Source organism: Nicrophorus vespilloides, unplaced genomic scaffold, assembly GCF_001412225.1.
Source record: "Nicrophorus vespilloides isolate i.1.1-1 unplaced genomic scaffold, Nicve_v1.0, whole genome shotgun sequence".
Classification (NCBI taxonomy): Eukaryota; Metazoa; Arthropoda; class Insecta; order Coleoptera; family Silphidae; genus Nicrophorus; species Nicrophorus vespilloides.
In genome coordinates, this window is record NW_017099861.1 from 17651 (window position 1) to 79974 (window position 62324).

Below are 62324 nucleotides of genomic sequence, written 5' to 3' on the forward strand. Positions count from 1 at the left end.
CTACAATCCATTTTCCATCTAGTGATTATTCTTTAAATAATATTATCGAAAGACCATATAATACTTGGAGAAGCGAGTTTCAATCAGTTCAACCATCCGTAGCTGGTCCTACAACTGTAAATCATTCAACTAAAATTGAAATAGAAACTGATATAAATGAATATAATTCTAGTGATGAAGAGATTATAGTTACTATATCAGAAAATGAAGACTTGTCATCACCCGTTGCTCGTATTTCGCCAATAACACATTCAATTCCAATTGAAGTTGAGAATATATCATATAAAAGAGAAAAAGCTTCACCATTCGAAGCTGGTCCTTCAACTTCTATAAGATCTACCAATGAAATGAAGATAAATACTTTGAGACCTACTATAGCGGGTCCTTCCAGTGCAGTTAGTCCTACAAAACCAACTGAAGAACTTATGGTCATTGGTCGGATGCCACTTCCAAAGTGCTATAAAAGACAGGTGAAAATTTTACCTAAACCTAAGAAAATCGAAATTACCAAACCTAGGTTTTGTGGAAATCATAAAGACGATATAGAAATGTTTATCGCGTCCGCGAAGTTGTACTTCAAAGAAACGAATACGCCTCCAAATAAGCGTGTTTCGGTTCTCCAAACCATGTTTCACGATATGGCCTGCAACTGGTACCAAGATTTATACATCAAGAACGAAACCGAAGAAGAAGTTTACCAACTTATCCGTCAGAGATTCGCGAAACCGCTATTGCGTAATAAATCCTTGAACAAGTTATACAACGAATGCCAAAAACGATCTGATAAAAGTAGGGATTTCATCGTTCGAAAGATACAGCTGTACGAGAATCTGACAAATAAAGTCATGTCAGATAAATATTTAGATTTCTTACGCAATCAACTGCGCCCAAAGAACCAACGCTGGACGATGAGTCCCGATATAATAACTATAAAGGATTTATTGACAGCTGCGTCGGAGCATGATAACCGCCTTACGCTGATTCGCAATCGAAGAGCAATCAGATTGGCAGCACTAGCCATCCCCAAAAATCCTGCAGATGTGTTTACGGAACCTGCAGTAGTAGTTCCAGGATCTCTAAAAGTGCTTCCGAAACATACAAAAGTTATTCCACAATCTACAGTACCAGTTTTGCCAGAATTGTTTCTAAAGTTTGAAGAAGTTTCTCCAAAAACTGCAGAAGTTGTTCCGGAATCTGCAGAAGTTATTTCGGAACCTATAGAAGTTGATCTGGAACGTGCAGATGAAGATTCGGAATCTCCAAGTCCACCACCCAGCTGCAAAGTTTGTAAGAGAGTCCATCCTCAAGGTGAGTGCGAAGATAATAATACGATTATCGAGGACCTTGCTCGTCAAACTTTCGATAATTTAAATTAAGTCGCTTTCATTATGTTTGCAGGTAAATCTTACATTCTAGCAAAAATTTTTCGCTCGAAACTAACGCATGAGCTTTACCAAGCCAACAGAAAGAAAGACCATTGCTAAATGTTATTAATACTACTTCTAATAATCATATAAATAATGAACAAATAATATTTCCTAAGGAAATCTGAGTACTTAATAAAAGTGATATGAAATTATATTCAATATTAAAAATATTATTTATTTTATTTTATATAACAACTATATAGTTGTACTAATTTCGTTCATATAATAGAAATATCATTTCATATCATTGTTACAAACTATTTTGTTCTCATCATATAAATATTATATAAAAAGTAAAGTGTAGAATATAAAAAAAAATAATGTTTAGAAATTGTAATAAGCATAGTACAAAAAATTTATAGAATTAAATTCTAATTAGAAAGTTCATTTGATTGATGAAACAAAAAAATCAATTATTAAAAATTATTGTAGATGTTACATTAAACAGTATTAATTAATATAGAGATTTTACCTGTATATTTTTTTTTATTATGTATATCAAATTAATAAATATATTTTTTTTGCATATTTTGTTATAAACATAAAATTTTCAAAAAAAATTCTAAATTTAATCATTTAGTAATTTTCTTTAGCTACTTAATATTTAAATAAATAATTTTCCCCGTAACGTATTATTTTTTACCACTTGTGCAAGCATCTGAATGACAATTATAGTATTTTACTTAAATATTTGTAAACACTAGTAAATTTTGTCTAAAATAAATATAAAAATATTTGCTTTTTTAAATGAGAACATATGAAAAACTAGCAAATAAATTGTGATGGATGTTAAGGCCTAATCAGAATTTGTTCTCATATCTCTATCCGTTTAAATATTGTTACTTTGTAGTGGATTCGTGCGATAAATATAGTATAGAGTGGGTAAACGCTATTGGCGGTTGAAATACCCACTACAAAGCACCGGGAGGAGATAAAATATTAAAGGAGGGGCAGACAGGAGGAGGCGCCGTTAATACGAGCGCTCAAAATGAAAACACACTTTTTACGAGCGCACAGATACACAACGAATTTTTACGACAAATACTAAAAAAGACGGAATCACGATTTCAAAAAGAATTATTCAATTTTATTTCATCTGCTTACATCTAGCTAATTTATTGGTTTTCGTTTGCTATGGACAACTCAAAATCTGTAATTATGTAACCAACATATTTTCAAAGCTTTATTTTTTATCGCGAATTTTTAATTAATTAAAGCAAATTATTCTATATTAAATTGTAAAATATTTATTACCAATTTCAAATAATAATTGTATTGAATGACTTTAGGCTTCAAATTGTAAAAATACATGTAAGCAATACTTTACTGTTTTTATTATATAACATTTAAATCTAATTTCTATTAATCAAAATATTTGGACAAACAGTGGAACCTCGCTTAAGGAGTTCCAAAATTTCCAGATTTTTACTCGTATAGTGAAACATATTCAAAAATACACATAATATGTGTACATAGGTTTTAAAAATTATGTAGCAGGCGCGCAATCCGGGACTTCTCTTCTCATCTTCCCTCGTTATGCGAAACGTCGCTCGTTAAGCGAAAAATACAATTCAATTTGCTCGTTAAGCGAAGTTCCACTGTATATGTTAATTTTTTTTAAAAATCATCACACATTCGAGTACTATCATTGTCACGAGTTGCTTAACTTTATTAATCTAAACAATTGAATAATAATTGGGACAATTCATAGTTTTATTCATATAAAAATAATGTAGAAGAAAAGTATTCAGTAAATTGAGTAATTTTTCAACTTTATGAGAACGAATGAATGTATCCACTTTAATTTAATGCTAACCTCGATATAGTTTACTAGAGCAGAAATAAGAGATATTTTTAGAATTTTTATATAAATTTGTATATCGACTGTAGGTAACTAAATGTACATCGCTGTGTGAAGGGAAAACTACTCAAAATTTTAAATTGTGGACTGTCAGTCACCATATGAATCGAAATATTCCCTCTACTGGAGATTATTGAAAGGTAGAAGTTCAAGGTTTTTGGCGCTTTAAGAAATCAATATTAAAAAATAATAAAATAAGAATGATTATCTCCAAATCTTCATTTGTTAATTATTAATTATAAAATTCAGATTTTAGATATTTATTAATTAATCTAAAATAAGTAAAAATAATAGTAAATTCGATAGTCACAAATTTATTTTAAAAAAATCATATACATTCTACTCAATTATAATTTGTTTATATACCATATACTTATATATATATATTTGGGTACTTGAAATGTCTACAGTATATATGTTAAAACATGAATTTCTTCCATAAATGAATCCAACGAAAGCTTCGTTTAAATATAAATAATTTCTACAGATGCTTCTGAAAAAAACCCAATGACGAAACGAACCCTACATACTTTATCTCACTCTATATGACTTCAAGTACCATTTTATTAATACTTGGTCGTGGCATACTGATTATTGGCCAAACATTAAATATAATACGATTTGAAGGGCCTCCATCAAACGGACTCGCTGGGGCTTTGAAATTCGGAGAGCGCGTGTATAGGGTTCTGGACCTTCTTCTGAGAACCTTTGCGAACCTTAGCGCGAACTTCTTCCGGCTTTTCCGGTCTCACCAATGGTTTCTTTTCCGGTGCTTTCATCTTCCAAACGACGATCGGCGACTGTGGAATAAATTAAAAGACACATACAATTAAATTATAGATAACTTTAAATAAAACACGTACCGTAACCACAACAGGTCCTTGACGCTGATACTTAGTGGAAGCAACGTAAGAGGCCTTTACTGTTAAGACGACAGCATTCATCAAATTCTTTGCTGCTTGGATGAGAGACGTCGCACTATCCAAACCAGAAACTATCAGTTCGCCACTGATGTTCTGAACATCAGCTTTGACCTTTGATGTGATATTCATCTGGTGGCAGTACAGTGCAATACGTTGAAGGTACGCGATCAAATCTTTTTTGGTTTGACTTTCTGGACACTGTTCCGCTATTTGGCGAGTGAGCTTATCCAACTTTGTTCCGGCTTCGGAAATCTTCTTAGCTGCGTTAATAACATCCATAGTTGTCTTCAACGGACCGCGACCGCTAAAAAAATCAATAATTATTTACATTGCTAATTAATATATTAGTTATGTATTTACCGAGTGAAATCTGTCATCTCCATCATGATCATACACATGTGTTTGGCAAGTACAATTATATCGTTTCCAGTGTCATCCCATTTAGCAACTTCTTTATCAAACTTAAGTTTCTCGTTTCTGAAGAATTCTACTTGCTGTAGAATCTTCTGCTTATCTTCTTCAGGCATTTTACCCATAGCTTCCTACAACGCAAATAATTAAATTCATATAATATTATTATGAATAATATTCAAAACAAACCCTAGCTGTGGTGATGCCACTGATATCAGGATATTCATCAACTCCGTGCTCACCAGTATGTGCGCTAGCTGCAAATTGCAAAAATTAAAATCATTGCATACAACATTATCCTGTACACTTACATTTGCTTCGTGTTTCTAAAGTATAATTTTCATCTACAACAACGTCTTCCGGATCTAAATCTTCATCAGCCCTGTTCATTAAAACAGCCCTGCGTATTTCGCGAACTCCGTCGTAGACCAAACGAGCTGCGTCGATGAAATCATTTTCATCCACCTCTTTTGGCGGATTGCTTGAAAGCGCCGCAACACCTACGGACACACGTTGTCCGAACTTCGGCATTACCTGTTCATTCAGAACTTTAACTGCCTCCAAAACCCTCTTCGTGTAAACGCAAGGTTCGTAGTTGTCCATTTCAGCAGTCACCATGTTACACACCCTTGCGGATCTGCCTCTAATTCCTCCAGCCGTCCTCTCTAAAGTATCTCCATCGCATTCTTGTAGAGCCAATACGCATTTGTTCACGTCTTCTAGGATATGATTCTCGGAGACGGCAAGGAAATCATCGATTGTCGTTATATCATCAACTGCCTCTGTTAATATACGAACTTGGTTTTCCCAAGCTTGTTTAAATGCGTCCATGTTCTCTTGAGCAACCTTACTACGCGGTCGCGCCGCTAAAATTTGAGCTGCGTTTATAACCTGGGGACAAAGATTGTCAATTTGAGCTGCCGCATAGCGGACCATCTTCACTCCGTCCTCGTTGTTGGACATGCTACAAACTAAGTTGGCCACCTCTACCAACTTATTGGAATGCTCCTTGAAAACGGCCGCGTATTCTTCAACCTCTTTCTCGTTACCACTCTGTGCGGCCTTTATAAGTACCAATAATGGTACATTTGTTTCAAGAAAACTGAAAATTTCAATTATTTTCGTATTAGTTATCAGATTTATTTCCCGCTTTGTATAGATTATTACCTGTCAGAGACATGATCAACTACTGCCTTGCGCAATTGCCTTCTTAGATCTCTTGTTTTCTTTCCCATGTGGGTAATGGCATGGTTCAGGCCATCGCTGTGCTCCTTGCTACCCATCTGGAATTTCATTTAAATAAACATCGCGTTTCAAACGAAAAAGATAATAATAATGCGACAGAGATCAAGCATGCTTCGTTCCTTCAAGAAGACTAAGTGTGCGAGAAAACATATATGTTTGGTGCATTTGGACAATATAATTAGACTTTGCAAGTAGTAGTAGTAGTAGGTTGAAGGAGGAACATTTATTTCCATAATTATATTTACCATTGGACCTCCTCGTAAAATTTGCATTTGCTATATGTGGCAAATCATAATGAAATTATCGTTAATACATTTGTAAACGATGATTCATGCAATTATTGTTACAAAATTCATAATATTTATAAGTTAGTCAGACAAAACTTAAATAAACTTACGTTGGACATGTATTCGGAAAGAAGATCTTGAAGCGCTTGGCGAACGGCGTTGCATTCAGCAACAATCCTTTCGCGACGTTCATCCCTAGTGCAACTGGAGTCAGCCATAAGGGCTGCTCCACTGATGATGCTCTCCAACCTCTCTTCAAGCGACGGCCTTGTGTGGACCTCGTTGTAAGCCAACGGTTCCATATCCATATGTTCCTAAACAAAACATAATAAATGATTATTTCAATGCTAGAAACGTAATTGCAAATATCGTAAAACGTTAAATAGCAAAAAAGCAAAATAGAAACAATATTAATTCACACACTTTACAATACCCCTCATATCTAGAGTTGCTTGTTTGCTTTTCAGTTGATAACTAGGAGATAAAAATATCAATATTTGATAATGAAGAATAAATACCATTACACTTACATCGAAATCGTCCAAAGCTGCAGCAAGCTCGCCGGGTCCATCATAAGGATTCTGAGATGGCTGCGGGGTTCTACCCTGAGCAACATCGCTTATAGTGTTTACAGCTTCGCAGACTTGCTTCAAAACGTAATCCCTATTCGCTTTGGCCGCAGCTAACTCGGGATGCCTGACATAGACCTTTGATGCAGTCAGAAGCATAGTAGAATGTTTCTTAAGTACAGCCCTGGCAGCAGCTAAGTCATCCCTCAATTGAGGATCTTTAAGTTCCTGCTGCCGTTTAGCTGCCTGATTCATCAGTTCATTTGCATTATGACCAAAAGCTTTAATGTTATCAAGAAGTTCTCCTTGACTAGAAGCTCCACTAAGCTTCTGCAGATCATCTTCGACAACTTGCAGTGACTTCAGCAATAGATGAACATCAACCATATCAGCAAGAATTAACAAACGGGTGACAGCTGACAGAAGGTTTCTTGCAGCCCTGACCATATTCCCTCTTTTCAATGATGAGCAAGGATCTTCAGAAAATTCCCTAGCAGCAATACTCATTGCAGTACCTGCATTGTTAAAATATGAGTCATACATAGCTTAGTCACAATTGGAAAGTGCTTACCTGTTTTCCTGACTTCATCCACAGCTGAAAGCATCTCTTGTGTTATATCTTTGTTCTCATATGCAATCTGCTCGCCCTTCTGAATGAAATTCTCTGTTGCCTTCTCTACTGTACTTACAAGGGCATTGGCCCTCTTCGACTTTCCCTTCTTCTTCTTACTGGGCCCTTTGGTATTGACAAGTGTAGTTACTTGCAAGACGAGCGGCTCCAGCGTCTTCTCCACAGACATCGTCCTTATCTCCAAGTTCTTTGGGTCCCATTTTAATCCAAAGTGCTCAGACATAATTGTTTGTAAATAGTTGAGCTGTAACTAGAGACGATGTTGAAAAACAGACTCACCAGAATGCGAAACAATAAACATACCTGTGTAATTGGCACGACGTGATACCGTACACCTCCGATTAAGATATTTGTAAATATACACGCAAAGCAAATATGTATAAAACGTTACGACTTTGAGCCTTGCCTATGAATCATATCTCCAATCTGTCAACCTCAACAAAAACCACTCCCGCCACTCTGTCGTAATTCAATTCTACAGAATTCAATACAAATTTTTCTCTCACATTTCTGACATCTGATTCATCTTAGTTTTCCTCCAGTTGGCAATACTTGCTTATTCAAATTTTCTTCTTAACATCTTAATATACCATAACTATGTTACAAATATATACGTTTTATGCTAACATATCATTAAAGTTTTAGATATGATATTTAAAATTAACGTATACTAATTAACTTCATTAATAAACTATGAAATTTGTTACTACAATCATACAAATATACATGTAGTGGTAATTACTATAGTTTACATTGAATGAATCATAAAATGATATTAACATACTTGTATCAAAAATGACTACCATTGTCTATAAGTAAATGAAATGACACATTTTATATAATTAAATGTTTATTAAAATTTGACAAATAAAGTAATCTAACTCTTTACTGTTGAAAACGAATAATCAATAGCATAATATCTGAGTTAAAGAAATATTAACAATAACATGGTTTCCTTTTCTCTTAGTTGCCTTATGGAGCAAAAGAAAATAAAATTTGTTTGTTTCTCTTCTTCCTTTTTTTTATTTGTACAATTGTCTATAAATATAGTTATGAACATATTGTGGATTAATATACAAATTACAGTTATTGAATATAAAAATATTTATAAGAGTAAAAATCGGGAGGACTGGAGTGAACTTTTCATTTCGAATATTTAATTGCGATAAGTAATTACAGTTCGATGGGTTTCATTTGCGAGCCTCAATATCGATCACAAAACTGTAATTATTTACCGAAGAAAAAAACCAACAACAACAATAATAATTGACCTTATAGTAATGTTAATCAGCTGGCGACCTGATTGCTTTGCAGGTGGTTAGGAGCATCTGCGAATTCTACTTTCAATTTGTAAGCCTCTGCTATTAGTAATCTAATTTGTTGGCCTGTCCACTCACGTGTGGGCAAATTCTGCAGTAATATCATAAGTCCTTGGAAATCATTCTCGTTCAAGAGTTGCTTCTTCCAGTTCAGCAGGAAAGCTGCGCAAACATAAAGCTGGAACGAAGCGAAGGTATCACATTCAGCCAAATAGGTGTCCCACAGTCTAATAGTACATCTTAGGGGTAGTTCTCTTGTCAGCAGGTTGTTTAACCATCGGAAAGAAAATTGTAAGTAGTCCACATTATGGCTGATCAGATGTTTGTGCAGCGTCTCATCCACGCGCTGTATGAGTTCCTTTAGTTGGTTTACTTTCTTTTGGATTCCTAATTGCGCAAATACGTAGTTGTCTTGGATACCATCAAGAAACTTCGAGAGGCACCAAAAGCTATCAGCTTCGATGATATCTCGCTGGTCCTGCCTTAAACTATTTACATCGAACAATTCGAATGGAGCATCATCTGGTATCATTTCTTGCAGAAAGACCACGTAAAACGGTGTTACTAAATCGTTTATACCCTGCACGTATCCAGACGCCGGGTGTCTTATGGCCCAAATGAAAAGTATTCTTTCAAACATTTGTTGTACCGTCTTGAATTGGAATAGAGGTATCGTGGGGTTCATTCTGGGCACATCAATATGAATCTGATGATACGTCTCCTGATATTCCTCAGTAACGTTCTCATAGTACTGTTTCACGGAGTTCCAATATTCCTGTCTCTTTCGTTCAAGCACGCCGCCTCTCCTCTCCAAGTTCACTGGAAGATATCCCAATAATAATCTCCACGATACTGGTCGTATTTTTACTGGTATTCCTGACCAGCTGAGTTCACAAAGGTCGTTCATACTCGGCGATCCTGCTAATAGAGTTTGAAACTTGGAGAGCTTCGACTCACAATCTTCATCTTGTTGATTTGTGCAACGCAAAGGCTGCGGTCTTCCTGGTATCCGATTCCTCATTATTTCCCACTCAATATCTGGTTTCATGCTGGTAGACTCTGCACAGCCCTCAGAATTTCTATGACTGTTTATAACATTTAAAGCTGCTGATTCTGAAACCCTCTTTGATATTCTTGTCTCTAAAAAAAATAACGTTTTAACTTAGTGAAAATTTACAAATTACAACAATATTTGAAGAGTTTTAATAGAATGGAATAACTATTGTGGAGCAGGTTATGAATTAATTTAACCATTTCATGACTAATCTTCAAGTGCAATATAGGTAACTGGCTTATAAAAGGTAAGGTAGTATACATTTAGGATAAAAACAATCTATTTAAAGTGCAATTTTTTTTTTGAAGGAAACATTGATGTAGATTCAATAAAATAGAAGAGGATATGTTTTTGCTACATTTAAAAGGTAACATGACTGAGCACTTACCTTTTACAGTGGATTTAAAGCATTGATGAAGAATCAGGATGGTTTTAAAGGTGCATAGAACATCAGTTCATAGTAGTTTAAAAAGGAGTGGAATCTATTGACATTTGTAAAAAACAGGTAATATGACTTTTAGTTCTGATCTAAAGCAGTGGTGAAACTGGAACAATCAGATGGAATTTAAAGTAAATGTTTAGGAGTGGATCGGTTTACAGCTTTGGAATTCAGGTAAATAATTTCAAACTTTCTGAATCATATCAAAACACAAGATGTGGGTACATACTTTCAATTCCCGGTACAATACAAAATTCATCATCGCCTAGTTCCCAGGCATCACTAACTGATGCTTGGAATTCTTGGAAGGATGTTGTTGTTGTTGGTTTTACTTTGCCAATGATCTTGACATCTTTCTTGGGACTAGGCCTACAAATGAACAGGTTTGTTATGTGGCATTAACAATGAATCAGTGATAAGTAGAATTTACCTTCCTGGCACAGTTTTACTGTTCTTCTTCCAGAAGGACGCCTTGTCCCCATCCACGTTCCTACTGCCTTCCATTTTGTGGATCGCGGCGTCACTTCAATGCATATCCATAATTGTTGAATAGAAAATTATCAAAAAATATATGTATATAATAGATGTATTCGAGGTTAGGTGCGGTTTGTTTTTGTCGTGGCCTACGTTGTCAAATTAATAGAGGGCCCACTGTACCATCCGCAGCGCCAGCGACCTGCCTGAACATTATTCAACAGTTACAATTTTTCGAATACTGAGGACGAATTGCTACTGCTACTGATGCTTCTCTTCCATATCCTATCCTACATGCGTCCATGCAAATTACTTAATAAACTGTTGACAAAGGTCGACACTTGATGACCCATTCATTGACGAAACCAGTTGATCTTCCTGATACATAAATAAATAAACTAAATCCATTTATATTTAGCAATCATTGTCCCACGAGACTAGCAAAATATTAGAATAAATACAATTCCTTTAGACTTTATTTCCATACATCACAAATGCACTTTTAACAGAAAACATTAAACCCTTAACTTAATGATAATTCATTTAAATTTTAATAATTCAATCTATTAATCGTTGGCATCATGATTTATCAACAATTAATAATTGTTCGATAGAGTCAATTAAAAAAGTAACTATTAAATATTATACTTATATTTATTTATACTGACCAATTAATAAATTTATAGTGATAATAAATCTGTTTATTTCAATGGCTGAATTCAATAGATTGCGATGATATAATCAAATATTTGAAAAAAAAACACATTAGTCACCACTTATGTAATAAAATACATGATTTAACTATGTATAGTTATTAGAACATTTTTATAATTTGGGTGGAAAGATTATAGTTAAAAGCATTAGCTTCTTAAGTAATTCATTAGTGATGTTTCATAATGATTTATATTTGTTTAATTCTTTTTTTAATTAAATTTGCTATATTCAAATATCCAAAATTGTGAATGTTCTCTCATTTCATTTACTTGTATAGTTAATGATTACTTGCAATTAAATATGTTTATTAAGTATTTTTGGTAAGAATTTTATGGAAAAATATTGAAAGCGTTTAAGTGATAGTACAAGTAGAAAGCTTAATAATATTAATGTTATGATTATATTAAACGCATTGTGTTTGTATTTTATTATGTATAGATTATATTTGATGCGTTTTATTTATTTTTGTTTCAGTAGGACACTGATACAATTTACTATCTAGCTTAATCAATTGATAATATCAGTATCGATAGGTGGACTTGATCAATTTTCATTTAACTTTGAATAGTATTCACTTTAAGTGAAGTCTTAAATAACTGTTATTAACGCCTTGATTTGTTCGCTAATTGTCGTAATGAGGAATGTAAACAAAACAAATCGTTTCCATGGCCTTGCATTTTCAAAAACCTTGAAAGCATTGTCTGTATTCCAGATAATACCATCACCCTTAATGTAAATTCATAATTACGTTATTATCTGAATTCTGCTCTTAGCGATGTAGGTAGCCTAACCTGCAGGAAACCTAAATCCGCGATCTCATCAGAATTCCACAGAGTAATTGCGTAATGTCGCGTGGGCGACGTAGTGAAGGTTAAGCTGCCGATGAAAATCGCGTTTCGGGTGTAGTGATTCGATTGCGTCTGGCTTTCACCAGTTGTTTTTTTCCAGTCATATTAACTTAATGGAGAAGAAAACGACGTCGGCGACGGCGACGACCACGTCGTTGTCGCAAAACTGACAACAGTCGCGGAAATGTGTTTCTTTTGATAGAGGATTCCTATAGATGAGGAAGGAAGTTTTGAACATATTCTGTACAAGTGCCTACAACTATAGTCAGATGATGCGACGCTTCTCCAAAAATTGTTCCTGATACTTAGCACCCTGCATATCATAAATATTTGGTAAGAGCGGAGCTGCGCGAAACTCTTCGTCGAAAAAAAAAATCAATAGGGGTGGTTTAATCCTCGTTACGGCGACACAAGGGTGGATTATTTAGGCTTTGGCAGCGCACCAGATACGATTCTGAAGAAGGCCAAAGTTCTAGTGGAGACGACGCATGCGTTCCGAGTTGTTTATAAGGATTTCTTTTTGAACATCATCACCTTACAAATCAACAAAATCAAGTAAAAAAAAAACCATCACGCATCGAGTTCATCCAATTACCGTGCTTAATTACTGAGGATTTATCGTAATTGATTATATTGCCGCTGATTGGATTTAATTCGTTTCTAGGTTTACATATTGAAAATAAAAGCCAGGTGCGAGCGCGTTCATCTTCTTATTCGTCTATGATTACACCGTCGCCGTGTATTATCTGACTATCCGGACAAGAGGTAGTATAATCGGATAAAGGAAAAGCCCATTATATCGCTACAGCTACTTCCTGCGAGTTCGGCTGTGCCAAAGGAGGTTCGTACTTTCATTTACTTTTACCAAATTCAACGCATCGCTGCTCTATGATGCATTTCACATTCGGACAGCAAGTAACGAGCACTGCGCGCTCGACACAACATCGACATTCATCAATTGTTTCTGTTTGTTGTAGTGACTTTAACGGACAACATGAGTAACCTGGGGGAAAATGCGGTCGACTTCGACGAAGATGATTATGACGAGGTAAGCTCTTTTATTCAGAATCTTTACATTTTTTTTTACTTTACCAGAAAAGCAAACTAGTTTCTCAGCCGCACTTTCCCCTGCAAATTGAAGAGTAACAATAATGTCAAAAATATTATCTCTCGCAGAGAGATCTTCTCGCGACTTTCTAAAACTCATATAAATCTTAATTTTTCTATATGCATTTTGAATGCAAATAAATGATTGAGAACTTTGTATCCACTTTGTATATTGTTGTCCATTTCCACTTGTTGCGACAATGAATAAATGAATATAAATTATATCCATTAGAAGAACATATAAATTTATTTATATCTCAAAATTACAAACATTTAAAACATTTCATTATTTTATCTACTGTTTACTTAAAAAAATGATGTGATTGATTCGAGACAGTTAATATTATTGAAAATTTAAAATAATCTAATTTTATTTAAGTTTGATTCAAGTTACAAAATCATCATTAACTTCAATATTTTATGTTTTGAAGAAAGATTCAATGTACTTTCTTATTTATTTTGAACAAAGAAATATTAATGGTACTTTCTTATTCACGGTATAATCCGCGGTTTTATTCTTAGCAGAAATAAAAAGATTTTCGTAATGGGCAAACCATCTAGCTTTCTTATTCATAATAAACCATCAATTTTCTGAGACGTTTATTGGGCTTTTCCTGCGTTTTCTCCAACTCGTACGAATCCAATTTAATTAAATTCAATTGCTTTTCGTTGAATACGTCGATCTCACATTATTATTGTTTACTTTTTATGTTCCACGGCACATATATTTTTCAATTGCTCATTCTCTTATTGTATTCATTTTTAAATAAATACAATTTATCTGAGATATTGATATAAGTTGATAATTGATACCAGTGTATTTATAAATTATTATATTTAAACCACAGTTCTGAAATTATTGAAAAAACTAATGTTTGTACTCAAAAACTAGATATTAGATCTTGAAATGAACCTTTTACTAGTGGAAATATTTACTTAATTAATTGTAATTTTCGATTTTGTTGCAGTTCGAAGATGCTATTGAAATGTAAGCACACGGATCAATTTTACTAGAAAAAAAAATTAAATTATGTTTTGTATAAATTTGTATTAAATATAATATTTTTTGTTATTATTTAGGCCTTCGGATATGAGCCTTAACAAGGCTGTTGAGGAGGCCCAGCAAGCTATCAATTTCTTCTTCAACAACAATTTCGCGGAAGCTAAAAATCTCATGAAGCCATGGTAACAATAATTATTTACGCGCTTCATCCATTATAACATCTCCCCTTGTAGGTCTAACGTAAGCATGTACCATGCCCTCGGAAATGCGGTTTTTACATTTCTCGAAGCAATGCTGACATTCGAGCACAAACAATTGGTTGGTGCAGGTGAAGCACTGAAACATTCTCTGGCGGTTTGCAACAGGTACAGGAAAAAGAATACCATCGGCGAGTCTCTCGGAAAGATGGTGAAGAAACCAAACTTTGAGCAGTACACTGAAGTAGAAGCTCATGCGGAACTCTGCCACGCGGAATGCCTACTCTTGAAATCCATGCTTACCTTCCTCGAAGACGAAACATTGAGCAGTTTCATCAAGGCCGGCATTAAGATTAGATCTTGCTACAACTCTTACAAGTAACAGAGCAGGAATAAAACAATCGTGGCTAGATTCTATTTTCATTTAATTGCAGAGATTGTCAGCAAATATTAAAAAAGCATGACTGGTCCAAGGACACGTCCAAAGTGCACTTCGAGAGTGGCGTCAAAATGGGTATCGGTACTTTTAATTTGATGATATCCATGCTTCCGTCACGCGTAATCAAACTATTGGAGTTTATAGGATTTTCTGGAAATAAAGTGCGCAGTTCATCTTTTTTTTTGTATTAATTGTTTAAAGTTTTTTTTTTATAGACCGTCGGTATAAATGATCTGTTGGCTGGGTATAACATGCAAGGATTGAGGCAAATATTATGCGTCATGACCTTATTGGGTTATCACTTGATCGTTTTATACGTTCTAAGTCACCAGGAAGGTGATCTTAAGTTGTGCGAAGAGATACTTGTCGGACAATTCAAAAAGTACCCTCAAGGAGTCTGGTTTCTTTTCTTTAAAGGGCGACTAGAGTTTATGAAGGGTAATTTAAACTCCAGCTTGGAGTGGTATAAGAAATCCTGGAAATCTCAGGAGATGTGGCCGCAATTCCATCACTTTTGCTTCTGGGAATTGCTCTGGGTCAACTGGTAAAACTTTCAATTTACTCTTAACAGGTGTCCTGATCGATTTATTTATAGTTTGAAAACGGATTGGGCAGAGGCGACGTTGTATGCGAATTATTTACTTGAAGGCAGCAGGTGGTCCAGAACGGTTTACAGCTATCAAAAAGCAGCAATTATGTTGATGCAAAACGAAGACCAGACCTTAAACAAATCCCAATTAGGCATCTTGCAAAACCTGATGAAGTATGTTACTGAACTCCATTTTTTGTTTCTTCTCTTATATAAGATGTATTTTCAGAGATGTCCCAAAATATAAACAGCGCATTGCAGGAAAGTCTTTGCCTATGGAGAAGTTCGTTATCAAAAAGTCCGAGAGGTTCTTTAACCAAAAAGATACTTTGATATTACCAATCATCGAACTGATGTACGTCTGGAACATGTTCAAGGTCCTTAAGAAAAACTTTAAAGTCGCCGAAAACATACTGAGACTCATTGAGAATGCCTTGAGGAACTTAACCTATTCAGTACCACTGAACAAGTACGATAATGACAATCGCGCTATGCTGTTGCTTTTGAAGGGAGCTTGCCTAAAGCAGATGGCAAGTCCTCTTCAAGCAATGGAGTGCTTCGAGGCAGCTATCTCACTACAAAAAGAGATCATCGATGACACCTATATCGTCCCTTACGCTATAGTAGAATTGGCTCTTTTGGAATGGGACGCAGACAACAAGGAGAAAGCGATTTTAGCCTTAGAGGATGCTAAGTATGTTATTGATATACGCAATCCACGATTAAATTACAATGAATTATTTTATAGGAGGAACTATTCCGGATACTCGTTGGAATCTCGTCTTCACTTCCGCATTCACACCGCCCTTACGGAATTGAAGAAAGACCAAAATTGAAGTACCTGAGATGGTACAAACAGATTGAATTATTTTTAATATAAGTATCTATATATTATATTACTATTATTACAAAATTGTTTTGATTCCTCAGGAACGAAATCCCATTGAAAATAGTATTAGTCTTGATTTACAACATAGTAAATGTTGTAGATATATTTTTTTTTATTATTGTTTTCATCTATAATGTTTATTTGTTTTAAATGGTATTATTTTTGTTATTAATATTCTATTATATAGGCTGTGTATTTGAATTGTTGTCTTTGTATAAAAGAAATATATATAAAAAGAAAAAAAATGCATTTCCACCTTAATGTTATTAAAATTTATTTGTTTTATTTCACTTTTCTTACCTGTCCATTACATTTTTATTAATATCCATATAATTAAAATTGGATTTGTCCTCGAAATTTGTTGTTATTTTTTTATAGACAAAACAAATTATTTATAATTATTAAGAGATTTGAATGAAAGTTATTAAATTGAATTTTTTTTTGTATAATTATTTCTATTTGAATGAAGTCATTAATTAGATGCAATTTATGATAAAGTCTTTAAGGTAATACTGCATATCAGTTTAATAAATATTTACATGGCTTTGGCCCAGTTTCGCGAAACTGTTTGATAAAGATTTTCCAAGGATAATGCGCATGAATATCATTGCGGTTTTTCTATAAATAAACGTAAACAAAACATCATTAAAATCACACTCCAGAAAATATAATTGCTTGTTTTTTTTCTATTGTTTTACGCAAGCAATTTTTTATATCTTTACTCAATTTTGACAAATTGAACACTTCCATCTGAACGTGTTGCAAAATATGTCCAGTATTGTCATTTTTTTCACGTTGCATAGGGCAACAGTTGATAAAATAGTCATGCATTTTGGTTATTAAAAAAAAAATCAATTATTGATTTGACGTGTTATTTTGAACTTGCAGACGTGTTTCGGTTGATTTGAATTTAGCAACATGGCCTTCGGAATGCGGACGATATAAGCTGCAATTCGTTAACAACATTTTTTTTTGTTGAAACGCGTTCGAAATATTATCGACATCGGATTCCAATAGAATTAACACATCTGATTCAGTGGTTAACTTCTGCTATTCAAATGAGTGCATTATTCTATAGAACTGTTTACACAGTCGATGCGACCTTGTCGAAGGTTGCCCAGGAATGGGAAAAGAGAAGGAAAAAATAATAATGACCAAACAGAAGCCAAGCCAATATGCAATCGAAAGTAGTAGAAGGAAACACGAAAACAAATAAACACATATATACAAAAAAAAAATAATAGAAAACGTATAGAAGAAAACATGATGACACCGTAGCCTCACGAGGTGCACGGCAAGGTCTCGTTAATCAAATTACCCGTTTTGTAGTCAACAATTGTTGTGCACGGACGAAAAGTCTAAATTTCTCTTACGAACTTCGCTTATCGTAATTGCCTTCAATTGGCAATTAACACCTGGGAATCATCGGACGGGAACGAAACACGGAAGGTCGAATCGATTGAAGACCCATCAATACCGATCTCGATTTTGCTCCGACGACCTGTATACCTCATGTAATACTCTCTAATGATATGCAAACTGGAGATGAGAACGTTATTTGTCCAACTAATTCTTCCACGGGAAAAACTTAGACCTTGCTGCGACCTTCACTAATTCGCATGCATTTGTATATAAATACATATAGATATGCATATTTATATAAATATATACAGATATGTGTATATAAATATATATATATATATATGATTTCATATTGCCGCAATAGCGTGTACTCATTAACTCTAGGAATCACGGAATCCCAAGAGTTCCATTCTTGACGTAATCCTGGTGTCTTTTGTTTTCTCTTACTCACACTCCATCTCCCTCCTCATTTACCCACGATTATGCACGTATAATTTTAGATGCTTATTGTACGAGTGATTTCGTCTGGATTCATCGTGAAATTTGATTTTAATTAGTTACGATTCCATCCACCGCTAAACCTTCGATTATGCCATTTCCATCTGTAGATTATGCACACATGTTGACTTCCTCTTAATCACTCACAAACGATGCGCCAGTGACAAAAACTGGAGCGAATTCATGCAAATGTAATTTAGACTACTTCTTTTTTCTATCATTTAATACATGTATATTATATAAACAGAATACATCATTGATTTGTTCCATATGTAGCGTGACATAATCGCGCTGTAATTTGCAAATTTTTCATTGAAAATGTAAAAGGCGCATATGAAACATAAATTGTTATTGTTTGCGATGCATCTAACTATAAATGTGGGAACATTGAATATGCGACCGGAAATATACCAATTGCAAACAACAAAACAAATGAACAACAGAGAAACGCATTTACATAATCCATCGCGAAGACCGGTGATTATCTCGCATTATGCGTGCACGAAATTACCGCCGTGAAGAACGAGCTTTAACTTTCTGGCAATGGAATTCTTTCATTCTCACCTTTTATTCAGTGCTAATTACGGTCGAGTCGAGTTGAAGAGGTTCCATTGGTGCTATAACCTGCGGAGGAATGCATCGCTGCAGAATATTAACTCGGCGAAGAACGCGGTTTCCATGGAAACTGAACGTTGCTATGAAAACAATACCGTTGCTATGATAATCTTCATCGCTGTTATTTTAATCATAAAAGAGATTTGTTGAATTATTTTAGATATTAATATTCGTTTTAGAGTAAATAAAAAGTAGTAATAATAACAAAATTTATATTTTGCTTATTACTCGTCCAATATAGTTAGAAAAGATATTGAACACTCAAATTGAAGGAAAGAAAAATAAAATTAATGAATTTTCTTTAATATTATTTAAATTTGATGTAGAAGTCTATGACATAATTTTGGAGATAAGAGTTACAAGATGTTAATACCGGAAATGAATGAAATTGATATTATTTTGAATGAACGTTCTGTGCAGTTTTCTGTGTTGAAAGTGGTGCATCGCTTATCTGCGCTATTATCATAGATAGGTTTATCTGAGGATGATTTTTCGAATTTTTTCCCTGTAAGGAGTAGTAAATAATGTGAGAGTGAAATGAAGTTGTTGCTATTGTAAAATGCGTAGTGTTCGAATGCAGGTAGAGAGTTGAGTCATTTTTACCACTTCCAACGAGCGCTGCTGAGCTAAGCTCGCGGCTCGAGTACCAAACCAGTACCAGTAGTACCACATTCTAGTGAAGAGAACTGATCGCGACCGGTTCAATCGCCAGCTAACGCTGCATAACCAGCACACACGACAGTCCCGCCGCGAAATGTTTCCAACTTTCCTATTGTGAAAAGTAACGAGTCGAAGAAGAAGAAAAAGAAGTATTCACATCTGTTGGATATTTGGATAAGAACAAGGATCAACATCAGCTCATCGTCGAGGCGGAAGAGATGGATTCGAAGAAAACGAATGCCCGCCTGTGCCATATCATGAAGTGGGACAACTTCGATGGCTACGGCTTCGACCTGCACGCGGAAAAGAGCAAGCCCGGCCAGTTCATCGGTAAGGTGGATGCCAAGTCGCCAGCGGAGTCTGCAGGTCTGCGGCAAGGTGACCGCATCATCGAAGTGAACGGCGAGAACATCTCCAACAAGACCCACAAGCAGGTCGTCGAGCTCATCAAAGCCGTTCAAGGAGAGACTAAACTCCTCGTGATCGATCCCGACGAGGATAGTCCGGTTAACAACATCATCCCGGACATTGCTAAGAACGCGACGGACAAATCCTCAAAGGAGTCCAACGAGAACGGCACTCTAAATCTGAACATGACGGCAGCCGAGCTGCGGGCCAAGTTGGCCGCCAGAAAGAAGTTCGACCCAAAGAAGGAAACCATGGATTTCAAAAAGAAATTCGACATCATACAGAAACTCTAAAAATACGGCGTCTCAGTGTCCTTCGTAGAGGGAATTACAACAAAAATAAGTATCACGCCTAACAACAGAAAACAAATAATTAAAATATCAGTAATAACGAAGAGGTGTTACGTTATCGAGTGATTAGAAAATTGTTTATTTTTCTAGCTATAGTTTTCCAATTAGAAATACATCTTTAAGTGCTATATACACATACCTATATACACACACATTAATATATAAGCGTTGACTATGTTATACTACAAATAAAAGGATATATTTATATTATTAGAAAATAAATAAATTATTATAAAACACACGATTTACTTGAATTTTGCTTTGCACGACGCTGAAATCAGGTGAAGGAGAAAACTGAAATTAAATAAGAAATAAGTGCGAACGACCTTCGTAACTCTTCGCACGCGCTTTTTTTTTCGGAATCCTACAGTTAGTTCACAAAGTAAAATCGAAAATGTTCAACGCCTGATTTCATCATACCGCGACCGTTCAGGAAATCCCGAATCGCTCGATGAATTCATTAAAAACCAATTACGATTTCCATTTAAACGCTCGCACAATATACGAGAAACAATATACTAACCAAAGTTGTTTTTATGTTTGTTTGTTATAAACAATCTGGAAATTTTCCGCTGCTTATTGCATTAATTCCATAACATTATTTTCATGAGATTATTGCAATTCAATATCATTGGAAAAAAATCCAAGAAATATATTTATTAAATCGCATTTGTATTGCCAAAAACGTTAAATATAACAAGAAATCAATTATTCACAGTCATTTTGAAATTTTAGATTGTACGAGGTTAAATTGAATTAGGATTTGTTATGCATAAATACCGGTTTTTTAAATCAATATTAAAATATATATATAATCATGTTATTGATAATTATATAAAAATAGTTTAGTTGGAAATATACGGACTGTGTATACTGTATTGCGATCAAAACCTTTAGCTGGTGAAAACATTATTTAAATTAAATTGTTTTTACGTTTTCAATAAGAATTAATGTTAATGCGAGTTTGTATATAACAAAGTATTTTTCTGTTTTTATCCAAAATAATGGATTTTCCTACAATCTGGTAATAAAACATCTAATGAATGATTTTTTTATTTATTCATCAAACTAATAATTATTAGAATTTGTGATAAGCTAACAAAGCATATTGTGGTATTAGATCATTCACAATAAAAAAAATCATTATTTAGTGAAATGCGTTGCAAACTGAAAACAAAACTAATTGTTATATTTTTGTTTAGAACAATCCTGCAATAAAGCAGTCTTGTAGTCACTAACGACACGAATTCCGATAAAGCACTTGCTATCAACAAATATTATTCTGACCCGTTGTGCGCTTTAAACGTTTTTAACCGCTGGTTGATGGAAATACATACACTCGACGATTTACTTAATTTGACAAATATATCGTTATATAATATGAAAAACTATTATTAAGCACGTATATAAAAAAAAATATTTGTATTAGTTAACAATTAAATTAAATGCTGATGACGATTAAAATTAGATTATTTAAAATCTAGTTGGGTTACGAATGAAATATCCTTGATAAGAATGAAACGTCTTTCAAATTTGAAATCGATCGAAATACTTGTATCCTTGATGTATGGACATGTTTTCTTGTGTTATTTATATTTTATTTACACCATTCCTGTATATTTATTTCATTGCGAAGCACGCGCTAAAACTGTTAAAATTGCAACGCACAAGATACATAGCATTCGCAAAGTTATAATAGGCAATCAAACAAGGAATTTTCTACGTAATGATTTCTTCTATTTCTTCTTCATTGGATGTTGTCTCTATCCTTCTTTATTTATTTCTTTTTTTTTTTTTCAAATATTGTATGTGAAGGTTGGACGAGTCGGTAGAAACCTTGGTTGTAGTATTGAAAATCGAGATGAAAGTTTCGAAAGGTTGCGCTTATGGTTTCGTCGCGGCGACTACTCAGAAGCGCGTAAAATGTTGTCGGACGCAGATACCGAGGATCACTTCAGTCCGTCCGTTAGGCTGCTAGAGATAGAGAAACCGGAAACCGGAAGTTGCGGGTTTCATCTGACAAGAGGCAAATGGGATCCGTATCCTTGGATAAGCGGGGTGGATGTGGGATCGGCCGCGTACAGTGCCGGGATGAGGGCTGGTGATTGTGTACTTGAAGTGAACGGAGAGGATATTGTGGGTCAAAGGGTCTCGGATGTAGGTCAACTGGTAAGGTCGCATCCAGGTCAGGTGTCTCTGTTGCTTTGGAATGCGGGGGTCGGAGCCAATTGTTCGGCGGATGTGAGTGTGATAAAAGACAATAACAAAAAAAAACGAAACTGGTGTGAAAATTAAGGCTTTGGTAATTGACTTTTATTTCAGACGCTCTGTTGCGGTCCTATGCCAAACAATCTCCAAAAACTGTCGGCATGCCTATCCTCGGTCCTAACGTTTTTGGAATGCCCAGTATGTCTGGACACTGCGATTCCACCTACTTATCAGTGCGACAATGGGCACCTGATTTGTATGCGCTGCAGGGCGAAAAGTGAAAGATGTCCGGTTTGTAGAGTTCGGTTCACCAGTGGAAGATCTTTACTTGCCGATCAGGTATTTGCGCTCGTCCGCTACGCTCAAAACTTTCTACGAATATACTTAAAAACTCGTTAGGTATCATAATTAAACTATTCGTAGGTGTACAACGCCTTCACGGATGCATTCGATCTACGTGAGGATACGCACGAAGCACGCTCAGCAAAGATGCAGCAGATTTTCAAGATCAAATCCAAGAAAGCACCGCCGAGCATTAAAATCACGCAAGCCCATACCAATAAATTCTTGGCCAGACTGATCGGCAAGGCGTCCTCGGTGGACAACCTGTCCAGCAAACATCCGCAAGCCCAACAATTACTCTCCGATGGTCAATTCGCTTCCAACATGAAAGCGAAATCACTTTCATCCAGCGAGATATTCAACCCAGACAGTTCATCCATCGCTAGGACGGGGTCAATAAACAGCATCCACCGTACGCACAAACCTCGTCCTGGTTCATACCATGGCTCATTTGAAACCCTCCACGTCCCCGACATCTCAATGATCTCAGCAAACCCTCAAGAAGGCATTCTGTACCACTGCCCTTACGAAAAATACTGTACCTGCTTAATCAAAGGTATTCTGCAATTTACAAATGAAATATATTAATTAATGAATATTATCTTCAGGAGCGGACATTATAAATCATTTTAAAAATAACCACTCAGGACCTCTGACTCAATATTTCAATAACAAAATGCGATTACTCCTATCGCAAATTCCAACAGGAGGCACTTATTTGATATCCATCAACGATCAATTGTTCTTCCTGAAGATTAATCATGAAAAGTAAATTACTCTTCTATTTTTAATTTTATAAATTAGCATCAACCATTTTTTAGTATGATCAAGGGTCGTTTCGGTAATATGCGAATTTGGGCATGGCTCACTGGCGATAAGAAGCATTCTACAGAAAGCCATCTACTTCTTAACTTCTTTAACGAAGATACGCCAAATGATTCATTAATGAGCATTCGAAGTGCAGTTTACTCCTTGAGCTCGGTATCCTGGTCTGATATCAACGAAACAAAGAAGGGCGTTTTCATTAGCTCGCAGTCTTTACAAGCGATCTGCTCAGAGTCTACAATACTAGAAGCCGAAATACTTTAACATTATATAATTTTGTAAACATTATTTAAATATTTATTGGATTTTATTACAAAATAAACATACATCATATAAGTAAATTTTATTGCTACTACTATAATTTTAAAAGCTCTTGCTTTTTCATAATAAAATTATTAATTAAATAGTAGTAATCATCATTAATATAATCAAATATATTTAAAATTGAATCATAACAAGTCTTACCAACACTACAAAAGAAATATAGTTCCCAAATCCTAGTAACCTTACACCCAGTTACAGCTGTCTATTGTTGTGTATTGATATTGAAATGTATAGAAAAGAAGTTTTTAATAAAATCATATCTCTTCCAGAAGAGGACCAAAGGAAATTGATAAAATGTAATTAACAGTTTTAATGCTTATTAATTATTTTAGTTATACTGCTTTTAGGGCGGAACTTTGAAGAGGTTCCCAATTTCTTGAAGTTTACAAGGAAAGAGAATGAAGAAATTGTTACCACTATAATTGAATTGAATTTGTTGCAAAAGAAACTAAGCAAAGAAGAATTCTTTCAGACCATACATCACATCGAACCACCAGAAAGCTTCCTCAATCTCTTTAAGGAGAACATTGCATGTTTGGATGAATATTGTATACCTTGCACATATAATTGGCGTGTTGACCTCAGTGTACCCAAAGTGAATGCAGTGTTGATTAATGTAAACCAATTTAATACAAAAGCTATAACATTTAGATTAGATATACCAACATTCCATAAACTCAGATTTAATGTAGCATTAGTTCTAAATGAAATCAAGGAAATTAAGAAAAAATCAAAAATTAAGTTAAAGTAATATATTGATAATTTGTATGTGTGCCATAAATAAAATCATATTTAAATAAATATATTTAATCTACATTATTTTGTTTTCTATTGTCTTCACTCTCTGTTGTCTCCTCATCATGGCTCTCTTCATCGTTACTATCCAGCAGGTCATCATAATCATCATCCTCACTCTCTGATTCTGAATTATCCTCACAGTTATCATCAGGCAGAAAGAAGTACTTCAATGGATCTGCCCAAAGGTCATCCTTTATAATATCACATACAATGTCATGTTTGTTGCTGTTACAACTTTGTAGCCAGTCAAAGAAATTCTCTACTGGTGGACTTCTTTTTTTCCCATTCCTTTTTCTGTCTGTACTTAAATTCATATTTTCTTTCCATTCAATGTTTGTATTCCTTGATGATACAACACCATTATCATAGGAATTATGTTTTATTAATTCAGTGTTATAAAAGTAGGGATTAGAATGAAATGCAAACACCACTTGATATCCAGTCCTTAAATTCTCATTATCTAAAACTTGAACATATGATAAGTAGTTGAAGCAATCCTCAACTGAGGTATCCACAAGTAACTTCAACTTTGGGTGGTTCATAAACTATAAATATAATAGGAATATAATATACATATATTAGTTGATTAATTAATATATAATTTATAAAGGATACTGCTATTGCCCAAAAATGAGGTACTGAACTAAGAGCACTATGCCTTTTGTTATACAATGGCCTTTTAAGACCATCAAATTCTTGTACTACTGTTAATATTTTGTTCATCATACACTTTGCAACATTTTCCAAATCCTTTTGCACCATGCTTGCTTCTTCCAAATAAGATTGTGTATGTTCATCAGCATCTTTCTCTTCTTCCTCAATTTTCTTCATTTTCCTTGAGGAAGGCACATCTGCCATGGTTCAAAACACACTGGACGTCTTCACCACACGCATACAGACTTTATTAAAGGCAGTACTATGAAAATTCAAAAATCAATAATTCGGAACAGCAGCGCCCTCACCGTGAGTAAAAGGAAAAAGGGTCAGTTTGAATGCAACAAAAAATAGGGGGAAATTGGTTAACATAATATGGAGATTAGAGTAAAGGGAATAGATATATAATTAATATAGAATTTTATTGTTATCATTTCATTCATGAATACTCATAAACTTACAGAAATATGATTAACAGATGGATAGAAATAAACTTAAATGAGCAATAGTGAAACCTCAATATGAACCAATAGGGTCTGATTCTAATAGTTAATAAAATAATATATTAATAAAACAGAGTCCAACATAATAATAATATGTAAAATAAAACTTAAAAATTGTCTTTATGGCAAATGTACACAATTCCAGAATAGCGTCACGTATTCAGGCATAATTATATATATATATATTGCCCACGTAGGGCCGGCAGCTTTGTACATGAACAGTGGATGCCAACCCTTAACTGCACTTGGATTCGATGCGATACGATGTGTTCATCTTTTTTTTCATTTCATTTTATCATCAACAGACAAGATAATATACAAAGTAATATAGTTCACATCATATTATTGCCAGGTTACTTCATTAGTAATATCAAAAATAAAACAAAATTCTCTGCAACTAACACGCACTCCACTCAACATCATTATCATCATCATAGTCATCAATCAGCATTGTCAACATATTAACTTAAGTTATAGTTATTAAGTCAGCACCACAACGTTAATGTTAGGTTCGGTTATTTTGGATTATAATAGGGTGGCTGTTGAGTGTGCGGAGGTCCTGGACCTGGACCCATAGCCTGTCCTCCCATTTGACTGCGAGTTGTCGTCGCATAAAGTTGCTGCTGGAAATTGTGGAACTGTTGTGCGTAATTTGGGTCAGCCGTTGTGGGTCCTACGAATGGGGAATTTTTAAAGCTATTACTCTGACCCATTGAGGGCGGCAAGGGTTGGCTTGCATCGGGAGCACCCATGCCCATGGGGCTCCCTTTAGATCCGCTTACAAACATTTGAGAATTGGGATTTGGCATGTTAGGTGGACCAGGATTAAACATACCATCTCCTCCGGGACCTCCGTTATTTGGGGGACCATTAAATCCCATTTGCGGCATTCGAATCATACCAGGTGGAGGTCGCATGGGTCTCATCATGGGCATCATGCCTCCGGGCATTCCCATGGAAGGTCCCATCATCGGCCCTGGACCGTTACCCATTGGAGCACCCATCATTGGACCGACACCCATAGGACCGTCCTGCATGGGAGGTCCATCCATGTGTCCCATATGACCCGACATTGGACCGCCTGGTCCTGCCATTGGTCCACTATTCGGGCCGCAATTCGGAAAGTATTGTAGATTTTGTGATGGCATCTTGTTATCGATGTTGGATAGAGGGCTTGTAAATCGCAAAAATTCGAGACTAGGTGGACCTCTGGGACCTGGAGCGTTCCCAACTTGTGATTTCGCAGGCATATACTGGATTGTGTTTGGAGCATTCGGTTTCACTTGAACATTAGCGCCGTTGTATGGGTTTGGACCAGGCGGACGACCCATCATTCGAGGCATTGGCATATGATTAGGAAAGGCACCTTGCAATTTTGGAGATAGAGAGCGTAACGGGCCCATCGGGGAATTGGCATGAAAACCGTGAGGAGGACCCTGCATTGGTATTCCCATCATACCAGAGGCCTGGTCCATGTCACCCATTCCATGACAGCCACCCATATCCATCATATGCATTGACGGGGATCCAAAATTCATCATACCAGATCCTGGATTTCCTTGCCCATTCAAGGAACTAGCCACGCTATTTGTTAACTGTTGACTCATTTGAGCAAGCGAAGAAATCGGATCGAAATGTGAGACTTTTGGATTTCCCGACATTGTACTTGTGCAATTTGGATTTAGTGGCACGTTGTCACCGCGCCCACAGCCATAGTTCGGCATGTCCAGAGGGCTCTTTCCTGACGGCGACACGTTCACAAAATTGCCCATTTTCGTACCGGGAGATGCACTCGGCCCAGGGAACCTAGTCACGTCCATCATGTGTGGTGTGGGTGATGGGTACATTTCGCTTTTTACTGGATCATTCAATGGTGGTCCCGACGTCTGCGGACTTAGTCCTGGACCAGATCCACTCAGCCTCGAAGGTTTATCTCCTGAAAATCGAAAAAACTCTTATAAAATAATGAAAATAACTAGGTCAAAAGTTACATACCTTGAGCTGTAGGAGTATGAGGGCTCGGTACTTGAAATCTGCAGCCATCGGAAGGTGTTCCTGGAAATCTCGGACCTACATCAATAGACGTTGGTGTATTTGGACCGGACACTCTGTTATGAGCCATATCTGAATTCCCCGGGAAACCACTGTCCATAGTTGTCGGTAAAACACTGGAAATGAGGTATACATATAAAACGATAATACTATTTCGAAATTACTTACGGTGGTGAAATCATGTTCCCTTCTTTATTTAAACTTGTATTTGGTTGCTTCTGTATTATTAATTCTTGGCCTTCAAAAGTATTTAAATATTGTATCTGCTGTGGAGATGGAACTGGCATGAGATTAGGTTCTTTAGAAGCAGTATTAGCGACGCTGGTGGGAGCAGATGGGTTTGTAGTCATCATTTCCTTTGCTATGGATTGGAGGGTTCTAGTAAATAAGTTGTCACCTGAAATTGAATACGGGGTTAGCGAAATCTTAAAGTAATAAATATTAAAGATCAAACTAAATTACCTGGCCTTGCATGAGTAGTTGTTTCTGAAGTACTTGTGGTTACGCTAGGGGATAAATGTGATGAAACTGGGGTGCCAGGATTACTGTGATTGTGACGTGATGGAGAGTCTTGTGAAGTGGGACTTTGCCCTGTGCTCATATGTCTATTAAGTCCGAATGGCCTGTTAGAGTCAGCGGGTGAATTCAATGCGGATGAAGCCCTTGGTGACGGCAATGATAAGTTTGAAGTGGGGTTGTTCGGTGATGCGGGACTTGGGCTTTGTAACGCTATTGGAACACTAGCGGATCTAGGAGTTTGATGATATGGTGGAGGCGGGCCTTGAAGGCGAGGTCCTGTTGCTGTTGCAGCCCTAGGAATCGGCTTTCCTTTGTCAAAGTAGTTCTGTTGCATCTTAGGCCAGTCCATATTTGAATGCATCATATTACCAGGGTTTTGAGGCCCTGGTCCTGGCATGTTGGACTGAGCTTGGCTCCCAGAAATCATTGTTGAGGGCATGTCTATTGGCTCACTCACTGGTGGAGGACCAGTTGTTGGTGCTCCACTTGTTGGTGTACCTGTTGGGTTACTGTTTGTTGCTTCAGGAAACAACATCTCTTGCATTTTTCTCAGGGTTGACAGCTGTACTTCACGGTGCTGTCTTTGTTGAGGAGTAAGATCTTTATCAGGCACTTTAACACCCTGCAATGAGGGTTGCACATTTGCAAGTGATGGACTGCAGGAGTCCATGTCTGGGACATCTGGTAATCCATTACTGACACTGTCTAAACTTTCCAGTTGATGATTGTTCTTCTGATCCCATGGCATATCACCATCTCCAAGACCAACCATGTCCTCCAAACCTTCTGGGCCCAAAAAGTTATCCAGTGAAGGCTGACTTTTCGGTCCAATGCCAGGACTACGCTTGCAGTTATTCTTCATTACACTATTAAGCCACTGTGCAGGATTCTGTCTATTGAATTGTGTAATTTTAAGGGGGTTTTTCTCAAGATATTTCTTTGTTCCAGGTTGGGCACAATGGTATGCAATTATTGAAGGGAACCGGCCATGTATAACTTCTTCAGCACCAGAATTTGCCAGCACTGTTGAGAAGACAAATATTTGACTCTGCTGCTGCATATATTGCACTTCCATGCTACTAGGTTGTTTGTTTATAACATTGCTGGCCAATGGCTGAACCCCATCCGGTGGCTGCACTGGAGCACTAGAAGGCAGATTCAATGAGAAGGCACCTCGGGGTATATCGGGATCTATTTCCTCTTTGAGTGCAGCATTCGAGGTGTCAGTTGTTGATGGGGTATCCTCAGTTTCTGTTTTTAATTCAGTGCAGCCATGCAATGAGCCCAAATTAGTTGAGCCAATAACACCACCATTCTTGGTCACCGGCCTACCTGATTCCTTTTTCACATTAACATTACTACTAGTTGGGTCATCCTCCTTCTTCACACGGACATCTGAGCTGGGGGAATCCTTATCAGAGCTGCCCGGCTCTTCTTTGACACCATCTGATCCTTTCTCGTGCTTTTCCTTGATCATCTTTTAAATTAACACCAGCCACCACTAGTCATGAAAACAGTTAGCATGATAACATTCGCGCCGCCAGCCGTTTGTGTTCACTGAAAATCATTACTCCGAGCTCTCGTATCGTTTAAATATCGAAATATAATGTTTCTCATCACATATGTTCTAATGTTTTTATTTGCATTCCTGCAGTTTTTATTTTCATCTTATGGGTTATAACCAAGAGACGCACACAGTCAATCACAGCGTCGTCGTAGTCTGCACGTACACTAACTTCGGAAGACCTCCGTATCCATCATCTGGAGAACCCATTGGCATTCATTATTTATTAAATATTAAGGTTTAGATAATAATAAAAAGTTTTAATAAAAATCTCACATCACAAAATGCCAAACTGTTCACACGCGTTGCTACCAACCTTTGCATTCTAGCAACCAAAATCCCTGCAAACAAACTTCGATGCAATGTTGCCAAAGCGAATGTTAGGTATACAACTCTAAATAACATTACCGTTGCAAAGGATCGTATGGAACACCAATAACTTTCAACTGCACCCTTACAACCGTAATGGAATTTCCCAATTCCCTCGTTGGATACATGCTTCCTAGAACTACAATTTCTGTTTTGAACAAAGAGTAGTTGTAAAATGTTTGGGTGCTGTTTACGTGCAGAAACAGGGCGACCCGGAGGAGCGTAACGAAAATATCTTCACCTACAATTTGAACTAGATGTAAGTTTTGTTTATGTGACTTGGCAACATGTCGCGAGTGGCCATATTGTTCACGTGATGCAAATTGTAATGGCTGCAGTTTTTCAGATGTGTTTTTGTCGAAGCGTACTTGCAACAGAAAAAGAATTTTTCGTCGTATTACGAAAGCCAGAGCGCTCTAAAGACGGCGACGCGGTCCGAATCGCGACACCATCATGGATACTACCATGGGGTGCAGATAATACATCGAAATACCGATGAAGTGTACGAGGAAATATCGCGCTCATTTCACACCTACTATAACCTCACTTTCCATCCGTTCGAATGTTATTGTTTATAGTTTTGTATTTTGATTATACTGGATGAATTTTATTTGGCCCAAATCACTAGATAGTTATGTATGTTTATTTGTAACATGGGTGACGTTGTTGCTGTGAATAATGAAAACGGAAAAGATGCGCCTTCGCCCTCCAAAGACAAGCTCTTCGATCCCTCTGTGGATATGCTAGTGAATGATTTCGACGATGAAAGAACACTCGAAGAGGAGGAAGCTCTTGCTGCTGGGGAATCTGAAGACCCAAATGCAGAGCTTTCCAGTCTGCAGAAAGTAAGATCTCAAATGCTATGGTTTGTCCCTTATACTTCTACAGAAGCCATGCTTGAACATGGTTCATTTACTTTTATTCATATAAACTTTTGTAGAGCTTTCAACTGCCAGCAAGCAACATGTTTGTAGAGTTACCCCCAAGCATAGTGCATGAAGAACATATGAACATATGATTCGAAACTGCAAATACTATAGGATAAGCTTTATGTCAACAATGCCTATTGTATATATATTTATTAAAATTTGCTATGTGAAATCTTATAAATATACAACCTTTCATGTGTGTATTCCTATTGGAATATAGCATTTATTTAATTGGAATGTTATCTTTTTTTTATTTACTACATAATTCAAAATAAATAAGACCATTATTTTGAAAAGAATGTAATACAATACATTAAGTAATTATATACAATTTAAATAATGTCTGTTACTTACAAAGCCACACTCAACAGTTGCATTTGCTTGAAAGTTGTTTAAATTATATTTTGTTTTTTTTTTAGAAGGTAAGTTGAATATTAAGATTTCATTATATATATATGCTACCCAAGTTTATTAAAAGTTTATTATACTGGATCATTAATTAAATACTCCAACATGTATCAAATTAAATTTGTTTTTATTCAGTATCATCAAATATTTTTGTAGGAGAGTAACATGCCTTTGGAGGAACTCTTAAAACTATACGGGTATCATAATGAAAATCAGGAAAACGAAAGTCCTATTGAGGAGGAGGATGAGGTGGATCCGGAACCGATGGAAGAGCAGGAGAGCGAGCCGGATCCACCTGAGCAACCTTCCGGCCTTCATGTATTATATGAACCTATTACCGATCACGAAGATGCATCACGACTGTTGCGATGTAAGTAAAGCTAATCTCAAATTGAATGTTCGATAATTAAGTGTTAATTCTGTTGATTTATAGCTGTCTCGCGAGTTAGCGAAGAAGAAGAGGAGGATTATGACTATAGTCCCGACGAAGAAGAATGGAGAAAGGTTAATAAGGTTATTCTCATTTTTCAATTCATCTATCGTTCAACTCACCCTCATTTCGTTTATTTCTTACATAGAATCTTTGGTAATGGCATTTTTTGCAGACAATTATGGTGGGAAGCGATTATCAAGCGCAAATACCGGAAGGACTATGTCATTATGACGACGCGCTGCCTTATGAGAATGAGGATAAATTGTTATGGAACCCAAACATTTTGAACGGATTAGTGATCGAAAACTTCTTAAAGAAAGCAGCAGTTGTGAATAAGTCCGTCATACCTATGGGATCACAGCTTAGGGATGACGAGCAAGCCTTGTTCTTGCTTCAGCAATGTGGTCATAATGTAGATGAAGCAATACGGCGTATTAGCATTAACACTTTGCCGAACGCGGACGCGATGAGTCTGTGGTCAGAGGAAGAATGCCGGAACTTTGAGTCCGGTGTCCGGTCGTTTGGTAAGAACTTCCATCAGATCCAACAGAACAAGGTAGCTCACATGACCATCAATAAATAAACCTATTCTGACAAGATATATGTGATTTTTAGGTGCGCACAAGGTCCGTCGGTGAGTTGGTGCAGTTTTATTACCTTTGGAAAAAGTCTGAGCGACACGACATATTCGCAAACAAGTCGCGACTCGAGAAAAAGAAGTACGCGTTACATCCAGGCCTTACAGACTTTATGGACAGGTTTTTGGAGGACCAGGATGGCCGTGATAGGAGTTCGTCGCCAAATGTTCAATTCAGTTCAGGTGAAAATAACAAAACTCCGCAAGCCCCTCAAACTCCGAAATCTTTTTCAGAAGCGTAGTTGTTATTATTTATTGTTAACCAAAATTTCAAATATATATTATATATACATATATTTTTATATGCGCTATATAGAGGTCAAACACACAGTATTTATATTTAATTAATAAAACAAACAAACAAACAAAAAAAAACAAGAAAAAGACGTTCATAATTCATGAGACTTCTATACAATACATTAACTAAAAGACATTCACTCAGAGCAGAACAAGATTTGGAAAGACTACGTTCCTCAAATTTACTATAAAGATTCGATTCCGACTTACATGCATATATGATATTTGGGAAAGTCTCAAGGGAAATAGTCATAATTAATTTACTACAATTTTAATTAATTCTTATGGCGTCATAAGTTAGCACTAATTAACTTATTGCGTTGTTTTTAGTTGCCGGTCTACAAGATCCAATGATTTTCAAGCATTTTCCCAAATACCATCTATCAAAACAATAGATATATTTTTTTATATAATTTAGTGTTTAAGTAGACTTACGCAATAGCGATGAAAGGAAAATATTGTTTTCAAAGTTTCGCGTTTTTTAAACAATTTTAGGATCGAGCATCCACTTCAGGGTAGAACTTCTTTCAAAACAATATTTTTTTTTTGTTCGGAACAGACATAACTACATAAGGTGTTCAACGTTGATTGCACTCAGTAAACTGGAGGATATTATAAGCAATATTTACACATTTTTTAAAATATTGAAACTATGTACAAATTTTGTAACACCAAGTTAATACTATATATACATATATATCTTTACACATTTATATTTATATGTTCAATGATGCGATAACAAATTGTTGATTCATATATATATTTGCAGATAATGCCATTGGGTTTAGTCGCTTACAACGGCGTCCCATCACAAATACATTGAATGTAAAACAAAAATACTATTCTTTCATACGACAAACCAACATCACTCGTTTGCCAAGTTTGCAAATCTGATGAAATTTCGCAGCGAATTCAATTCTATTTTTGTAAAATGCCGATTATATAATCCGACGAGTTGTGTAAATAACTTTCGACATTTTCCTTTGTATATGTAATGTAAAGTAAATCTTATTATTTATAGGTGAAGTAAAAAAATAATAATTCTTGGCCGAATTCAATTTAGGTGGATTTATTTATTTATTTTAAATAATTGTATGATACGTGTATAAATAATATATTTATTAATAGATCGGTTAACGGTTGAAAAAAAAAACAATAAAACAATCAAGAACAATAGAGCTGACAATTTGTTACTGTTAATATATATAGGAGAGTCGTTGTTGATGAAGTGCCCTAGAATTGTATTTTTGTTAAGAGGTAAAAAAAAAAACATTGAACACCCTGTGAATAAATGTATTTATATTTTATTTAAATAGTCCATAGAATCATTTCAATTCATTATCTAAATAAAACAATAATTATTTTGTAAATAATTGTAAATTCATAAAGAATAATTTATATTTTATATATGTTAAAAAAAAAGAGACGAGAAGAAACAAATTTAATGTTTTATAGAATTTTGATTTGCTTTAACGATTTACATTTCAATTAATTTTTATGGTTTCTTTTCACATCTTTTGGTTAAAATCACATAGTTTTCTTTTTATTTTTCTATTGTTAATTTTTCGATTAATCCTTTGTTTTCTGAAATGAATTATAAAAAAAGGCCTGTACTATAAATAAGAGATTTTTTTTCGAACTAAAACAAGATATTTTATTTTATTTATTTCAACCTCTATTGTAAAGACGCTAATACTGATTAAAGTACAAAAATTTAAGATAATTTAACATTGGTATTATTCATTTTTTTTTTATTTCTTGTAGAATGTAAAACTAGCAGAGTATTCAAACAACAGTTATATAAATAACACATAATATTGTTTCTTCAAAAAAGAACACAAGAAGACATTCAATATAAAAAATGTTAACGAAACGAGTATTGCACTATAAAAAAGTTACTCTGTCAGTAGTTAAAAAGAGATAGAGTAAATCAGCTCAGTCAAACCGATGTCTTTGGTGGGTGTGGCGTAATTGACTCATCTCCTTGTGATATGTGATAAAAAGGGGCTGGAGCACGGATCTTCAAAAAAATCTCGCATGTTTCCGAAGGGACTGGAAGTATGTGTACTTTACTTTCGTTTATTATTAGTTTCTTTCTTTTTATTGAATAAGGAACGAAGAGAATGTTATTGAAGAGCTATAACACATGTTTCGTATTATTAGTATTATAATTATTATTATGTTTTGTGGTTTTATCTTTTTTCTTCTTTTTTTTTTGGTTTAAATGAATGGAACTACAGCTATAACGATGAACCACACACACTTAGAGCTTGGACATACACACGCACACGCACACAAACAGTTTGAGATCTGAATGTCGATTAATGCACGAAACCCTTGGCCTACCTAACATTCAAAGTTTAGAGAAAATACTTATGACAAAAAAATATCACCATTTACCCTGTGCAAGTCTCTGTTGTCGAAATGCAAGTGACCAACTGTACTCAAGCGGACAGACTTGCTAGGTACTAGCTGAACATATGGTACAGGTACACAACATGAATACACAGTGACGGAAACCAATCAGAAGCCGCCCAGATATGGCGGATAGCCTGGCGGATGCGCCGGTTGCGGATAGCTGTAGTAGGGATAATTGGGACTGGGTACATGAAGACCTGGGCCATAGCCCTGCCCGTAAGGTATTTGCGGATACGGCAGTGGTACCGGCTCGTAAGGACTACTCCAGGTGGGCGTCGGATATATGGGGTAGCCGGAACCACCAGAATAATTGTACGGCACGGGGCTGGATCTATTATAGTTGCTGTATTGGTTTGAGTACTGGTCGGAATTCTCGCACATCGGAGTCTCGCCTTCGGTTATACTAGGAATCTGGTCAACTAGCGATTCCAAACCGGACAGACTTTTGGAGGCCATGTCCTGCGGCTGTCTAGGCGACGGGTAATGTTGTGCGATCTGATGGTGATCCGATGGCCCCTCCATAGAGTACGTGTGATAGGGATAATGAGGTTGTTCACTGTTGGAGGATGGCGTGGGACTGCCTAGCCGGCACTCTGCTTCTTCGGCCATACTCGTGGGCGGATCAAAGTCTGGCGGACCTAAGCTGGGCGACGCCGGAGAGCCAAGCTGTTCAGAGCTGATGGCCGCGCTGATCTCCGAGCTAAGATCCGAGTGTGTGAAAGGTTGCGAATGTGGCCGAGGCGATTGGCTGTATTGAGGTCGAGGTGATTGACTATATTGGGGTCGAGGCGACTGGCAATACGCCGCCGGATGCTGAGGTGGATACAGATTGCTCGAACTGTTGGGAGGCGTCAGTGCCGGACCCATCTGATAGTAACTGTTCGGAGATTGGATTGGTGATGGACTAGAGAAACACTTTGATAAATTGGTCGATGTATCTAGCAGTGAATCGGTTTCATCCATCTTGATTTTTTTAGGCCGGCCTCGTTTCTTTTTCGGGAAATCACAATTGTTATTTTGCATCGGGGGTTTCCTGATCACCGGCTTCGGGGTCGTCACCTCGCCCTCCACTTTCACCTTCTTCGGTCTGCCGCGCTTCTTCTTGCACGGCACTATAGTACCGTCCTCGTTCTTGATCACAGCATTGCTAATGTCTGTAAGCTCTGACGAGAAGGGATCCGGTTTCGGTTCGGCCTCGTAGCAGGACTTCACTCTCGGCTCACTAAACACCATTTCCGACTCATCAATAGATGCTACAATACCGTTCAAGTAATCCCTAAACTTCTTCAGAGCCGAGTAAAATGGCACTTTGTCCGCAGCTCTTGGCAGTTGCGCGCATCTCGCACTCGACGACGGCATCACCCACATATACTGAAACAACAAACGGAACATGTAAGCAAAAAAGATGTACACTCGCACACGTGCATCATCAGCTCTCGCTAAGGAGAGGAACTTTCTCTTACTGTATTCGTGCCTTCGATAACATCTGGCTGTCTACCAAACTTAAAGTCCTTCTTCCCAGAAAACACTTCATATATTAATTTACCATTGAAAACCGCGATTTTAGGTCGAAACTTCCGTAACTTTTCTAACAGTATTTGACTACCCTCTTTAATTTCTTTACGCGTTAAATCGGCACTACCCTTCGTCGCTCGTGAAACCATGTTCGTAAAACCGATGCCGACTTGAAGTAACTTGTAGTCCTCGTCGGCAGACATCTGCTGCGGTGTCAGTCCGGATAAATAAAGACATTTCCAGAAATGATTGCCCGGTCCAGCATAGTGATGACCCTTGTACGCCGCAAACAATCCGGGATTTATACCGATCTGCAAATTAAATTGAAAAAACAAAACAAAAATAGTAGATAGAATAAACACAGATCGAAAACTTTTCATTGGTTACATACAATTATAATATCTAAATTCATTGTGAGATGGTCGGGTAGTGTTCGCTTGGACACCTCCTCCTCGGGCATGCCGTTGAAGCGGTCATGCTTTTTCCGCTCCTTAACCGGCCTGGGGATTCCGTGTACGTCCTTTACGAATTCCGGCCTGTAATAGAACACTATATAAAATACACGATTTAATTGCTGCGATCGCGCGCCCGCTCCACATACTCTTCTTTCAACTTCTTCTTTCTGCCGCGCTTCTTTGGTCCGGGAAGCATCTGGTGGATGGCCTGCGGTCCCATCGGACCCAAGCAGTTCGCATTCATAACAGCTTGTTGCTGTTGTTGCTGCTGCTGCTGTTGTTGTTGCTGTTGCTGCGGCTGAGGAGCCATCTGCAGCATCGGCATAGGGTCATCATCGATGAAACTGTAGGGGTCATCCATCTTCTCACACTTCACCTCGTGGTTTATCGCGTTGTTCGACAAGAGCATATCTGCGCTGGTCTCATAACCATCGTCTTGGGGTTCCAACTTCATATTACTGGAGAACAAAAAAGATAGGCGGAAACCATGAATGAAAATCGGATTTTATTTGAGCGCTCTATCGAGTGGGTGGAGTTTCACGTTAGGAGTATTTTGGTTTGGAACGGCATTGGATGACTCAAAGGTGACATGTAAGGTTAGATAATTACGATAGGAAGCGACGAACCTATCCCGGAGGTAATAGCCGCAACTGCTAACGGATGGTAAATTGTTGTTATTTTCTGTGCTTTAATGCGTGCTGGTAATCGATTGAGTTGTGGTTTCGGGCGCTCACATACGCCCTGTACTCTCTATTCGCCTTTTTTCTCTCGGAGTTAGGTTACTTTACTTTTCGTTTTATATTCCGCAACACTGTATTTTCGGGTACGCAAAAGTAGGTAAAGTATATATAATATTTTATTATTCAGTTTTCTTTTTCGATAAAGAAAGAAGTAGAAAAGTAAAATAAAAGATAATAATACATGAGTGTACTTTATTTTGGCCGAGGAAGATAAAGCAAAGCCTGATAAGGTGCGAGCACATACATGCTGTATATGTTTACATTTGCGCTAATAGGATAAACGTGTTACTGGGAGGTTTTAGTTCGATCGAAATTGTTATTTTTGCAACTTTTATTTTCTTACTTACTGTTGAGATGAGGAAGATTATGAGGAGTAGGAGGAGGTGTGGTATGGGTGATGCTACTCACAGCTTGTATTTGTTGGAGAAGCTGACGGGGTGGTTGTAAGTATCGTAGGCCATTGGGATGGGTCCTCCGGGTCCTAAGTTGGACATGGAGGAGTCCGTAGGACCGCCACCGCCCGTTTCCATACTAGCACCCAACAGTGAAGTGGACTCGCGGAACAGCGTAGCCACCTGCATCGGAGATGGAGTGAATCGGCCTTGGCGGTCGCGCCGCCACCGAGCTCCGCAGCTACAGGCTCGGAACGAAACACTTCTTCGCCTATACTTTACATGTAAACGTAGTCGCGCACAGACACCTCCACTGCCAGGAAAAGCCCCACAACAACCTCAACCTCACCCTTTAAAAATAGTCCCAACCCTGTGATTGGTTCAACGAACGTTTCGGAAAAATCAATAGGACGTTATCGGCCTGTGTATTTTTGCCTCGACTTGCCTCCCGTGCTCATTGTCGGTGTCTCCGTCGGCGTCGCTCTTTTCCCCGACGCCCGACCTTTCTGCTTTTTACGCTGGCGCATTCTGTTCAAAAACTGGCAGACCAGAGAAAAATTCTAGCAGGATGCGCGCTCCCACTCGCTACCACCGCTGCTTCCTTCTTCCCCCTATTTCCCGCTAGAGGGCTAGAGAGGTCCACGGTGGTCCATGGAGGTACAATGGAGCAATGGAGGTCCACAAACCACCTTCCTTCACCTCGCCGAAACTCTGCACGGACACCTCACCATCCATCCACACCCGACGACCTTCGCTACATCCATTACCATTCTTTTTTTCTCTTTCTGTTTCTTTCCTTCGTTTTTAGGTTTTGGTTCTTTTCGCAATCGTTTTCACCTCGGCTTGCATCACCTACCCGTTTCCACCGCCACCTTCTTTCGACGGCATCCACCACTGCACGCACGCCCATGTCTCTACGCTCGGTATTCACATTCTGATTCTTGATCTGCTCAAACTTCGGCTCTTGCATAAGTCCTTTCACAATTTGTTGCTTGCCAAGGACGACCGCTTTCTTTTCCATTTCTAATTTCCTTCACGCCATAAACGTTGTGCAGAAATCAAGCCAATTAATCTGCTAAACCTTTGATCCTCTAGTTTCAATCAAATCGAAATTAAACTATTCAATTATAATAACAACGACTAATTGTTTCTAGGACAACTATTAACTTAAACCTAGTAAACATAAATAATAGTATATTGGTGATATGATATAACCAACATAGTATTATTTAAGTAGAAATAATAGAAAAAAGGATTTGTAAATAATGTATGTATTGTCCTATCCTTGAAATTATCCAATTTAAAATTTTCTTTCACTAAATAAAATAAATCTTCAATTATTGAAGAATTATTCTAAATAATTTAAAACGATTCTATTGCATATTTAAGTATTAATAACATACAACACATTAAAAAAAAACAATACATAAGAGAAACATTGTAAATAATAATTATTATAAATAAATTTCTAAACCTTATAAATATGTAAATAAATAAAAATTAAAACATATTCAAATAATCATCATAATTAAATAAAAAATAATCAACCATATGATTTTCTTCTCGAGAAATAATAATATGATGTACAGAAATATTTGTTTACGAAACAAAAATTTAAAGCAATAATTATTATTTTTGTCAATGAATCCAAACAATATCAAATATATAACATAGCGAATTCGGAAATTCCAAGTAAACTTCTTACTAATCGTTATATTTATGACGTCTGACGCCCCCTGGTGCTAAAAGAACAGAATATAAAAACTCTTATTGTATTGTTGATCATTGGGCAGGAGTGTATAAAAGTAAATAATTTATTGTCCAATTGATTAAAATATGTCTACAAATCTCTCTTAGGTACAAATATCAATATGGCCATATTTTGTAACTGAAAATTTAGTAAATTGTTAAATAATAAACAACATTGCAAACACTTATCCTTCGAGTACAATGTGCAATATCTATAAATACAGAACAAATATTGTTATTTTCATTATACAGACTTAAAGTAAACTTACTGATAAATATTTCAATGATAAAAAAAACGTATATCAGTGTTATAGCTTACCATCCATCTGATTGTGGACATTACATGTCATCTCTATACCTGAAATTGAATTGAACAAGATAACAAAAATATTATGATTCAAACGCATGTGAATATTTTTTTAAAGCGAAGAACTGACTCATTTTCAGAATAAAATGAGTCAACTATTTCCTAGATATCAATCACGTTGGAAATACAAAGTTTCATCAGAAATTTATATTATAATGGAATGTATTTTCAGTTGTTAGCTTGTAAATTATTTACGTTAATTAATTACCTCGAATTATTCTACGTTTAACAGTAATCAATCATGTTGAACGTTGATGTATTGTATTTTTTTTTAATTTCGAATTATTTTAAATAACGGATTTTAATGGTTATGCAAGACAAATAAATCGGAAAATTGGAAACCGAAAAACTCTTAATTATTTGAGGTTTTCGGTTTTCAATTGTTCGAAACTATTTGATTTTGTTTTAATATTATTACGTGATATTTCGTTGTTAATCCATGGAACTATTATTGGTTCATCTCAAACTGTATCTATTTATAATGTAAATAATGCGATAAAAAATAATCATTTATAATTTTTCTCGATTTTTCATGTGATTAAGTCTATGCGATATTATTGTATATTAAATATTTTATTAAAGAATATTTATGGCTATTATTATAAAGAAATACTCTAGTTTAAAAAAGAAAATAAAGTTTTTTCTTATACTAGAATTATTGATAAAATAAATATTTGAGTCCGTAGGATCAAATTATCGATGCTGTTGACATGACCCACCAAACATAATCTGAGAATGTAATGGTTTATGTGAATAAATATTGATAAGTTTTCATCATAAATTGAATATGTTCAAGTAGACTATTGTAGTCTTTTTAATTAAATGCTTAATAAAATAAATGCGAAATGAAGATTTTGTAGTACCCAAATTGATGCATTAATTACAGCGATTAATTAAACTGTAATTATTTCAATTAGGCGTAATTAGTGATTTTTAGCAATGAATTAGAATATTACACTAGTTTTTCTTTGCATAATGCGCGTGCAAGAGAAGGTGCAGTTTGGTGAATAATTCAGGGACGAGGATAAAAAAAAATACAGAGTCGATACTTTTAAATGGTTTTAATGGCGGTTTGGGATACAAACAATTCGTGTAATGCACATGTAAAAAATGTATGGTAAAGATGCGCGCGTCGCGACGGCGCGTCCATGGTGTTTAGGTGGCGCTGGCGTCGCCGGAGTTTGACAGGTTGCCAGATTTAGAATGAAAAGGGGATAACGAAAGAACCGGAGGCCCGTTGGAAAGCATCTTCCAATCGAAACGAATCCGGGGTTTCCATCATTAGCATCCGACGGTGTCAACATTGTTCGTGAAGTCTGAGTTATCCGGTTGGTCTGTGTACCATTTGGTAAACTTGGTAGGCCAGTACAGCCGCTCACGCTCTCTTTGTAAGCGGAAGACGGTCGTATCGCATACAGATATACACGGCCAGGTACATTCATGCCTACTGCTGGCGAGCGAGGAAGATGTTTTCGTGGACCGTCAGCCGTTGTTAGCAACACCTATGGTTATTTAAATGCGTGACGACCATCGTACAGCGACGATAACAACATGGGTAACTGTTTGAAGAGGGCCACCACCGATGATATTTCGTTGCTGAGGGGCAGCGATAGCGTTCGCGAAACGTCATCGGATCAGCTGGGACCTTCACCCTACCAGGTAAGGTACTGGTCATAGTATACACTCCTACCATATCCGTATCCCGCTATATTTTATGACCCCTTATCAGTGTAAAGCAATATGTGTCCGTTATTCTTTTGTTGTTCTGCCAATGGCCTCACTGTATATGCATATGCAGATAAGACCATTGTCCTTCACGCAGACATACACATAAACAGGCACACTCTCGCTCGCACTCACACACGTATTCACAAACACATACAGATACGCGAACAGGCAAACCTATAAAGGACTTGACAACAAAATCAATTTAATAATCCCATTGACCCCAACCGCTATGGCTTCAAAACAATTAATCCACTTTGCAACCAAAAACGGATAACCACAAATATCTTGTTATTGTTATTATTATAATTTATATATGCATGCTCAGGCAGCAATCACATGATGAATTACGTTTATTTATTTTTTAATAACAACATTTGTTCTTGCAGGAGACACTGCCAATTCAAGCAGCCTCTCCTGTCTATCACCCCTCACCTAGTGTCACTCGCTCTGTGGGCCAGCTGACCGAGGAAGAGCAGGTGAAGATAGCCAAGAGGATTGGCCTGATTCAGCACTTACCCACTGGCACCTATGATGGATGCAAAAAGGCCAGGGAGTGTGTGATATGCATGGTGGAGTTCATTGTGGGCGACACCGTCCGTTACCTGCCCTGCATGCATACTTATCATAAGAGCTGCATCGATGACTGGCTGATGCGCAGCCTCACCTGTCCAAGCTGCATGGAGCCAGTCGATGCTGCCTTGCTGACCAGCTACGAGACCAACTAAAAACAAACAAAAAAAAATAAAAAATTCATTAAAATAATATAAAATAATGGCCAGTGCCTTGCAACTGATAGTGAAACTCTGTGATCTGAACTGTCTCTATCTATTGGGTGTGAATGTACTATCTTTTATGTTGGTAAAGATGTAATAACAAGAAATTTCTTTATTGATGAAAGTGGTATTTGAGTGGCTGTGAACCCGTCCCAAGTTGGAAATACCTAGACCATCAAACGTCCGTAAAAGAACTCAAAACAAACACACGAATATAACACACACTGAAATGAAGTAATCAATAACAATAATCAACTAATGAAAACACATCACACACACTGAAAATAGGTATCTCTTATCTTTGGACTGGCTGGATTTGTATAGAATATATATTATAAAATTGAGTATATAATATATTTGTATGGAACTATACACATATATTATAGGATTAAAGGAAAAGATCTGTTTTTATATTATATTCCCAGGCTTGGTTTTTAAGTTAGGGCACTCTTGCACGAAAATTAATTTGAAAACGAAAATTCAAAAGAAAAAAAAAAGAAGTTTCTTCATAATATTTTAGTTACACGAAAGTTGAGATTGTCTTAACTTAAAAAAAATATATATATATAACTTAGATGCGAGCAGGGAACGTCCACTATTTTTTTATTCAATTTGTTAGTAGTGGTTTTATTTGAGTTTCCTTATTTTTAATTAAAATTATTATTAATATTATTTTATAATTTTAGAGATACTATTTAGTGATATAATTTGTGCTTTTACATTTATGTAATTAATATATATGTATATATTTATATATATGTATCTACATTAATTCCCGATACATATTTTTTCTTTCTCTCTTTCCACGTTCTATTTTTTCTGGGCTTTTCGTGGTCAGTTATAGTTTCTTGTCACCCTGGTTACTGTACAACTTCCGTTTAATGAAGTGAATCGAAAAAGCCTATACAATTAATAGAAAACTATTGAAAATGGAAACAAACAAAATCTGCAACTGCTTCATTTTACATGAATGATAGATGTTTTTGTACTATATATGAATTAAGTATACACTAGAGTGAAAATAATATATTAAGCAACAACAAAATGTTTACGTTTATGTGCTAATATAACTTAACTTTAATTTAAGGTGGTACGTTATATATATATACATATATGTATATATTTATATATACATTTGTATATATATATATATTTATGTATATATAAATATATAGATATATATTTATACAGATATATTTTTGTTTTTTTTTATTAATTTTTTTCCGATTTGTAGGATTCATGAACACGATATCTTAGTCAAGAATTTGAAATTTGTTCATTTGATATTTTATGATTATTAAATAAAGCAAGAAAATGAAACACAATCTTGTTCATTATGCCCATATATTTTATTTCAGCCTAAAATACTACAATCATTAATACAGTTTAATACAATAAGCAAAGCAGTTATTTTATACTGCTCATAGCGATAACATATTTTATAAACTTAGTGACAAATAATTTAAATATGCTTGAATATATTGGTTTGTGACGCATTTTATTTAAAAAATAGTGAATATTTATAAAACAAATTAGCATTGTCAATGCCGAATAACAATCGACCATAGATTCCATTCGTTTATTATTTTGTTTTTGTTTTAATGATTAAATGTTATCTATTTTGATTCATGTAAAATTAAACTTTATTTTGATAACATAATTACAAATTTTTGATGATCAATGCTTTTGCATCATCATTTTTACATATTTACTGCGTTGTTATTATTTCTGTGTAACATATGTAGCGTCGCAAAATATCAATATCACTATCCAAATACATCGCAGACCAAATTATCGACTCAATGGTAATTACGTAAAACGTGTTTTCTATTAATTTTCATTATAACATGCGTCGTTCTGATTTTAATAAGATAGGTGATAAGTACTTTATCTTTAACTTATACGGTACTAATTAATACCTGTGCACATTGTAATTGCTACAATTCATATTCGAATGATATTGTATTACTGATGTTTTTCGCAGATATTATTTGTTTAGTTTAAGTAGACGCATTATGAAAGCAAAGCATTTAACTGGAACCGATCTATCTGATCGAAGTATTCCTAGTCTGCGATCCAGATCTAGATGCATGGCGTATGCTACTAGTCGCCGTACTTGCATGTCTCTTCTTCGCGCCTTCCTTGTAGCAGCAAAGTACCGTTTTGAAGCTATCTCTGAAGTTCTTCGACATGAATCCATAAATAACCGGGTTTATGCAGCTAAAAGTAACAAATCATTTGTACCCGGTTTGATTACAATATGTTTATACAGACCTATTGAAGTATGCCATTAAGTGAAAGGTGGTTCCCATGTATTTCAAAGGACCCGTCCGAATCTTTGGTAGAATTTTATAAGCTTTCAGGACGTTGTCTATGAGCACTGGTCCCCAGCAAATCGCGAATAGGAATACCACCGCCACTAGCATGCAAATCACCTGCTTCACCATCCTGGTGTCATCTCTACCATACTTGACTTTCTTGGGCTTCGATAACTTGTTCAACTGGATACCGTCGTGTTGCACCGTATGATTCCTCGAAAGACTACAACAAATTGATTATTTACAAGAAATATGTAGAATCGTTTATCAGCAGATATTATTATTAATTAGGAGATGAACATGGATGTATGAAATATGTACAAATATAAATATTTACGCATGTCTACTGGTCATTAGATTCCTGCGTTCCATCACATTCCAAACTTCCCAGCAAATTAGAGAATACGCTAGAGTCATTATGCAAAATGGGATTAGGAGTACTAGGACCAACATGTAGACTTCATGGGATATCCATAAAGAGCGATTTTCCCAATCTCGGACGCACCAGAATGCTTTAATTTTCTCGCCTACGGACATCTGGATCTGAAATCGATCAATAAACTTGAATGGTTGAATGATTAAAGCCGCGTTGATTACCTGAACGAATAAAATGGGTATGGCCAGTATAATGGATAAAGCCCAAGTTAGTAGAATGACCCTACGTGCTTGACTGATAGTGCAAATGTATTTAGCTCTCATTGGATGAACAATGGCATAGTAGCTAAAATAGAGTAGCAACAAGTAGTATCATTCGTATGATTGTGTTCAAATTACCGTTCGATGCTTATGGCAGTTAATGTTAATACTGAACAAATCATGGAGACGTTTTGTATGTAATGTACACATTTGCAGAGGAATGACCCTAGAGCCCAGGTATACGAGAATAGCTTCGCCACCTAAAACAAATCGTGATTGTGAATTGTGAATTGGCGAAGGCACTTAAAATTCCTGTCGAATTTGTGTAATAAATCTCGCTGCCAGCCATTTGCATATGTAATCTAAACAATATCAAAGCGAGTGGAGCCTGCATTCAATGTTGAAATTATAATAAAAAACAAGGAAGATACATATGAACATATGGCTCGCAAATAGTTTTTCTTGAAAGCTTTCTAAAAATACACGTTTTTTAGATAGAGATTGCAATTAGTTTGTGTATCACACCAGAACCAATATCAATTTATGAATTGGCGGCGCGAAAACCTTTCACGGTATTTTTGCCGGAACTTTGAACTATCGCGATAAAACTAATCCGCTGAATTGGCAATTGCAGATAACGCGTTCTGCAACAGTTTTGGCTTGCACTTACCTTAACAGGTATACAGAATACGATGAGCAGAAGGTCCGAGGATGCGAGACTGGCCAAAAGGACATTTGTCACGCTTTGCATCCTTCTGTACCTGTAGGTTGCGTAGACGATTAGGCTGTTTCCGCACAAACCTAAGCAAAAGGTGATTCCGTAGACCACCAGAACAGGTGACAGTTCTTCCCAATGGAAAGTCGAATGAGATTCTTTAACATCGTATTCGTACTCGTTATTGTAATCGTACTCCCCCATTTCGTAAACCTCCATTGTTTGAACTGAATGTGGGGCTCAAGTAGCACAAGAATAAATGATTAATCCATGATTAAATGCAGGGGGCGGATATAAGAAGCATCGCCTCAAGGATTCAATTTACTTTATCGCCTATATCTTATTTATTTTACCGTGTTGCGTAATTGTTGCGTGTGAAAGAAAAAAAGAAGATAGGGAGAAGCAACAGAAGAGTAATAAGGGAGATCTGTATTAATACACGAGGCAAACAAATTCACTAAACTGAATAGAGAGCGTCGCGACGCCTCTCTTATATCTGTTGCGGGAATGTACTTAAAATATCCCCGGCAGTAAATTGAAAACATTCTGTTTTAAGGGCCGAATTCGCGTATGATAAACAGCAAATATGAAGATAATGTATTTTCAAGTGGTTACTGATATTATTACTCTATTCACGCAACGCACTACCACGTGTTTGCCGAAAATTTTCACATTTTCAGATACAAATGTAACGAATTATTTTGTTGCTAAATGTACAAAATAGAAACTGCATACGCTATTATCGTCTGCATTTGCTGAATCTCTGCTGCACTTTGCGTTGACCTCTGAAATAATGCTGAAATGTCAATTTGCAATCTTGTATAAAAGGCAATGTGAGTGCTAGGATAGTCACACTTCCGAGACCGATTTCTCGAGTCCAAGATGTGGTCGCAACTTCTTCTCTGTTGCCTTGGTGAGTATCCTGCTTCCAGTTTCCTATTTTTTCAATTTATTTTATTATTATTATTATTACAATTTTTGTGTGTTTTCGTTTAGTTGGCTTTGCCGCTGCATCCGATTATGGATGGAAAAGCAACACCGAATACCTGTACAAAGTACAAGGTAGAACTCTTACCGGATTACCAGATGTAGCCAACCAGTACGCTGGTATTGTTATGTCGGCCAATCTTATCGTCCGCCCTCAAGGTGATGGTAAATTGGTTGCTAAGATTTCCGACGCCAAGTACGCTCAAGTTCACACCCAACTTCCACAAGGTTGGAGGAGCGAAATCCCTGAGTCAAAATTGAACTTCCAACAATTGCAACTCAGCGACAAGCCCTTCGAAATTGTCATGAAGAACGGTGTTGTTCGTGACGTCATCGTCAGCAAGGAAGTCCATAACTGGGAAGCCAATTTGCTTAAGAGTATTATCAGCCAAATCCAACTTGACACTCAAGGACAACACGCCATTAAGAGCCACATTAACCAACTTCCACAGGAAGGTTCTAACAATGCTGTATTCAAGACCATGGAAGATACCGTTACTGGTAAATACGAAACCTTGTACGACATCACCCCATTGCCAGAATACATCTTGCAATCCCAACCATGGCTCGTCCCAATGCCACAAATGAAGGGCGATGGCGAATTCATTGAAATTGTCAAGAGCAAGAACTTCAGCCGTGGAGAAGAACGTGTTGGATATCACTTCGGTCTCGGCGCTAATGGAAAATGGGAACCAAATACCAACCATATGGGAGAATTTTTCCTTAGATCTTCTTTGAGTCGTGCCGTCATCTCCGGAAACTTGAAGCGTTATACCATCCAATCTGCTGTCACCACTAACAAAATCATCTTGAGCCCAAGCTTGAATAGCGAACAAAAGGGAATGGTTGTGAGTCATCTCAACCTTACCCTCACCCACGTTCAACCAGCTTCCAGCCAATTCCAAAAAATTCAAGAGCCACAACAACTTGGTTCCCTTGTTTACCGTTACGGAAGCCCATTCTCCAGCAATCACGAGGCTAGACCAGGACAGCAACGTCAAGAACAAGAGGAATACGATTTCTCTAGCGAAGAAATGCAACATCAAAAACGTCACTACAGACATCGTCGCTCTGCCAACTCCGCCGAACAAGAATTTGACTCCCCTGAATTTGAAGACAGTTGGACTCAAGAAGAACCAAAATTGAGTTCTGCTCCAGAAACTCCACTCCTCCCAATGCACATTGGCAATAAGGGAAAGTCCATCAAAAGCGCACAAAACGTCAACATCGTTGAAGCCGCTGAAAAGCTCGCCCAACAAATCGGTCAAGAAATCCAACGCCCAGAGAAAATCCAAAAGGAACAAACTCTTTCTAAATTCATCCTTTTGACCAATCTCCTTCGTCTCATGAACGAAAAGGAAATGCAAGAAGTATCTCGCCAAATTTATAACAAGGAATCCAAAGGACCAAAGGCCGATGCCTGGAAATCTTTCCGCGACGCTGTCGCTACCTGTGGAACTGGACCAGCTTTGTTGACTATCAAAGAATGGATTAAAACCAAGAAAATCGAACAGCAAGAAGCCGCCGAAGTTATCGCCGTTTTGGCTAAAAGTGCTCGCCACCCAACTCCAGAATATATGCGCACCTTCTACGCTTTGGTCACCGATGAAGATGTCAAGTCTCAACAAGTTCTTGCCGAAACCGCTATTTTGTCTTTCTCTAAGCTTGTATGCAGAGTCTACAACGACAAAGAAGTTTCTCACAACCAATATCCAGTTCACACCTTCGGTTCTTTCCGCAAGGAAGGAAAGCAGTTTGTAGTTCAGGAGTTTATTCCATACCTGAAGCAAAAACTTAACCAAGCTGTTGAAAAGGCCGATTCCCGTAAAGTTCTCGTCAACATCCGTGCTCTTGGATACGTCGCCCACCCAAAGATCCTTGCCGCTTTCGAACCATACCTTGAAGGTGAAAAACAAGTTTCCCAATTCCAACGTTTCAATATGATCTTGTCTTTGCGTAAACTCGTTGATGTTCACCCCAAGATCGCTCGTTCTGTCTTGTATAAGATTTACCAAAATGCCGGAGAAGAACCAGTTGTCCGCGTTGCTGCTGTCTTCCTTCTTATGCGTACCTGCCCACCAGCTAGCATGCTCCAACGCATGGCTCAATATACCAACATCGATACCAGCAATCAAGTTAATGCTGCTGTCAAGTCTGCCATCGAATCCGCTACTAAATTGGAAGGAGAACAATACGCTCAACTGTAAGTATTTAATAAAAAAATCAATTGCCATAAAATAATAATTTAATTATCTTATAGCAAGGAAAACTCTGAAGCTGCTCAACCACTTTTGACCAAGGAAAATTTCGGAATTCAATACTCCCGCAATTTCCTTCGTAGCTTCGTCAATAGGGAAATGAACTTGTTCTACAAGCAAAACATTCAAATCTACGGAAACGAAGAAAGCTCTTTGCCAAACGGTATCAAGTCCATGCTCCGCTCTGAACTTAACGGTTTCAACACTGAAATTTTTGACATCGAAGCTATGGTTTCCAGCATTGATGAACTCACCAACGTTTTGAAACAACAAACCGAAATTCACCAACACGAGCAAAAACAACAAAAACAAAATTACAAACAAGCTCAACAGAACCAATGGTCCAGTGAACATATTGCCCGTCTTCTTAACATCCAAACCGAAGAACGTGAACAACTTGAAGGAAACTTCCTTTTCGAATTCGGCGTTATTGCCAATCGCTTCATGGCTTTCGATAACCGTACCGTTGAACTGTTGCCAAGTGGTAGGTTTAAAAATATATAAACATTTTTCATACTATACTAACATTATATTTATCTTGCAGTCATCCGTGACATTGAACAACATCTCCGTGATGGAAAGGACTACCATTTGTGTAAATTCTACGACACCAAACAAGTTACCATCAGTTTCCCAACTGAAATGTCTCTTCCATTCGTTTACACTTTACATACTCCAACTCTCTTCCACGTTAAGGGACAAATCCGTGCTTCCGCTGAACCACAAATCAGCTCTGGAGATAAAATTCACAAGCCACACACCATCAACGGTGAAACTGAATTGCACGCTCTTTTCTCTACTAAGGTTCAAACTAAGATTGGTTTTGTTGCTCCATTCGAACACCATTCCTACGTTAGTGGATTCGACAGGAACATTCAAGTCAACATCCCACTCAAGGCCCAAATTGAAGTTGACATCAAGAACAAGCAGATGAACGCTCAACTTCAACCAGTTGAACCAGAAAAGAACACTCAAGTCTTCCACTACAGCACTTACCCATACACCGCCAAGAAGGATCTCCTCAAAGTGCAACCAATTGTCAAGAGCCAAAACGTTCACGTTATCAGAGCTCCAGAATCCGAACAAACCAGATTCCAATCTGTTGTTGGAAAGAAGATTGGTATGGCCTTCCGTGTCGGTTACACTTCTGACCAACAATTCATGGATACCAAATGGCTTCTTGAACAGCTGAGACGTCAAGACCGTGTCACCGCTCTTATGGCTATTTACAACGACGAAACCATCCAATACAAGAAAATGGAAATTGAATATGCTGGCGCTGAATCTACTGTTCGTAAGGTTCAATTCCGCATGGGATACGAATCCAGATACGAAAGTGAACATGGAAACGAAAGCAATGGACCATCTGCTGAAATCAGCCAATTCTCCCAACTTCCAAATGAATCTAAGGCTCGCAAACAACAATTCGCCAAGATGGCTGCTGCTGGAATCCAGAGTGCTAATGTCCGCGTTGTCGATGCTTCTATTGAATTTGATGGACAAAACAAGATTGAATACACTGCTACCGCTGCTATTGCCAGCAGCCCAGTCGATCAGAAGGCACGTGCTCTCTGTTACATCAGGAAGCAATCTGCCAACCCACAAGAAAACAGACCATTCCAGTTTGCCGTTTCTGCCAAGGCCCAAGTACCAAACACCAACGGTCTTGACTTCGCTCACGCTTTGAAATTCGATCCTACTTCCACCGTCCAAATTGAAGTTGCTGCTGGTGAAGACTTGAAATCTGCTTCCAAGGTTCATGTACAAGCTAAGCTCCGCAAGAGCGAATCCCGCAAGCAATACCTCCAAAGCCTTCAACGCGCCCACGAATGCCGTCGCGAGATGGAAGAAGGAAACCACCAACTTCCAGCTTGCGCCAACATGACTGCTGAAGCAAACCTCATGGACCGCGTCCAAGTTCAACTTCAATTCGAACACGTTTCTTCAGAAGCCGCTGAATGCAGCCGCAGAGCCTATGACTACTTGCGCTACCTTGGTTTTTACAATCTCCGCGAAAACTTGCATAAACAATCTGGCAAGCAAAACGAAATCGAAATGGAAGCTCGTTTCGAACCAAACTTTGAATCTGTCAACGTTACAATCAAGTCTGAACATATGGAATCCAAATTCGAACAAATCCGTGTTAACCACTGGGCTAAACAAGTCGTTGCTGTCCATCCAGTCTTCCCAATGACCAATCGCGTTATGGGAAAACTTCTTCAATTGGACACCTACAGACGTAAGTATTAAAATAAATTAACATGGCCAATTTGTATTAATAAATTGATTTTCATGTTTATATAGCAATCTGCGTTGTCGACAAAACCGCCGCTAACACTTTCGATAACAAGACCTACCCAATTGATCTTGGACACGCTTGGACTGTCATGTTCCAATACGTCCCAACCTTTGCCAGGCAACAACAAAACCAACCACAAAGGTACCAACAACAACAAGAAGAACAACAAACTGAACAGTATGTTGTTCTTGTCCGTGATACTAAGTCTGGACAAGCCGAGAAGGAAGTTAGGATGACCATCCGCACTCCAGAAACTCAAGGACAATTGATCGATCTTGAAATTAAGCCAAGCGAAAACAAAGACTGCAGCAAGTCTAACCCATGCGCTAAGGTCCAAGTCAACGGCAAGCAATACGAAATTTCCGACGCAAAGTCCACCGATATCCAAGGAGGTTTCATCAAATTCTTTGCTCTCCCCAGTGGAGAAATCAAGGTTACCGTTAGAGATAGCTTCTACATTATCTACGATGGAAAACGCGTCAAGTTGGCCGTCGTTTCCGACAAATTCCGTGGATCCGTTCGTGGTCTTTGCGGAACTTTCACCGGTGAACAATCTGACGATTTCCTCACCCCAAAGAACTGCATCCTCCGCAACCCACGTGAATTCGCTGCCACCTACGCCATTGAAGAACAAGGACATGTCCAACAGTACAAATCTCGCGCTCAAAAGGCCGAATGTTTCTACAAGGATAATGTCTACGCCAACGTTATCTCCGACTTCGATGCTGGCCGTAACCATCAACAATACACTCAAAAGCAAAACTACCTTGGACAGCGTAACTCTGATAACAGCTGCAGCAAGCAACAAACGAGCTATATGCTTGAGAACAATGGTGAAACCATCTGCTTTACCACTCATAAAATTCCAGTCTGCAAAAGCTCTTGCAACGCAAACGAGTTGATTACAAAGTCAGTCAAATATCATTGCGTTCCAAAGACCAACATCTCAGAATTGTGGAGAAACCAAATCAACAAGGGAGCTAGCCCAGACTTCAGTTCAAAGACCGTAACCAAGACTGTTGAAATGAAAGTTCCAGCATCCTGTTCCAGATATTAAATCTAACAAAGCGACCAAATTTAATATTAGAAGCATATTATAAAAGACAAAAAAAATAATAAAATAATCTCTTACGAAATATGATTTTTATTGTTCAACTACTTACAACCATACATATATATAATTTAAGAATTCAATGTATGAAAACATGTCTTCATGTCAATTATTTGGTTGTTAACATTTACTTATACTATTGAAACTTTACCTAATCATAAATCTAGGTAGCTAACGGTGCAAATATTTTTTATATTTATTCAACTACAGTAATTAACACGTGGTGCAATATTTAGAAGTAATTTAAAATTAATTTTGCAGAAGATGCGATTTTTTAATTATCTTCTACGACAACAACAGTACTGTTGCAAGGAGATTTTATAGGTTCAATTGTAATTGTTGCTTCAGGTTTATCCGATTTATTATAGGCGACGGTATATTGGTCATCTGGTGTTTCGAGTTTGCTAGGTGGAGCTGCATTTGTATCTTCCTTTTGAATAGTTTCAGCGTTTTTCGAGAACCAGCATTTTATCTTACATTGTCCATAACTATTTTCCGGTCCAACAAGAGCCAATAAAGAACCTAGATGGAGAACAGCAAAAATCCAAGAGAATCCCATGATAATCATAAGAAACTGTCCAATTAGCTTGTAAATTAGTATTTCCGATAACATTATAAAGTATCCAATGATGCTGATAGAAATAGATGCCATAGTCAATGGTCCCATTATTTGTTGCATTGCAAATTTCATTGCTATTAAACGATCATTTTTTGTTGGACAAGATTTATAATTTATGGCCACTTGAAGACTGTAATCGATACTTAGACTGATGGTGCTTGACAACGCAATTGCTTTTAACAGATCGACATACCATCCCAAAATTAGTAAACTTGCCATAGTTGTTACAATGTTACAGGTGATACAGAATATTGTTAATATGCCAATAATGAGATTTAATGTTGAAAAGTATATGACCATCATTGATAGTAGGATGGAGAGGAACGTTCCTATGATTGAGCTGATAGCTAGTACACGATATAATTCGTATAAATCAAAATCAGTTACAAGCCAACCATTTTTCAAACCTTTCGGTGCATTTGACAGCTCATCCACAAACCATGTATTTATTTTTTCTTTAAATAATTGCTGGTAATCGACAGAAGTTGAAAATGAATAGTTGCTTGAATACTCTATGATAATTGCTCCAACGTATTTTTCGTCCACAAATTTTGGCCCAGGCAATACTTGAGTAATACCTTCTTCGTACGGTTCAGGTGTTGTTTTCTTTAAGCAATAGTCAAATAATTCGGGTTTGTAAGGAAAGTCTTTAACTTCGCAGCAGGGTCGCATGTTTTCAGATGAATTGTCATCGCAATTACGGTTCATCCATATTATAAAAGATTCCATAAAGCAATTGTTCTTGTTATTATTTGCAGTTGTTAAATAAAACTTTTGTTGTCTCAGTCGTTGGCAGAAACCTAAGAGCCATTCCTGTGATTCCGTAGAAGATATGTTAAAGGACGGGTCATATGTTATTTTTTCCAAGAAGCGTGGATTCTTATTATTTTCTTTATCTGGTAGGATTCCCCAGATGAAACGTAGTGGCAATTTATCAAGAGGATTGTTGATCTTAAAATTGAGAAAAATTATTTCGAAATAATACATTAAGCTGTGTAAATTACTTGGCTGAACTGAAAGTCGAATTTATACTTTAAGTCGTACTGTTCAAAAGGATGATCGCTGATGAATATTTGGTAATTAAAGTAGGTCTGCTCGTGATATGGATGGTAAATTAGTATGAAAACACTTGCTAGACTCAATAATGACAAACTTATGAACAACGAATGTCTAAATTTTTCAATGAACCTGCAGATTGCATTCGCCATAAATTTGCACAGTACGTCGAATAATATCATATATCGTTTTGGGCGTTGGGTAAGACGTTTTATTACAGTAGATCTTATTTTTAAAAGATTCCTTAGTTTTTCGAACGTTGTTAATTGTTCTTTAACTACTGCAACTGCGACTACCCAGCACAACAGAAGTATGAAATGCGATAATATCGCGATCCCTGCAAAAAGCCTGAAAATATTCATGCATTAGTATTAATATATGAATCAGAAATATGAATAATACCCGATTAAGCGGATTGTTGTGTCGGAACTCCAATAGGTTGTCAAGAACGTAACGGATGTTGTCATACTTGTAACGGCCATAGACATTAACGTGTGACGCACAGTGTATGACATAATGCACGTCAAACTTTTATAGCTGGTCTCGTACTCGACGGTCCATATGTCACAAAATATGAGAGAATCGTGAGTCCCAATTGCTATTGAGACTATTATAGCTAGTGTATTCATGAAAGGGAAGGAGGTGAACCTGAAGATGTAAAAATATAGAAAGTATCCAAGACTTATCGATGCAAATAACGCGGATATAGCCATGGTGGTTAGGAAAGCTGATCGAGTATAGATGCACATGCATAGTGTTAAAGCCATAGCACCAAAAAGTATGTAGGTAACGTCGCTGGGTAGACTTTCCCGAAACAGAGCATGTTTCAAACCCAGATTCATAGCCACCACCGAAATACCATCCATATGCAATAGATTTTCGGTCAGTCTTTTATAGAAAGGCATCAAAAATTCGCCGGCTGGCATCGGTAGAATCATTATAGTCTCGCTCACTTTCATGTCTTCCGATTTCTAAGAAACAAATCAATTCAGCATCACACATTTTTCAATTCTTCTATACGCAAATACTTACTTTTGGAAGGAAGAATTCATTATCAGTAATGTAAGTGAATATATTATAAACGTTATCAAAAAGTACACATTCCTGAGGTACTTGGCAATTACCTTTCACGCTACAATCAGGACTGATTTTGGATTCACGGTAAAAACTAGCGCATCGTTTCAAAGTGCTTTCAGTATTATACACATCTGATTCCTACAATAAAAAAAAATGTATTGTTGTTTTCATCAAAATATCTTGGGAGGCTAAATATTTGTATCACCCTAATATTGATTTTTAAACTAATGCGAATATTTCAATTTATTATTATTTTTATAATAATTGGATAAAAGAAACATTATCCTCCAGAAGCATTAAAGACGGATTAGAAAAGAGAACATGTCCGGGAAAAGTAGGACACGTTACAATAAGTAAAAAAAATAGACTTACAGTAATTAAAAGACATGATGTTTTGTGGTTCATCTGAGCAATGTAGTTGGGAAGAGACCAAGCCTCGCAGCAATTCCTAGGATCTCCCGGAGGATAATTCTCTGCGCCAGTACATATTTTCTCATAACTCATTATTTCGATATATTTCATCTGCATTTTGCACATTGAGTTGATGATGTTGAAATTCAACATGTTTTTACCTTCGTCAGATGCGAACACCAGTTGAGCATTGCCTATTTCTAGTATAGTAAAATGATATTAGATGAATCGCGTTTCACTATTTTATTTTATTGTTACCTGGAGATCCGCAAAATATATTCGGTTCGGAATTATAAAAACGTCCAGAATTTTCATTATTGTTAATTATATAATTTTTATACTTTTGCCAATTATTTTTACTTGTATCAATCGTTATATTTTCGTGTGTTGCCTGGAATTGCAAAAGTTTTAGAAAATTTAAAAAAATATATGCTTATTGTTTTCTTACAGTGGTCCCAACTTCTTCATTTTCTACTTTTTTTGAAGTTAAATATACGAAAGTTGTCAGTCGTGTAAAGTTTTGGCGGTTGAACACATTTTTTGAACTTCTTATATATGGACGAGTCGTAGGTTCCTTTAAGTTATTCCACTTAGAGAAATCAATTCCTACAGAATTATTATCATGCTCTGTTCCCTGAATATATATATCAATATAAGTTATAAAAAAAAATTAAAAAACGCAACTAACCATTTGTTGATTCTTATACCCTGATACCGAAATGGTGAGAAGTGGGACGATAATGCACGATACTAACAATATACCAAAGCTCATGGTGATGAAATGTTTGTTAATCAATTTTACTAGGCAATTTAAACCCATGATGTCTTTAGCAAATAAATTTTGTTAAAGCCAACAATGGTATGCAAATTATCTTTACATCATTAATTTGAGTTTGTTTTTTTGTTAATTCAAAAAATAATCTTGAATATTTAGTAATATCATTTTATCCTATATGTAGATCTGACCTGGTTGCAATTAGAAGATGTTGCACTCACAACGAACTGGATGAAACTGTGACTCCCTCGGAGCGGGAATCTGGGTACATATACGCAGATTTCACTGCCACCAAACAAACGTCATATACGTCTCTCTCTCGCACGCCCTGGTATCCATGCAGTCTATCGTTTTCCGGGAATCCGGACCTCGACCTACGCAAGTCCTAGTACATTGCGCCTTCATAAACCTTCGATTTTGAGCTATTCCTTATGAATTTCCAAGGTCATTCATGTTTTGTAAACATTACTTTAGCTAGGCTTCATTATCCTGAGGAGTGCACTTCATCAGTTTGACCTCCCAAATTTTAATTTCAGCTATGTCCTACTTTTCCATTATTGAATGCATTCATTGCACCTGCACCGTTGCTAGGGACATTCAATTATTCTTTATCCGGAAAATATTAGCTACTCGATCAATATATATTCCACCCACCCAATAGAACAGAAAAGTAGTACATTCAAAATAAAATTACAAAACTTAAAGTCTAATAAAAATAAATAAATTTGCTCATTAAAATTAGTTAATTGTATCATAATAGTTTAATTTCCTTATAAATATTCGTTCCATTTTTTCTATAAAATAATAAATAAGTAATAGTTTTCGACTAAAGGTAATAAAAATTTCAAGTAATATTTTTGCAAAAAGTGTGTTTTGTAACGCGAATGGCAATATTACACAGAATTGCACAATGTTGTAAATCTTGAAACTTTATGTCCGGTTCACTTGTTGCCTTACTTCAAGCAACAAGTGAACAGCTTCATAAGTTAGGTCAATTCACATGAACGTTACAACGTTCTATTTCATTCATGAAGAAGTAAATCTTAGATCTCATTTTTATTATCATTTATCTGAAGCAGGCTAAATTCAGTTAAATGATAATAAAAAATCCTTATCCTTATTATACTTATTGTTAGGTTCTTCGATTAAGTACAAGATAATATAAATTTAAATAAAATGTATTCGTCTGATATATTTGAAGTTAAATCCCAGATATTATCGATTTTATTAGATTCGACGCACTTTAAAATACATTATTGCGCAGTAATAATGGTGTTCTATATATATAAAATCATTAAATAAAACATACGTACCTCTTCCCCTGCAAGAATTACATATATCAACTCAAACTCAACATAGTTCATCAAACTTTACTGTAAATGAAAACTATGTTAATCACTTTGTTCGTTATGTTTATTACCTGAAATAGATAGATATATTTGTAATTAGGGCCACAATAACAATTTATTTATAATCGTATCCTAAATTTTATTGAATTATTCAGTTTCATTAAATAATATATGAAATACGAGCAGAAAAAACTTATATAAATTACCAACTTTAATGAAGGAAAAAAATATAATTTAACTTATTTAATAATATTTACTTGTCCAAAATATTTTAAATTAAATTTTATACAGAATTTCATTTTGAAATCTTTTATAAATAGGTCGCAACAAAGCTTTATTTATAAATGTGTCCCGGATTTTATCGATTTTGGTAGTTGTTGTAAATTTTATTTTATATTTATTAAAAATCTATTACTAAAAGTACAATAAATAAATAATGTGGGAAGGATTATTATCTTCTATAAAGAAATTAAATCCTTGTTGTAAAATTTAATTGTCGACATAATATAAAAATAATAATGTTTATTTCAATAGTAATTCTAATTATTAAGTGGAATTATCTCTATATTTTTAATTAATAATTAGTAATTATTGCAAAAGGTTATTTGGTACAGGTTCATTCGTTTATTTAAAATTAAATCCCGGGAATTATTGATTTTTGTAGCCTCGACGGACATTAAACTATATTATTGCGCCGTAACAAGTAAATATTTATATTCACTAAACAACAAGAATTAGGTCCATTCACCAATTACTTATGGTTTCAATAGAATGGTCATCTTAGAGAGTTATTAAACTTTAACTATGATTAGCAATGCTCAGAGAATATTATTATTATTGCCATAAGTAGTTAAAATTCTACAGTCAAACCAATTACCTTGGAATTATAACAAAACTTGAAAAACTCCAAATACATATTGTATAAGCCATTGTAAAGAATTACATCGATTTTCAGTCAAGCTTATTCTGTATACCGAGTGTTTCAATTACATTAAATTTGCTTGTATACACAAATATTATAATTTTCCATGCATTTATGTATTGTTATTACAGTAACCATTGTTAGTATTATTCAGTTTGTAAAAACTACGTAAATTAAAAAATAGCAATTATGTATTGTTGGTTGCATACGCTAATATTAATGTATTTGCTTATACTTTATTGTACTCAGTTGGAGCTCCACATATATTTGTATAACTAGACTAATTGCATAACTATCACAATTAACACTTTTATAATTATAGATAAATATAGATATTCTGTTTTAGTACTATTTTATTTTGTCGCTGTTTTGTCCTGTTCTGTTTGGTCTGGTCACCGACTCAAATTCCAATAAAAATTCTAATAGATAAATGATAAAGCTTAAAAATATAATTAAGGGCAAAAAGCAATAGCCCTTTGAAGCAGTTGACTTTTTTGGTTTATGATATTAATATTATTGTATTGATTTTTTTTTTTAATTTTATAATTTTCTATTTCAATAAATATTATTATATAATTAATTATTTATTATTATATAATCAAATTCAACAATAAATATTTACAACTAGTGAAAGTCGGTTTTGCTTAGAGCGTGCTTTATATCAGTGATTCTCAACTACACCCCCTAAGGGGTTGCAAAAAAATTGATGACACATACCCATTATTTGGGAAATCTTTTAAATCTTTTAAGTGTAAAAGGTGGTCGCGGACCATACAATTTGAGAACAACTGCTTTGTATGATACTATGTCCCAAATGATTATTTTTTAAATTAAAAACGACATATTTTGAAATTTACTTTATTATTTTTATATTATATAAAAAAAAATCAATTCTGCTCACATAATTCATAAAGTATAGAATTGATATTTCTTTAATATAAAGTTAATACAATAATAAATTAAACACTTAAATTAGTAATAATTTTTATTATCTATATTCAGGATTCATTCAGGAACGAAAATATAACGATTCTTAAGAATTTTAACACATTCACTTTACCTTCCATGATAATAGACGTATTATAAAATAAATTTATAATTAATTATATATTTAAACTTTATCATTTATTTATTGGAATTTTAATCAATATTTTTTTGCCCTGTTTTTATGCTGTTCTCTTTAGTACTACTCTGTTTTATTTTGTCCTGTTCTCTTGTATCATTATCCTGTCCTAATATGTCATGTTCTGTGCTGGTGAGTTCTGTTTGGTCATGAAACCCTGCGGCAATGCGGCGGCGTGCGCTCCCTTTTTATAAGTTCAAAATTGTTGTGCAACTTGTTCAAATCCGATGAACTGTGTTATGTTTTGAGAAAACTATCATCGGTTAGTGATTAATCTGATTTTAAAATAATAATAATAAAATCGCATTGCAATTATAACTAGTTATTGATAAATTCGCGTTAATTAATTAGAAATTACGACGCTTAAGAAATGGCGGACCGACGCGCTCCTCTCATTTTTTTATTGATACCTATGACATAATTGTGCGCGTCCATTTCTTAAGTCATCATCGTTCCAATTAGAAGTGCGCAATAATTAATACAATTTCGGGGCTTTCTTATTCATTTTCAGTAGAAATTGAAAGGGCAATGCGATTTTGTTTGTTTAAATCAGATTCACCACTAACCTTTAATGCTGCTCTGTCTCCGATATTAACAAGACATGTACAGATCAATGGGGTTGTGATCTCCGATTGATGGTTTTCATCAAAAGAACACTAGTTCATCTGATTTGAACTAGTTACACAACAATTTTGAAGTTATAAAACCGGAGCACACGCCGACTCATAGAGGAACGAACTGTGATTGAACTCCCTCTCCGCGAACCGTGGTAAAAGCAGGTAATGCCAACCGATGTTTAAATTCAAAACAAATTTATAACATTAAAACTCCCTATTGTGATTCAATTGATTAATTGTCGTTACATCAATAATTTATTAATAAAATGTTTATTTTTTAATTGCAATTAATTTCCAAATAAATGAATATGAATAAATTAATGGGTTAATATGTGTTTCGATTAGTTTTTCAATAGGAAATGTTAATTGATTAAGCACATCAAATGATGTTCATTGAATATAATTTCAAATCACTTATAAAGTAATTGATTAGTTTGCACTGGAACAAATTTTTCATATCAATACATCCTTCGAGCTTGAATAATGCATGTATTTATTAGTCATTTACTCACAACCAATCAATCTTTTTGAGGACATTGATAATTCATTTGAGTCTGATTTGGAATTAATTTACATCACCCAATGATATCGATGGATATAATATAACTGTCGGAACAAATTCAAACTATACTCAATTGAAAATACAAAGAACAGCTGTAAAGAAAAACATTGGAAAGAATAAAAATCTAAATTGTTGGGTATCGTCGTCGCTGTTTACGGTTCTGAACAGCAA

At 36.0% G+C, this 62324-nt stretch overlaps 14 protein-coding genes across 21 annotated transcripts; 7 read left to right on the forward strand and 7 right to left on the reverse strand.

Moving 5' to 3' along the window:
* Positions 1-3633: 3633 nt before the first annotated feature.
* Positions 3634-7805, reverse strand: LOC108565875 (catenin alpha-like). Its single transcript, XM_017925540.1, has 12 exons — positions 7658-7805; positions 7295-7604; positions 6685-7238; positions 6578-6628; positions 6265-6468; positions 6113-6142; positions 5790-5905; positions 4934-5724; positions 4812-4879; positions 4572-4753; positions 4152-4515; positions 3634-4088 (listed from the first exon to the last, which is right to left on the reverse strand). The coding sequence occupies exons 2-12, from the start codon at positions 7575-7577 to the stop codon at positions 3924-3926; spliced, it is 2808 nt and encodes a 935-aa protein (XP_017781029.1). The 5' UTR covers positions 7578-7604; positions 7658-7805; the 3' UTR covers positions 3634-3923.
* A 594-nt stretch (positions 7806-8399) lies between these two features.
* Positions 8400-12179, reverse strand: LOC108565872 (TBC1 domain family member 22B). The gene is made up of 4 exons (XM_017925536.1): positions 12103-12179; positions 10597-10846; positions 10396-10535; positions 8400-9813 (listed from the first exon to the last, which is right to left on the reverse strand). Exons 2-4 carry the CDS (start codon positions 10668-10670, stop codon positions 8642-8644), a joined length of 1386 nt encoding a protein of 461 aa, XP_017781025.1. The 5' UTR covers positions 10671-10846; positions 12103-12179; the 3' UTR covers positions 8400-8641.
* A 61-nt stretch (positions 12180-12240) lies between these two features.
* Positions 12241-16499, forward strand: LOC108565871 (tetratricopeptide repeat protein 39B-like). Of its 2 annotated transcripts, XM_017925535.1 has the most exons (11): positions 12241-12535; positions 12867-13043; positions 13180-13250; positions 14278-14297; positions 14390-14494; positions 14546-14887; positions 14944-15109; positions 15164-15492; positions 15544-15711; positions 15767-16231; positions 16286-16499. In XM_017925535.1, exons 3-11 carry the CDS (start codon positions 13197-13199, stop codon positions 16371-16373), a joined length of 1737 nt encoding a protein of 578 aa, XP_017781024.1. In that variant the 5' UTR covers positions 12241-12535; positions 12867-13043; positions 13180-13196; the 3' UTR covers positions 16374-16499. The 2 variants fall into 2 exon arrangements, with proteins under 2 accessions (XP_017781024.1, XP_017781023.1); XM_017925534.1 differs by lacking the exon at positions 12241-12535 and having other exon boundaries at positions 13036-13117.
* A 3031-nt stretch (positions 16500-19530) lies between these two features.
* LOC108565861 (Na(+)/H(+) exchange regulatory cofactor NHE-RF2) lies at positions 19531-20353 on the forward strand. Its single transcript, XM_017925522.1, has one exon. It carries the CDS (start codon positions 19780-19782, stop codon positions 20260-20262), a length of 483 nt encoding a protein of 160 aa, XP_017781011.1. The 5' UTR covers positions 19531-19779; the 3' UTR covers positions 20263-20353.
* Positions 20354-22214: 1861 nt separating this feature from the next.
* Positions 22215-24011, forward strand: LOC108565865. The gene is made up of 5 exons (XM_017925525.1): positions 22215-22560; positions 22642-22866; positions 22951-23425; positions 23478-23637; positions 23691-24011. The coding sequence occupies exons 1-5, from the start codon at positions 22243-22245 to the stop codon at positions 23956-23958; spliced, it is 1446 nt and encodes a 481-aa protein (XP_017781014.1). The 5' UTR covers positions 22215-22242; the 3' UTR covers positions 23959-24011.
* Positions 24012-24197: 186 nt separating this feature from the next.
* On the forward strand, positions 24198-24800 carry LOC108565864. The gene is made up of 2 exons (XM_017925524.1): positions 24198-24314; positions 24366-24800. The coding sequence occupies exons 1-2, from the start codon at positions 24245-24247 to the stop codon at positions 24767-24769; spliced, it is 474 nt and encodes a 157-aa protein (XP_017781013.1). The 5' UTR covers positions 24198-24244; the 3' UTR covers positions 24770-24800.
* LOC108565863 (NAP1-related protein 2) lies at positions 24800-25700 on the reverse strand. The gene is made up of 2 exons (XM_017925523.1): positions 25432-25700; positions 24800-25361 (listed from the first exon to the last, which is right to left on the reverse strand). The coding sequence occupies exons 1-2, from the start codon at positions 25672-25674 to the stop codon at positions 24825-24827; spliced, it is 780 nt and encodes a 259-aa protein (XP_017781012.1). The 5' UTR covers positions 25675-25700; the 3' UTR covers positions 24800-24824.
* A 251-nt stretch (positions 25701-25951) lies between these two features.
* On the reverse strand, positions 25952-30420 carry LOC108565873 (protein BCL9 homolog). Of its 3 annotated transcripts, XM_017925539.1 has the most exons (5): positions 28488-30420; positions 28194-28422; positions 27969-28141; positions 26809-27909; positions 25952-26646 (listed from the first exon to the last, which is right to left on the reverse strand). In XM_017925539.1, the coding sequence occupies exons 1-5, from the start codon at positions 30019-30021 to the stop codon at positions 26489-26491; spliced, it is 3195 nt and encodes a 1064-aa protein (XP_017781028.1). In that variant the 5' UTR covers positions 30022-30420; the 3' UTR covers positions 25952-26488. The 3 variants fall into 3 exon arrangements, with proteins under 3 accessions (XP_017781028.1, XP_017781027.1, XP_017781026.1); XM_017925538.1 differs by having other exon boundaries at positions 25952-27909; positions 27969-28117; XM_017925537.1 differs by having other exon boundaries at positions 25952-27909.
* Positions 30421-30775: 355 nt separating this feature from the next.
* Positions 30776-34243, forward strand: LOC108565869 (mesoderm induction early response protein 1). Of its 2 annotated transcripts, none has more exons than XM_017925531.1 (6): positions 30776-31322; positions 31971-32184; positions 32248-32327; positions 32420-32803; positions 32863-33067; positions 33951-34243. In XM_017925531.1, the coding sequence occupies exons 1-6, from the start codon at positions 31116-31118 to the stop codon at positions 34073-34075; spliced, it is 1215 nt and encodes a 404-aa protein (XP_017781020.1). In that variant the 5' UTR covers positions 30776-31115; the 3' UTR covers positions 34076-34243. The 2 variants fall into 2 exon arrangements, with proteins under 2 accessions (XP_017781020.1, XP_017781021.1); XM_017925532.1 differs by having other exon boundaries at positions 30777-31322; positions 32248-32318.
* Positions 34244-34912: 669 nt separating this feature from the next.
* Positions 34913-39617, reverse strand: LOC108565870. Its single transcript, XM_017925533.1, has 5 exons — positions 38718-39617; positions 37716-38027; positions 37506-37650; positions 37063-37425; positions 34913-36970 (listed from the first exon to the last, which is right to left on the reverse strand). The coding sequence occupies exons 1-5, from the start codon at positions 38888-38890 to the stop codon at positions 35705-35707; spliced, it is 2259 nt and encodes a 752-aa protein (XP_017781022.1). The 5' UTR covers positions 38891-39617; the 3' UTR covers positions 34913-35704.
* A 2254-nt stretch (positions 39618-41871) lies between these two features.
* On the forward strand, positions 41872-43804 carry LOC108565876 (RING finger protein 11). The gene is made up of 2 exons (XM_017925541.1): positions 41872-42476; positions 42932-43804. Exons 1-2 carry the CDS (start codon positions 42369-42371, stop codon positions 43268-43270), a joined length of 447 nt encoding a protein of 148 aa, XP_017781030.1. The 5' UTR covers positions 41872-42368; the 3' UTR covers positions 43271-43804.
* Positions 43805-44954: 1150 nt separating this feature from the next.
* LOC108565866 (pyroglutamylated RFamide peptide receptor-like) lies at positions 44955-47626 on the reverse strand. Its single transcript, XM_017925527.1, has 6 exons — positions 46943-47626; positions 46411-46532; positions 46234-46357; positions 45974-46179; positions 45593-45859; positions 44955-45538 (listed from the first exon to the last, which is right to left on the reverse strand). The coding sequence occupies exons 1-6, from the start codon at positions 47204-47206 to the stop codon at positions 45364-45366; spliced, it is 1158 nt and encodes a 385-aa protein (XP_017781016.1). The 5' UTR covers positions 47207-47626; the 3' UTR covers positions 44955-45363.
* A 185-nt stretch (positions 47627-47811) lies between these two features.
* LOC108565867 (vitellogenin-like) lies at positions 47812-53663 on the forward strand. Its single transcript, XM_017925528.1, has 5 exons — positions 47812-47900; positions 47984-50177; positions 50235-50716; positions 50777-52471; positions 52537-53663. Exons 1-5 carry the CDS (start codon positions 47870-47872, stop codon positions 53586-53588), a joined length of 5454 nt encoding a protein of 1817 aa, XP_017781017.1. The 5' UTR covers positions 47812-47869; the 3' UTR covers positions 53589-53663.
* Positions 53664-53725: 62 nt separating this feature from the next.
* Positions 53726-59882, reverse strand: LOC108565868 (protein dispatched homolog 1-like). 4 transcript variants are annotated; one of them, XM_017925529.1, is made up of 8 exons: positions 57494-57756; positions 57254-57439; positions 57064-57196; positions 56767-57005; positions 56350-56532; positions 55720-56288; positions 55266-55665; positions 53726-55212 (listed from the first exon to the last, which is right to left on the reverse strand). In XM_017925529.1, the coding sequence occupies exons 1-8, from the start codon at positions 57623-57625 to the stop codon at positions 53917-53919; spliced, it is 3138 nt and encodes a 1045-aa protein (XP_017781018.1). In that variant the 5' UTR covers positions 57626-57756; the 3' UTR covers positions 53726-53916. The 4 variants fall into 4 exon arrangements, 2 of the variants coding, with proteins under 2 accessions (XP_017781018.1, XP_017781019.1); XR_001891189.1 differs by lacking the exons at positions 53726-55212; positions 55266-55665; positions 55720-56288; ... (2 more) ...; positions 57064-57196; positions 57494-57756 and adding exons at positions 57772-57954; positions 58894-59000; positions 59807-59882 and having other exon boundaries at positions 57364-57439; XM_017925530.1 differs by lacking the exons at positions 53726-55212; positions 55266-55665; positions 55720-56288; ... (2 more) ...; positions 57064-57196; positions 57494-57756 and adding exons at positions 57802-57965; positions 58894-59000; positions 59807-59882 and having other exon boundaries at positions 57367-57439.
* Positions 59883-62324: the final 2442 nt, after the last annotated feature.

What these genes read in the sequence shown, in the direction of transcription:
- LOC108565873 (XM_017925537.1), bottom strand. Translation starts at nt 30,021, where the DNA reads ATGATCAAGGAAAAGCACGAGAAAGGATCAGATGGTGTCAAAGAAGAG. An exon ending in AACTACTCATGCAAGGCCAG is followed by an intron (nt 28,423 to 28,487) that starts GTAATTTAGTTT and finishes ATTCAATTTCAG; the next exon opens with GTGACAACTTATTTACTAGA. An exon ending in GGGAACATGATTTCACCACC is followed by an intron (nt 28,142 to 28,193) that starts GTAAGTAATTTC and finishes CCTCATTTCCAG; the next exon opens with TGTTTTACCGACAACTATGG.
- LOC108565865 (XM_017925525.1), top strand. Translation starts at nt 22,243, where the DNA reads ATGTTGTCGGACGCAGATACCGAGGATCACTTCAGTCCGTCCGTTAGG. An exon ending in GAGCCAATTGTTCGGCGGAT is followed by an intron (nt 22,561 to 22,641) that starts GTGAGTGTGATA and finishes CTTTTATTTCAG; the next exon opens with ACGCTCTGTTGCGGTCCTAT. An exon ending in CTGTACCTGCTTAATCAAAG is followed by an intron (nt 23,426 to 23,477) that starts GTATTCTGCAAT and finishes TATTATCTTCAG; the next exon opens with GAGCGGACATTATAAATCAT.
- LOC108565867 (XM_017925528.1), top strand. Translation starts at nt 47,870, where the DNA reads ATGTGGTCGCAACTTCTTCTCTGTTGCCTTG. An exon ending in ACTTCTTCTCTGTTGCCTTG is followed by an intron (nt 47,901 to 47,983) that starts GTGAGTATCCTG and finishes GTTTTCGTTTAG; the next exon opens with TTGGCTTTGCCGCTGCATCC. An exon ending in CGTTGAACTGTTGCCAAGTG is followed by an intron (nt 50,717 to 50,776) that starts GTAGGTTTAAAA and finishes TTTATCTTGCAG; the next exon opens with TCATCCGTGACATTGAACAA.
- LOC108565875 (XM_017925540.1), bottom strand. Translation starts at nt 7,577, where the DNA reads ATGTCTGAGCACTTTGGATTAAAATGGGACCCAAAGAACTTGGAGATA. An exon ending in GATATGAGGGGTATTGTAAA is followed by an intron (nt 6,469 to 6,577) that starts GTGTGTGAATTA and finishes TGTTTTGTTTAG; the next exon opens with GAACATATGGATATGGAACC. An exon ending in TTTCCGAATACATGTCCAAC is followed by an intron (nt 6,143 to 6,264) that starts GTAAGTTTATTT and finishes TGCCACATATAG; the next exon opens with CAAATGCAAATTTTACGAGG.
- LOC108565866 (XM_017925527.1), bottom strand. Translation starts at nt 47,206, where the DNA reads ATGGAGGTTTACGAAATGGGGGAGTACGATTACAATAACGAGTACGAA. An exon ending in TATTCTGTATACCTGTTAAG is followed by an intron (nt 46,533 to 46,942) that starts GTAAGTGCAAGC and finishes GATTTGTTTTAG; the next exon opens with GTGGCGAAGCTATTCTCGTA. An exon ending in ACTGCCATAAGCATCGAACG is followed by an intron (nt 46,358 to 46,410) that starts GTAATTTGAACA and finishes ACTCTATTTTAG; the next exon opens with CTACTATGCCATTGTTCATC.
- LOC108565870 (XM_017925533.1), bottom strand. Translation starts at nt 38,890, where the DNA reads ATGCAGGTGGCTACGCTGTTCCGCGAGTCCACTTCACTGTTGGGTGCT. An exon ending in TTCTCCAACAAATACAAGCT is followed by an intron (nt 38,028 to 38,717) that starts GTGAGTAGCATC and finishes TTTGTTCTCCAG; the next exon opens with TAATATGAAGTTGGAACCCC. An exon ending in AAGAAGAAGTTGAAAGAAGA is followed by an intron (nt 37,651 to 37,715) that starts GTATGTGGAGCG and finishes GTTCTATTACAG; the next exon opens with GCCGGAATTCGTAAAGGACG.
- LOC108565869 (XM_017925531.1), top strand. Translation starts at nt 31,116, where the DNA reads ATGTTTATTTGTAACATGGGTGACGTTGTTGCTGTGAATAATGAAAAC. An exon ending in AGCTTTCCAGTCTGCAGAAA is followed by an intron (nt 31,323 to 31,970) that starts GTAAGATCTCAA and finishes ATATTTTTGTAG; the next exon opens with GAGAGTAACATGCCTTTGGA. An exon ending in AAATGTTCAATTCAGTTCAG is followed by an intron (nt 33,068 to 33,950) that starts GTGAAAATAACA and finishes ATATATTTGCAG; the next exon opens with ATAATGCCATTGGGTTTAGT.
- LOC108565871 (XM_017925534.1), top strand. An exon ending in TCTTGCTACAACTCTTACAA is followed by an intron (nt 14,888 to 14,943) that starts GTAACAGAGCAG and finishes ATTTAATTGCAG; the next exon opens with AGATTGTCAGCAAATATTAA. An exon ending in TAGGATTTTCTGGAAATAAA is followed by an intron (nt 15,110 to 15,163) that starts GTGCGCAGTTCA and finishes TTTTTTTTATAG; the next exon opens with ACCGTCGGTATAAATGATCT.
- LOC108565876 (XM_017925541.1), top strand. Translation starts at nt 42,369, where the DNA reads ATGGGTAACTGTTTGAAGAGGGCCACCACCGATGATATTTCGTTGCTG. An exon ending in TGGGACCTTCACCCTACCAG is followed by an intron (nt 42,477 to 42,931) that starts GTAAGGTACTGG and finishes TTGTTCTTGCAG; the next exon opens with GAGACACTGCCAATTCAAGC.
- LOC108565872 (XM_017925536.1), bottom strand. Translation starts at nt 10,670, where the DNA reads ATGGAAGGCAGTAGGAACGTGGATGGGGACAAGGCGTCCTTCTGGAAG. An exon ending in AGTAAAACTGTGCCAGGAAG is followed by an intron (nt 10,536 to 10,596) that starts GTAAATTCTACT and finishes GTTCATTTGTAG; the next exon opens with GCCTAGTCCCAAGAAAGATG. An exon ending in TATTGTACCGGGAATTGAAA is followed by an intron (nt 9,814 to 10,395) that starts GTATGTACCCAC and finishes TATTTTTTTTAG; the next exon opens with AGACAAGAATATCAAAGAGG.
- LOC108565863 (XM_017925523.1), bottom strand. Translation starts at nt 25,674, where the DNA reads ATGGCAGATGTGCCTTCCTCAAGGAAAATGAAGAAAATTGAGGAAGAA. An exon ending in CTCATTTTTGGGCAATAGCA is followed by an intron (nt 25,362 to 25,431) that starts GTATCCTTTATA and finishes TTATATTTATAG; the next exon opens with TTTATGAACCACCCAAAGTT.
- LOC108565868 (XM_017925529.1), bottom strand. Translation starts at nt 57,625, where the DNA reads ATGGGTTTAAATTGCCTAGTAAAATTGATTAACAAACATTTCATCACC. An exon ending in CATCATGTCTTTTAATTACT is followed by an intron (nt 56,533 to 56,766) that starts GTAAGTCTATTT and finishes TTTTTATTGTAG; the next exon opens with GAATCAGATGTGTATAATAC. An exon ending in TCGACTTTCAGTTCAGCCAA is followed by an intron (nt 55,213 to 55,265) that starts GTAATTTACACA and finishes CTCAATTTTAAG; the next exon opens with ATCAACAATCCTCTTGATAA.
- LOC108565861 (XM_017925522.1), top strand. Translation starts at nt 19,780, where the DNA reads ATGGATTCGAAGAAAACGAATGCCCGCCTGTGCCATATCATGAAGTGG.
- LOC108565864 (XM_017925524.1), top strand. Translation starts at nt 24,245, where the DNA reads ATGTATAGAAAAGAAGTTTTTAATAAAATCATATCTCTTCCAGAAGAG. An exon ending in CCAAAGGAAATTGATAAAAT is followed by an intron (nt 24,315 to 24,365) that starts GTAATTAACAGT and finishes TACTGCTTTTAG; the next exon opens with GGCGGAACTTTGAAGAGGTT.